The sequence below is a fragment of the Diceros bicornis genome, chromosome X, assembly GCF_020826845.1.
Source record: "Diceros bicornis minor isolate mBicDic1 chromosome X, mDicBic1.mat.cur, whole genome shotgun sequence".
Lineage (NCBI taxonomy): Eukaryota > Metazoa > Chordata > Mammalia > Perissodactyla > Rhinocerotidae > Diceros > Diceros bicornis.
Window position 1 is genome coordinate 138,697,929 of NC_080781.1, and position 72,089 is coordinate 138,770,017.

The 72,089-nt window shown below is 39.9% G+C and overlaps 4 protein-coding genes across 4 annotated transcripts; 3 read left to right on the top strand and 1 right to left on the bottom strand.

Annotated features, from left to right (window-relative positions):
- Positions 1 to 3,777: 3,777 nt before the first annotated feature.
- CLIC2 (chloride intracellular channel 2) lies at positions 3,778 to 22,141 on the bottom strand. Its single transcript, XM_058535336.1, has 6 exons — positions 22,085 to 22,141; positions 14,373 to 14,482; positions 14,122 to 14,247; positions 5,776 to 5,882; positions 4,904 to 5,085; positions 3,778 to 4,134 (listed from the first exon to the last, which is right to left on the bottom strand). The coding sequence occupies exons 1-6, from the start codon at positions 22,139 to 22,141 to the stop codon at positions 3,973 to 3,975; spliced, it is 744 nt and encodes a 247-aa protein (XP_058391319.1). The 3' UTR covers positions 3,778 to 3,972.
- Positions 22,142 to 37,230: 15,089 nt separating this feature from the next.
- LOC131400246 (histone H2A-Bbd type 2/3-like) lies at positions 37,231 to 37,671 on the top strand. The gene has a single exon (XM_058535049.1). It carries the CDS (start codon positions 37,273 to 37,275, stop codon positions 37,639 to 37,641), a length of 369 nt encoding a protein of 122 aa, XP_058391032.1. The 5' UTR covers positions 37,231 to 37,272; the 3' UTR covers positions 37,642 to 37,671.
- Positions 37,672 to 38,551: 880 nt separating this feature from the next.
- LOC131400242 (40-kDa huntingtin-associated protein) lies at positions 38,552 to 40,294 on the top strand. Its single transcript, XM_058535045.1, has one exon. It carries the CDS (start codon positions 38,617 to 38,619, stop codon positions 39,727 to 39,729), a length of 1,113 nt encoding a protein of 370 aa, XP_058391028.1. The 5' UTR covers positions 38,552 to 38,616; the 3' UTR covers positions 39,730 to 40,294.
- Positions 40,295 to 53,946: 13,652 nt separating this feature from the next.
- RAB39B (RAB39B, member RAS oncogene family) lies at positions 53,947 to 60,472 on the top strand. The gene is made up of 2 exons (XM_058535046.1): positions 53,947 to 54,339; positions 57,477 to 60,472. The coding sequence occupies exons 1-2, from the start codon at positions 54,125 to 54,127 to the stop codon at positions 57,901 to 57,903; spliced, it is 642 nt and encodes a 213-aa protein (XP_058391029.1). The 5' UTR covers positions 53,947 to 54,124; the 3' UTR covers positions 57,904 to 60,472.
- Positions 60,473 to 72,089: the final 11,617 nt, after the last annotated feature.

Below are 72,089 nucleotides of genomic sequence, written 5' to 3' on the forward strand. Positions count from 1 at the left end.
AAACAAATAAGAAATTTGCTTTATAGAAAACCTGCTATTCCTTCTTTGTTTCTCTTTCAGTTCACCAACTTCTTTCTGATCCTTTTTATTTCCTTCTTTATTTCATTTTCATTCTCTCAGTTATTTTTCTGCCTTTTTGAATGCACCTTATTAAATTTTCTTGAGTCTGTTTTCCCTTGGGAAGCTTTTAATTTATCTTCACTTCTCAGATAATTTTGTCTCTTTCTTCATTTATTTTTTTAGTTTGATCAATTTTCTCTTTATTTTTTCTTGATTTTTCTTGATTGAAAGTATGAATCAAGGTGATTTTTTTTCATATCACCAAGTATTTGTTTGCATATACCTAATTCAGTTTGCAATGTTGTCTTGCAGTTTTTTTTTCCTGCTTCATAGTTGATTTCCGAAATGGGATGTTTTATCAGTTGAGGTGTGCTGAGTCTTGTTTCCTGATTTTTTGGTAATAACTATGTATAGATTTATTGAGGTGTGTTCTAGTCCTTTTGTGGATTTGTGATGGTTTATAATATTCTTAGTTTAAAGGCACACCACTTTCTGCCAGTGTACCCAATTCCAGAGCCTTTATTATTTTTTGATAGTGAAGGGAGGAGTTGTGTTTCTCTTATCTTTTTTGATTCTCTTTTTTCTTGTAGGACCCTACATGTTCTCCTTTTACTTTTTTTTCCCTTCAACACCCAATTACCAAAAGTTGCTTCTTAGTTATTTTGTACCTTTTATTTCTTCCCTAGAAACCATGTCTTTTGAAGATTGATACTTCATATTGTGCATACTTTTAAGTTACTTTGCTGTTACTTGGTCTACCAGGGCACTTAAAAAATATTTTCATACTTAGGGTGGACTTATTCTTTCTTTCAATGATTTTAGATCAACTTTAGGCCCATGACTAGCTCCATTATTCCCTATAGTTTTTCTCAGCCCACCATTGCTCACTACACCACAAAAATTTGTGGTGAAGCGTGAATGTGAGAGAGTATTTGCTAGGATTTGGTTTTTTTTTTTTTTCTTTTTTTAAACTTACAGTTATAGTGAGGTTTGGGGATTTATCTGTCTTCAAGTTATGCTTACCATATGGTTTTAGTTCTTTTTAAAATTTGTTCTTATTATTTTGTACTGTTTTTGGAGGAAATATTGGAAGATACAGACCAAGGCAGGCACCACTGTCTTCGGCAACCTGGATGTCTTATCAAATAGTCTTTTTAAAGTTTCCTAACTTATGAAAATCAGATCCACCATCCCCTACTCTGCTGAATTCACAAGATATTGTTTTCCTTACCTGAGTGTCTCAAGGCCCTTCCACCCCTAGTGATCACAAAGCAGATCTTGGAGGTGGGCTCAGCTTGTAACTTGTATAAAAGAAAGCCTATCCCCAGACACTGGCTGGTATACACTTACCTCCTTCTTTCTTATAAATAGCAGTCTTGTTTTAAAATTCTGATTCTGTGGAGTATTTTCTTTTCACCACAATTTGGCATAGTTGGCAGAATCTGGAGTAAAATGAGCCCCAGGAACAGCAGAGGTGATCTATAGGTGTGGGACACATGCGCATTGTAGGACACTTTGATGTCTTACTGCTATGGACTGAATTGTGTGTCCCTCCCCCAAATTCATATATTTAAATGTTAACCCCCAATGTGACTGTATCTGGAGATGAGGCCTTTGGGAGATAATTAGGGTTAGATGAGGTCAGGAGGGTGGAGCTCCCATGATGGGATTAGTGCCCGTATAAGAAGAGACAACAGACAGCTTACTTCCTCTCTCCACCATGTGAAGACACAGCAAGAAGGCAGCTGTCTGCAAGCCAGGAAGAGAGTTCTCGCTACAACCTGATCATGCTGCCACTCTGATCTCAGACTTCTGGCCTCCAGAACTATGCAACTTTTTAAGTGGGTAATGGATAGAAGCTAGAAGAGTTTTGAGGTGCATGCTAGAAATACGGACGTTAGAGGTAATTCTAGTGAAGGCTGAATGTTGGTAGAAATATGGATGGTAAAGGCTGTTCTAGTGAGATCTCACATGGAAATGAGAAACATGTTATTGGGAACTGGAGGAAAAGCCATCCTTGTTATAAAGTGGCAAAGAACTTGCCTGAATTGTGTTGTAGTGTTTCACCACTGATCAGAAATGCCACTACCCATCTTGGGTAATTTACATCAGGGGAAGAAGTTGCTGGTGCTAGGTTTATCCAGGACCCCACCTTGGAGTCATGTGTCTTCCCGGGTTGGAAAAAATATGTGTCAGGTCTATATTCACCTGCTCATAAAAACACATCTTTCACAGAGGTCGTGCTATGCAAAGGCTATGTGACGAGGTGGAACTTGTTTGAGGTCAGGCTGGGGGAACACATGAGGATATACTTCTGTTATATAACCTTATGCTTATTCTTTTCATAACACGTATGTATTGTAATTGCATGTCTAATTGCCTGTCTCCATTATTTAATTGTGTATTTTGTGAGAGCAGGGACTGTTCCTCTGGCATGAGGCAGAATTTTTTTACATACTTCATAGGGTTGTTGTGATGATTAAATAACTAAATAATAATAACAACAGTAACTACTCAATAGGTAGTTACTAAATTGAATTGTCACAACTGTCCATCTTGCTATATGCTGAAGCTTTATGGTGACATGAATGCACTTTAAGTATGGTGTAATCTGTAAAAACTGCTTCTATTAATGAGTTTTAGGGCATGGTACTGAGAAGCTTTGTTCTTTAAAATCATAGATCTTAAAAAACTTTACTCTTGGAAATCATATCAGTGACATTGGAAGGATCTGAGCTGTTCAGAAAATCCACAACCCCACCATCTAGGCCAGGTGCAATTTCTCACTTCAGGGGGCTTCCAGCAAAGAGGGGACACCACATTTATTTTAACTCTGTGGTTTCCAAGGACAGGACTTTGAGCCCTTTCTATGCCTGTTAACTCTTTACTCATTGCCTTACTTTTAAAAAAAAAATTATCCTTCCCCTAAAGCCTGTAACATTCTCTTCCTTTTTTTGAGGCTGAACTTTGTTTCTCCTTTGAAGGACCAAGAATTCAGTTCAGCTTTTGTTTTCAGATTTGAGTGACTTGATTGTACTTTAACATGTAAATTTGAGTATATATAGTAATGGAACATTTTAAAATCTGTAGAAAGCTTTGTGATTATCCTCTAAGGATGGTGTGCCTTATCCTTTTATGGACAGCAACAAGACCTTTTGGTTGGTCAAATTTCTTGGTTTCCTTCTTATTTCTATTGAATAAAAGATCCAATTTACTTTGCAACTTTGCCATGTATTTGCTTCTGATTTTTTAAAAAAATATTATTATGTGTTATCCAATGAATGCTTGCTCATTTGACAATATAATCTGGTCATAAACATCATATTCACATCTCTGACTATGAGGCAGTCATATTTCTAGGTCTTGATTGCCATGCTAAAACCAGTTGGTCTTGATCTCTTCCTAGAGCTGATCTTTTTAAATCATTTTTTAAGGATTTGCCTCTCTGATATGCTCACTCTCTGATTTCATTATTCATATCAGAAATAAATTCATGTGTGTATTAAACTAAGAAAAATGTAAAATTGTTTTAATGATTTAGATGGAAATGTTTCTCAGGAACAGTTTGAGATTGTGGCTCTACTTATGTCATTTGTAACTTCAGCCATCTGTTGAGCTTACACATGGTGCAGTCTAGGAACTCAATCATATAGCAAAAGATCTTGATGCTTTCCCTGTCTTTAAGATTGTGGTGGTTATGCCATGGGAATAAAGAAAATGAAGTGACAATATTAAGACTTTTAAAATACACAGTGGGCAGATAGTTTTGACTAACTAGATACAGATAATATAGTGCTCTCTTTCATAATAGAGTTGGATAGAGGAAACAATGTTTCCCATATTCTTATTTCCAAAAACCTTTCTAATATGATAACAAGTGAAAAGAGAGCTTTTTCTACCAAAAGAGCTGTCCTAACTCTTCTGTTTAGCCACATTTGCATAGGTATTTTCAATTTCTTTGTCTTCAGGACATGTGTGGGTAAATTCTTCACGGGCATAGGCATTGTGTAGATAGCGCCAGACGCCTGAGAATTCTGCTGGAATGTCAAAGTCACGGTATTTCTTGGCAGCAACCTAAGTTTTAGGGAAAAAAAGAGAAAAATGTAGTTGGTATTAAGAGGCAACATTAACATGCCTAGTGTGTAGAAACATATCTCAAACGTCAAGATCGTTGAGGATATGTTATCTCCACAAAAAGTACTACAAAATAAACTTAAAGAATTTAGGATTTATTACTTTAATATTTTGCCTACAAATGTAAACAAAGCTATATGCTTGCAATCATATTTACATTTATGCTGTATTTAATTATGAATATGTTTAGAAGAAGGAAGCACAGAAAAAGAGCACATATCTCCCCACTAGACTAAGAATTTGTTTAGGGTCCTGAGTATGTCTTATTTCTTTATGTAATCTCTGTGTCTGGCATAGACATGTAGACACATAGGACCTGAGAAAGAATAAGTTCTGTTCAATAAGAATTTGTTAAATTAATGATTAAATTATCACAATAATATTAATAGCCCACACGATCACTTATAATGCCTTAATTTATTTAATTTTCTAAACCACTCTGTGAAATAGGTAATATTACCCTTGTTTTATAGACAAGACAGTAGAAAATACCTTCTGATTTAGGAAGAAAGAAACAAGAAGTTTTTATGCTTCCCAGAGGAGATGATTATGGATTTTTCCTCTGAGGAGAAAAAGGAGACATACACTGTGCATGATGATGATGACAAAAGCCATCATATAACAACCTCGTACTGGATGGTCACTGTGCTTTGTGCTAACAACTCCAAAACCCCTCACAAACCATTCAGCCTACCCTATAAAGACTTACTTTAATAATGTTCAGTTTGGGTAACAAGCTGCAGTCAGCCAGTGTCAGCTGATCTCCATCCAAGAACAATCTTCTGGAAACTGTGAGTTCCTCAGCAGTGTCTGGATCAATTTCATCCAGAAGTGGGGTGTTTAAGTAGTCATCCAGACGCTTGAATTCTCTGAGCATAGATTTTTCAAAATCTGAGGCAATGAAGTCATAGAGTTACTTATAAATGTATTGTCTTCATGACTAAATACATTCTCAATATGCTTTTCACACATTTGAACATCTTTATCTATACACATTGCTTACACTGGCTCTTCAAAATCTAAATAGTTAACTAGAACGCTCAGCTACCCACTGATAAGACAGAGTCAGATGTTAATCAAATGGTGAGTGGAAATATTTTTGGACTTTTCTTGAGGAGGTGCGTTGGGAGGAGAGTCAAAGAAAGAAAGAAAAGTGATGCATGTTATCATTCAACACAGAAGAGTCAGAAAGTAGAATCAGAGACTAATAGCTCTCATGATTCAGAGGATATTAAACCTATTCAAGAATGTTTGTGGGAGATGGTAGTACTATGATTTAAGATATCTTAAAGGTACACAGGACTGGGAAAGTTGAGGGGCTAAGAAATACAGTCCTGCAGTTAGTTCACACCTGGCAAGTCAATGCTCTAATTGAGCTAAATTGGTAATTGCTAAATTGAATCTTGGGTTCCAAATCTAATAAAACTTCATGCAAGGGAATTTCAGAGGAGAGAGCAGAGAATGAGAGGAAGGGTATTCCCCAACATACACTATATATTCAGGAAAATCCTATTTTATCTGGGTTGAGAATGTGAGAGTGAGCGAGTGAGAAAAACAGAGATTTAAAAAAAGATATCTTACTCTTATTTGCCTCCTTTTGTGTATTCTTAATGTATGCAGAAAACTTGGCAAAGAGGTTACAGCCCACATCAAAGGACTCCTTGTTCTTGGGACTCAGGTGAGGATACCTTGAAAAGAAACATCACTGCACTATCATTCACACATAACAAGACAGAGACAAGGTGTCCCAGCTTGCACTCTACTGAGAATGGAAGTTTTGGAAAATTGTGCTGGAAACTGAAGGTCCTGAGAAATCTCTCATTGGAAATATGTATTTTCCCCAATCTCAGAATACTTTAGTTTCTAAAGTTCACTGGGAAATCAGCTGTCTGGAGTTTAGAGCTCATTTACCTGTAGAAACAATGTTTCAAATGGTAGTTAGGTCCCCATAGTTGCTCCTAAAAGCCTATTTGGCAGAACATATGGTGGTAATACATTTTCAAAGATAAGTAGTATGAAAAAATATGACTTTAAATATTGTAACTCATAAAACAAATGAAGGAATAAAGAGTATGGAGAGGATGAAAAAAAGTAGCCAAGATGTCCTCCTCTTAGTAATACAAAGTTCATTTAGTATAATAAAATAAAATAATGTAATAATTTAATTCATCACACTAGCAAATTAAAAAGGAAAACCATATGATAATGAGTAGATGCAGGAAAAGTATTCAATGGAAATCAATTCCTATTCATAAAAAACACCACCAGCAACTAGAAATGGTCAGACCAAACAGTCATCTTCCTTGATTACTTTCTTTCTCTCCATCCTCTCATTTGATCTGTCGGCAACTCCAGCCAGCTTACTTTTCAAAATGTACCCAGAATCTGTCCACTTCTCACCATCTCCACTGCCCACTGTGTGGTCCAAAGCCCTATATTACTGCAACAGCTTCTTGACTATTCTCTCCACTTTCATGCTTGTCCCCCACACTCCCTGACTATTCTCCACTTGCTGCCAGAGCAATAGTGTTAAAATATAAGTCATATTATGTCTCTCCCTACTCATTACCCTGCACTGTGGCCATCTCATTCATACTCAGAGCCCAATGTGATCCGACTCCACCTTACCTCCTCACTCTCATCTCCTCCTACTCTCTTCCTCACTCATTTCACTCAATACTGACCTTGTTTTTGTTCAAATAGGCCAGACAAGCTCTCGCCCCAGGGCTGTTTCAGTTGGTCTGCCCTTAAATGGAGTGCTTTCCCTCATATATGCATGTGGCCTGCTCCCCCTCTTCTTTCAGATCTTTTTTCTGATATCTCCTCCAAGTGAGGCCTTTCTCTGGCCACCCTATCTAACATTGCAAACTCTCCCCTGTCCCTAACACCCACTATGTTAGGAGTTATCCCTCCCTTGCTTTATTTTTTCTTGGTTTTTATCATTATCTAAAATAGTTTGTGTTTTTCTTTTTATCTTGCTTATTTACTGTCTTCCACAGCTAGAATGTAAATTCTACTAGGGCAGAGAGTTTTTGCCCATTTTATTCACTGTTTTTGAGGTTCTAGCAATTGGAGGAAGGCAATAACATAAAGCAATCAGTATAATTATTGGAAGAGAAGCAACAATATAATTGTATACTTAGAAAACCCGAGAAAGTATAGGAAAAAATTACTAGAATTAATGAGCTATTTTGGCAAGGTGACTAAATACAAGTCAAACATTAAAAAAAATAACTTTTCTATGCTAGCAATGACCGGATAGAAATGGATATTATAGCATAATCCATTTATAATAGTGACAAAAGTATAAAATATTTAGAAACAATTTGATACAAAAGGTATAGAACCAATATGAAAAAATGAAAACAAAACACTTAGATGTGGTGTGTGTGTGTGTGTGTGTGTGTGTGTGTGTATATATATACACACAATGTAGTATTATTAAGAGAATAATGCTGCAATGAACATAGGGGTGCATATGTCTTTATGCATGCGTGTTTTGTTCTTTGGATAAATACTCAGAAGTGGAATAGCTGGATCGTATGGTAGTTCTATTCTTAACTTTTTGAGGAATCTCCATACTGTCTTCCATAGTGGCTGCACTAGTTTGCACTCCCACCAGCAGTGTATGAGAGTTCCCTTTTCTGCACATTCTCTCCAACACTTATTTCTTGTCTTGTCCTTTTAATTATTGCCATTCTGACGGTGTGAGGTGATATCTTATTGTAGTTTTGATTTGCATTTCCCTAATAATTAGTGATGTTGAACATCATTTTATGTGCCTGTTGGCCATCTGTATATCTTCTTTGGAAAAATCTCTGTTCATATCCTCTGCCCATTTTTTGATGGAGTTGCTTGTTTTTTGTTGTTGAGTTGTATGAGTTCTTTATATATTTTGGATATTAACCCCTTATTGGATATATGATTTGCAAATATCTTCTCCCGATTGGTAGGTTGTCTTCTTGTTTTGTTGATGGTGTCCTTTGCTGTGCAGAAGCTTTTTTCTTTGATGTAGTCCCATTTGTTTATTTTCTCTTTTGTTTTCCTTGCCTGAGGAGACATGCTATTGAAAAAGTTACTGCTAAGACCGATGTCAAAGAGTGTAGTGCCTATGTTCTCTTCTAGGTGTTTTATGGTTTCAGGTCTTACATTCAAGTCTTTAATCCATTTTGAGTTAATTTTGGTCTATGGTATAAGATGATGGTCTGCTTTCATTCTTTTGCATGTGGCTGTCCAGTTTTCCCAACACCATTCGTTGAAGAGACTTTCCTTTCTCCATTGTATGTTCTTGGCTCCTTTGTTGAAAATTAGATGTCCATAGATGTGTGGGTTTATTTCTGGGCTAAGCGACTCAGTTTGTGGCACTTTGTTATGGCATCCCTAAGAAACTAATATAGATGTCTTTCCATTTATTTAGGTCTTCTTTAAATTATTTCAGCAATGGTTTGTAGTTTTCAGTGTACAAGTCTTTCTCCTCCTTGGTTAAATTTATTCCTAAGTATTTTATTATTTTTGATACTATTGAAAATGGAATTGCTTTCTTAATTTACTTTTTGGATTATTCATTGATAGTGTATAGACATACAATTTGTTTTTGTATGTTGATTTGTATCTGCAACTGTGCTGAATTCATTTATTAGTTCTTATAGAATTTTAGCGGATTTTTAAGGATTTTCTCATAAAAGATCATGCCATCTGAAAATAGAGATAGTTTTACTTCTTCCATTTCAATTTGGATGACTTTCATGTTTTTTTTATTGCATAATTGCTCTGCTAGAACTTCCAGTGCAATGTGGAATAGAAGTGGCAAAAATGGCCTACTTGTCTTGTTCCTGATCTTAGGGTTGAAGTTTTCAACCCTTCACCATTGAGTTATGTTATCTGAGTTTTTCATTGATGTTCTTTATCAGGTTGAGGAAGCTCCCTTTTATTCCTAGTTTGTTGAATATTATCATGAAATAGTGTTGGATTTTTGTCAAATGCTTTTTCTGCATCAATTGAGATGATCATGTGCTTTTTTTCCCTTTACTGCTGCTCCTTATTTCTTCATATGACTTCAAGTTACTGTCTAGTCACCTCTCATTTCTGCCTGGACTCCCTATAGCATTTTTTGTAGAGCAGGTCTACTAGCAACAAAATCCCTTGGTTTTGTTCATGTGGAATATCTTAACCTCTCCTTCATTTTCGGAGGATAGTTTTCCAGATGTGGAATTCGTTGACTTTTTTTGTTTCGGAACTTTAAATATGTCATCTCTCTGCCTTCTGGCCTCCATGATTTCTGATGAAAAATCATCTGTTAGTCTTATTGAGGATCCCTTCTATCTGATGAATCATTTCTTTCTTGCTACTTTCAAGATTCTATCATCTTTGGCTTTGGCTTTAGATAATTTGATTGTAATGTACCTTGGTGTTAATCTCTTTGAATTTATTCCACTTGGAGTTCATTAACTTTCTTGGATGTGTAGATTTATGTTTTTCATTAAATTTGGGAAGTTTTCAGCCATTATTTCTTCAAATATTCTTTCTGCTTCTTTCTCTCTGTCCTGTCTTTTTTGGACTTCCATTATATGTATATTGGTACATTTGATGGTATTCCACAGATCTGTTGGGTTCTGTTCATTTTCTTCCTTTTCCTCAGACTGGATGATCTCAATTGACTTATGCTCAGTTTTGCTGATTCTTTCTTCTATCTGTTCAAATCTGCTGTTGAAACCCTTTAGTGAATTGTTCATTTTAGTTATTGCACTTTTCAATTCCAGAATTTCTATCTTTTTATTGCTATTCTCTCCTTGTTGAGACACCGTTTTCTTGGTTTCCTTTAGTTCTTTGTCCATGGTTTTATTTAGCTTTCTAAACATATTTAAAAGACAGTTGATTTAAGGTCTTTGTCTATTAAATCAAGTATCTGGATTTTCTCAGGGACAGTTTCTATTAATTTCTTTTTTTCTCATGAATGGGCCATACTTTCTTGTTTCTTGACATGCCTCATATTTTTTTCTTGAAAACTGGACACTTGAATATTTTAATGTGGAAAGTCTGGAAATCAGATTCTTCCCTTCCCCAGAGTTTGTTGTTGCTGCTCATTGTGGGTGGTGTTGTTTATTTGTTTAGTGAATTTTCTGAAGTAATTTTGTAAAGTCTGTGTTCCTTGTTGTGTACAGCTACTGAAATCTTTGTCCCATTATCTTCAGTCAGTTATTGATTTGACAGAGATTTCCTTAAACTCTTAGAACCAAAACTAAGACACTAGAGAAAAAAAAGCTCTCCCAGTCTTTGCAGGCTGGCTCTGTGTTGGGGCACTCCTTCAATGCTTAGGTAGGCAGTTTGCAGTTCTGCCTTAGCCTTCCCTTTCTGCTTGCATGGTGCCTGAAGCTCAACCAGAAGTGAGAGCTTAGGGTCTTCTCAAGTCTTTTTCTGAGCATAAGTCAATGTGCACATGTGCGTGGACTTCTAGATTTCCTAGAATACATGAATGCTTTTTAAAGCCCTTATTCCTCTAAGTATCCCCCAAGTATCCCAGCCTCTTACTTCCCAAGATTTTAAGTTTGTCTATTGCTTTCCCCAAGTGTTATTGCCCCATGTGGAAGTGGCTAATACATTTGCCTTTAAATAACTTCCATGAATGCCACTAGGGAAGCTGCCTCACAAATGCCTGGGGAAGCTCCAAAGTAGGTGAAAAAAAAGGCAGACCCTTCAGTCAATCCTTCAGAAGTCCACCAGAGTTATGGAAAAGTTGATTCTTACAGTTTTTACCAGGATATTCATTGCTTTTATGGAGGGATGGAGTTTGGAGTTCTCTATTCCACCATTTTCATTGATGGAGTATCTAACAGGTTTTAAAAATTTAGATAAAACCACGTTTATATGGAAGGGATCCCACATCTAACAATATGGCAGACTAAATAACTTCTCTGGAGAGCCTTGTAAAAAGAAAGTTGATTTTAGCTTTGTTTGTAACACCAAAACTTAAAAACAATCTTTCAGCTGTTTCTCCAACAATGGTAACTGTTATGAATGAATGATTGGTGTGTGTTACCCTATATTCCCTTTTTAAAATGGAAGTTTTTATTCCAATTATCCAATTTCTGCTCCACCATTGAATACTGGATGTGTCAAGGAGTGAGTGGAGAGAACTTGTCTTTTATTTTGTTTGATTGCTTGACCATTAGTATCTAATTGAGATGTTGCACATCATCCAAAAATCCTGGACTTTGAGCTGGATGCAGTAACTGTATGAGACTTGGAAGTTATCTCTCTTGGGAGTAAGTGTGTTCCATGTATGGGAAGAAGGATGCACACATTTATTTGGATGATTAGAAGGGCAGACTATGGCAGATATCACAGTTATGTACCATTTTCTTTTTCTGTTTCTTTCTTTCTATTAACTGAGCCTTATTTTGTTAGAGGTGGCAATATACATATAGATATTTACTGGATTAAAAACTACATTACCTAGCTACGCTTTGTACTTAGATATGACCTTGTGAATTACTTCTGGATAATGAGTTATAAATGGAAATTGTTAAATGTGGCTTCTGTGAAAGTTCATTAAAGCTGGCTTGCATCTTTTGTCCTTTGTTATTCTCCTTCTTCTTATGTGGGAGTTAGATCTGTTGCCTGGAATTCTAGCAGAAATATTGTCACCATGAGTTAACTTTGAGACTGGAAGCTTCGCCTGAAGGATGGCAAAGAAGAAAGATTAGAAAGAACCTGCATCCCCAGTGAAATTATGGCGCTGTCATTCCAGCCCTACAATGCCTCATTCTTGGATTCTTATTATATGAGAAAAATAAAACCTATATTTATTTAAGTCACTACTTTTTGGATCTCTAGTTACCAGAGTTGAATGCAACCTTAACCGATACATAAGCTAATAGAAAATCAGTAGGATTTGACAAAATGATTCACAGAACAAAACCAAATGATCAACCAACACATGTAAAGATGCTCAAATTCACCTATTATTCAGGGAAATGCAAATTAAAGGATCAATGAGATATCACTACTCCCATTAGATCAGCACAAATTTAAAAAGAGTGGTAACACATAGTATGACAGATATGTGGGAAATGTGTACTCTCATACATTGAAGGGTAAGGCAGTAAAAATTTTAAAAGATATATACCATTTGAATTTTACTCCCGGGAATCTATTCCATAGGAATAAAAACACCAGTATATAAGGACACACGAGCAAGGATGTTATTTATAGCACTGTTTGTAGTGGTAAAAAACTGGAAGGAAAGGGAATGTACATCAGTAGAGGAATAGTTTAGCAACTTGTAGCACATCTGTGACATGGATTATTATGCAGCCATTAAAATAATGAGTTAAATCTACCCTAGAAGAGTTTAAGGATTTTAACAATGTTGTTTGAAGTGAGGTAAGCAAGATGCAATATTTATAAATTATGCTTCCTATTGTTATGCTTATATGAACATAGAAAAAGGAATGGAAAGATATACAATAGATTTTTTCACAACAGATTTTTTTGGGGAGCAAGAAAAGGTTGGGGAGCAGATGGTGTAAGGGGAGGAAGTAGTAGAGGAGGATAAGAAAAGAACAAAATAAGACTCAATACTTATAGGACAAACTTGGAGCAGGTGCTTAAAATCTAAGAAGTCATCAATAATGGATGAAAGAAACCTAGTATGGCACACAGAAGAGAATCTAGAATAGTATCCCTAGTTTCTTATGGAGGAAGAACTATGGACTGATAGAAACGGTCATTTATCCTTTATATACATATTTTATGATTAAGACTTGCCCCAGGGCATGGTTGTATATCCTAGTTGTAAGTCCTTCTAGTTCTTCTATGTGAGCTGCCACCACAGCATGGCAACTGACACATGAGTGGTGTGGTTCCGCAACCGGGAAACAAACCCGGGCTGCTGAGGTAGTGAGACCACCAAACTTTAACCACTAGGCCATCAGGGCTGGCTCAAGACTTTATTTTTTAGAGCAGTTTTAAGTTCACAGCCAAACTCCTGACCGGTGATCACTGTGAGATAATAAATGAATGTCATTTTAAGACACTGAGTTTGTGGTAATTTGTTGCACGACAATAAAAAAAAAAAATGAGTACAGCAGGCTTCTTGTTTCCAGATACTATCCTGGGTGGGCAGAGATATACAGCTGTCATTCAAGTATAGACAGTGCAGTTCTGGCCTCTGGCTAACTGTGTGAGACTTGTTTCCTGGCCTCTAGCTCTTGTGTTGGGTATGTTCTTCCCTCATGCGATCAGTGATGTGAAGGCCTAGTCCTGACCAGTCCTCATGGGCTATACAGTGTTATTACCCTGCACCCTCACTCCTACCCCACTATAGGTTCTTTCTCTATTTCTAGACTACAGAGAACTTACTTTCTTATTTCAACTATGGTATATATTTAAAAAAATAATTTGAAATGTCCTATCTATTGTCTTTGTGTATTTGAAGTTTAAGGGGGAAGTTTATGCATAGTAGACGTAATATTTCCCAACCTGCAAAGCTAAGCGATCAGACTGAATTAAAGGCTATTTCAAAATTGAAGACCTTCTGAGGGCTCTACAATAAAATGTCTGATTTCTATCAGTATAAATGCCCCCAAACTTCATTATGGATCAGATAATGTGACTGAAATTAAATGTGGCTCAAATTTACCTGCGTTTCCCAGGTTTACAAGTCTATCCTTTTCCCTTCCCTAATATTCTACCTACAGCTCATAAAGTTTTAATAGTTTTACATATATTAAATAAATAATTCTGTAGCAAAGTTTTCTAATAATATATGAAGTGATCAAGGAGGATCTTTTCAAACTTTTCTAGAAAGATAGCAAAAGAGAGGTCTAACATTGAAAAATAGATGTTTAGAAGAATTGTCAATCTGCAATAAATAGCCCAATAAAATAGATTATCTCAAGAACAACAATATCCTGTTAAATGCTGTACCTTGGAGGAGCCAGTGTCTGCTCTAGAAACTCCTCAATTTTAATGAAGTCTGTTTTCAACTCCTTGTTATACACCAGGAAGGGAGGATTGATACCTGGAGCTAAGTCCTTCAGCTCTTCGGGCTTTCTATGATTATTGAAAATAAGCAGAGTTAGGCCTCTAGATAAAGTACACATTATACAAACACCAACATTGTATTAGTGTCTACCAATTTCAATCCCCAGAATGAAACATGTCATGCTTTCTCTTACCTGGTCATGTCAACAGTAGTCACATTGAATTTAACTCCTTTAAGCCAGAGGATCATAAAAAGGCGTTGGCAAAAGGGACAGTTTCCAATACTCTCCCCATCACTTCCAGCCTATTAAGATCAAGAAAGACCTCATTCATTCATTTGCTCAACAAGTATGTATTGAGTGCCTACTGGGAAAAGAGCTAGTTGCTAGAGACAAAGTTAGAAGTCCTTAATCCCATGGATTCTACCATCTGTGGATAGAGAGAGATAATGAATCAAATAATCTCATTTTTGCAAAATTACAAGTGTGATGAGTACTACTACTAATAATAAATTTTATATATTACCAGAATTTATATAACATATACATTTCCTATTAATGGACATTTCAGATATTCTAAAATTTTTGCTACTCTAAATACTTCAGCAACAAATATTTCTGGGCATAAAACTTGTTCCACTTCTGAGATTATCCTCTTTAGAGTTACTTCTTAAAATGAGTGCTGAGTAAAGAGAGTATGTGTATTTTCTATTTTGATAGATCCTGCCAAGTTTCCTTTTTGAAAGATATTTTCCATATGTTCATTGGCCATTTGATTTCCTTATTTTGTGAACTGTTTGTTCATGACAATTTTACATTTTTCAATTAAGGTGACGACTTTTTCCTTATTGATTTGGAAAAATTACTTGTTTACTAAAGATATTAACTCTTTTATATACACATTACAGGTAATTTTAGAAACATGTCTTAAGTAAGACAAATTTTACATAAAATCTATCACATTCTTTTCTTCTGTGCAGTCTGGTTTTTCTGATCTGCTTACACAGCCATTATATACACCAAGATTATAAAAAAATTACTTTCTTATTTTGTTTTGCTATAAAGATGTTCTCTTGTGTTTTCTTCTAGTAACTTTATGGTTTCATTTTTGCATTTGTTTCATCTGTTTAGAATTTATTTTGGCATAAGAAGTGTATTGGGACTCCAGCTTTAGTATTTTTCTTTCTTTCTTTCTTTCTTTTTTTTTTTTTTTTTTACAAACAGTTAATAGTTGTCTTAAAACCATTCATTTAAAAATCCATCTTTCTCCTACTGATGAAAAACAGCACTTTTCTGCTTTGAAGTTTTATATATACTTGAGTTTACCTGTGGACCCTCTATTCTTCACTCATTCATCCACTCTCCCAATAAATATTTACTGAGCAAATAATCATGTATTTAACATAGACCAGACATTATATCTATGAAAAACATATTAAAATAAAAAATAGTCCCCCAGATTAACTCTCAGCTTTAAACCGAGATAAATTCTTTGAAGGAAGGACATGCGTGGTATGAGAGTGTGTAACAGAAAAATGCAATCTATATGGGGTTTGTCAGGGAAGACCTTTCCTGAAAAAGAGGCATTTGAACTGAGTTCAAAGGATAAGTAAGAGTTAACTATGTGAATGGGCATGAAGAGGGCATTCTAAACAGAGGGAATAGCATATACAAAGACCTTGCAACAGGTTTGAGCATGGCATACATAAGGAACTGAAAGAAGGTCAGTGTGGCTGGGATTCAGAGAGTGAGGGAGAGAAGAGGAAAATTCAATAAATTGGGCGACATCAAAGCTAAAATCTTCTGCTTTTCAAAAGAACTGACAAGAAAATAAAAACATCTTGTATCTAAAATATATGAAATATATGAATAATGAACTCTTAGAACTCAGTAACAAACTTCCCAACTTAAAAATTGGTAAGAGATTTAAACACTACATAAAAGATATACAGATGGTAATTAAGGACATGAAAAGATGCTCAACATCATTAGTCAACAGAGAAATGTAAGTTAAAACCACAATGAGATACCATCACACACACATTAGAATAGCTGAAATTAAAAAGACTGACCATATCAAGTATTGGCAGGAATGTGGAGCAATTGGAACTGATACACTGTTGTTGGGATTATAAAATGGTACAACTGCTTTCTACAGAGTTTGTCAAAGTTAAAAATGCACCTACCATATGGCCCAGCAATTCTAATCCTAGATATTTACCCAAGAGAAATGAAAGCATATGGCCATAGAAAGACTTGCAAACAAATGTTTATAGCAACTTTATTCACAATAGCCAAAAACTGGAAACAACCCAAATGTCCTTCAATGGGTGAATGGATAAACATTGTACATGGATGAAATGGAATACTTTAGCAATAAAAAGAAACGAGCTATTGTTGCACACAATATAGGCAAATCTCAAAATAATTATGGTGAGTGAAAGAAGCCAGACCAAAAAAGAGTACCTACTGTATAATTCAATCTATAGAAAATTCTAGAAAATACAAATCAATGTATTTTGACAGAAAGCAAATCAGTGATTGCCTGGCAGGGGAGTAGCAGGGTAGACTGGGGAAGATTGACTGCAAAGAGACACAAGGGAATTTTCTAAAGTGATGGAAATATTTTATATTTTGATTGGGGTGGTGGTTACATGTGTTTATACATTTTTCAAAAGTCTTTGGATTGTGCACTTAAAATAGGTGCATCTTATTTTATGTAAATTATACCTTAATAAGGTATATTAAAATACAAAAGTTCAAAAAGCAGAACAAATTCCTCAACAAATATTATGAAAAAAAACCCTCAAATAAATACTATGCAGGGGTTGCAGACATTGCAATGACAAAGGTAAGGGTATGACCCTGGAAGGAGGTGCTTAAAAGATGGTGAAGAACAAGACCACTGGAGGAGAGGAACTCAAGGATCTGAGAGGCCAGAGTATTGTAAGGGTCATCTGTGTAGATATTAAAATCACCAAGCGTTATGACAGAAATAGTGTTGGAGAGAGTGACAATGATCCAGGAGTTAAAATCCTCAAGAAATAAGGGAGAATGACCTGGAGTTGGGAAGACTACTCTAACAAAGAGGCTTAATGGGTGGTTTAGTCTGATTTTAGGAGACTCAACCTAGGTATTTCTCTGGATGGGGGAGGTAGAATGGTCTGGAAACAGGAATGAGGAGCAAGGATACTTCAAGAACATCTACCCCATCTCCAGGCTCAGTGGCAAGAGGAGTGAGGAAGAAAAGGCAACCACTTTTTGAGAGGGCTATAACTGATGTAGTGTCCTCATGGGAGATCCAGATTTTAGACACCTTAATCTTCAGTATATCCCAAACTGAATTCCTTCCTTTTTCTTTACTCCACACATTGACCTACTCTTTCTTTAGGGTTCCTAATCCTGTGAATGGCACTGCCTTCTGCTATGGACTGAATTGTGTTCCTCCTCAAATTGGTATATTGAAACTCTAACCACCCCCTCAATGCGATGGTATTTGGAGGTGAGGACTTTGGGAAGTTAATTAGGTATCGAAGAGGTCATGAGGATAGGGCCCTCATGATGGGATTAATGCCTTTATAAGAAGAGACTGGAAAGCTCACTTCCTCTCTCTATGCCCACAATGCAAGGACACAGTGAGAAGGCAGCCATCTATAAACCGAGAGTTCTCACCAGAAACCGACCCTGCTAGCACCTTGATCTAGGACATACAGCCTTTAGAACTGTGAGAAGATAAATGCTGTTCAAGCTACCCAGTCTGTGGTATTTTGTTATGGCAGCCTGAGCAGACAAGACACCATCCACTCAGTTGCCCAAACTAGAAAATTGGGAATAATCCTTCTGCTTCATTCCTAACATTGATTCCAACACTAATTCTTATCAGTTTTACCTATAAATATCTCCAAATAAGTTCAGTTCTCTCATTTGCCATGGTTATTACATCATTCATTCATTTAATGTTTATTTGATGCTTACTATCTGTCTGACACTGTTAGGTGCTAGCTACCCAAGTCCAAGCCATCAGCATCTCTCATGTCTTGGATCCAATTTTTTTTCCTCTTTTGCCTCAGTCTGTAGAAGGAAATGAGGGTAGTTCATCTTAAAGCTGCTCTGATCTGTCATTTCTAGCAATATTAAGGTCCCAGAGGCCCTAGGCATAATTCTATTTGTTTGGCAAATTTTCTTTTCCCTGGCAGTGGATGAGACAGAAGAAATAATGTTTATTGTTGATCTTTTGTGATGTCAGGGAGTGAAGAGGTACAGGAAAAGGCAACCAACCTTGGTAGCTGCATTTCTTTTGTAACAGAAGTTAGACTAAAGATCCAATCAGAACTGAGGTTAGTGAGTGGAAACATGATTAGAGGTGGCAAGCAGGAAGAAGAATGGAGTCTGATAATAGATACAGCAGGAAGGGCGGGTTGCCTTTGGCAAAAGGAGAGGCAAAACAGTGAGGTGTGGAGGAAATGCACTAAAGTTTTACAGGAAAACTGAAGTTTTTTTTTCCATTTATAATATGGTGATTTAAAGTGCCATCACATAAAATTTTAGGATGTACATTCTTTAACCTGATTGATGAATTATCTACCTCTTAAGTACTGTATCTTTAGCTGGAAAACACAGGATGTGCTCATTTATCAAAACAACTTTTTCTCTTTGTGTTTGTGATCTAAGTTTCTAAACATGAAAAATAATAATAACCACAACATCTGACATTTATTGAGTGTTTACTATGTTAACGGCTACTGTGTTTTATGTATTTGTTTTATTTAATGCTCACAATGAAGATGATCCTGTGAGGTAGTTTCTGTTATTACTCTTGTTTTATGGATGAGAAAATTGAGGCTCAGAGAAGTTGACTCGCTCAAGAACACTCAGCTAGACAAGCGTTGATGATGTATATACTCTTCTCACATAGCAAATCCAGGACTGTCTACTCCAGAACCCACCATCTTAAGCATTGCTTTTTCCCATCTAACAGTTTTGTTGGATTTTTTTATTAGTCAGTCTTTATAATAGTTCTAAGAGACTTTGAAAATGGTTTGAACATTCAGAGAAGAGTATCATCTCTTTCTTCTTTCCCATGTAGATAAAATGTTTTTGACAAAAATATTACATTCAGAATTTTGGCCCAAATGTTAGATTATATAATGTTATGTACAAATCTACTAAAACTAAATTTTAGAGCGTTTGATAGAGAACACAAAAACTCCATTTAACAATGAACAACAGGGCCGGCCCGTGGCTTAGCGGTTAAGTGTGTGCGCTCCGCTGCTGGCGGCCTGGGTTCAGATCCCGGGCGCGCACCAATGCATCGCTTCTCCAGCCATGCTGAGGCCACATCCCACATACAGCAACTAGCAGGATGTGCAACTATGACATACAACTATCTACTGGGGCTTTGGGGAAAAAAAAGGAGGAGGATTGGCAATAGATGTTAGCTCAGAGCCGGTCTTCCTCAGCAAAAAGAGGAGGATTAGCACGGATGTTAGCTCAGGGCTGATCTTCCTCACAAAAAAAAAAAAATGAACAACACACCAATAAGATAAACTCTGCATTTAGAGAAAATAAAATGTGTGTTAGAAAATCCTTCGTTCTTAGTTCCTGGATATAAATCTTGCCCAAATTATTCAGAGCTGAAAGGCAATGTTTTCACTGACTACATGGAACACATAGGTGCTGTGATATAAATTCTTAATTGTAACGGGAAAGTGCTTAACCTCTTGTACGGATGCTATCAGTGGTATGGGGAAGAAGTTGTGGTAGGGTTTTTAAGCAACAGCCAGAGGTAGCTGGAGAAATAGACTCATTTACTCTTTAGAAAGATACTACTTATCTATAAATTGGTATCATTGGTAAAGAGCCGTGTTTTTTAAACTTACTCTAACATTTTTCACCTCTCTCAATCCCTATGCCCCCTCCCAGTATTTTATATGAAACTTGTAGAGATCTGTGGAACACGTCTTAAAGCAAAGCAAAACAAAAACCTGGACCAGATGATACTCAAGGTTCTTCCAGAAAATCTGTAAATTGTATCAATGTCATTAGATAAGCTTACATCTAAAGGATTCTATCCAATGAAATTCTGGAAAATTTTCCTAAAAAGTTTGCCAAACTGAAAACAATTGAATAATAGTAGACATAGCTATTTTAGAGGATTGGAATCCTAACCCTGCCATTCACTAGCTATGTGACCTTGGACAAAGTTACTCAGCTACTCTTTGCTTTAGTTTTTGCATCCATAAAACAGAGTTAATAATGAACCTCTTAACACAGTGCCTGCCACACAGCAGTACTCAATAAATGATTAATTATTTTAACCTGAAAGTTATTATTTAATTAAACATTTCCTCATCCAATGTTTGATTTGCTAACTTCTCCTGTCCAGATTACCACCCAAATATGGGAAGTCTATGAAGATAAACACACAGATCAATGCCAACAACTGGTTACAGGAGTTTGATTGGATTGAATGAATAGTTTAGACAAATGAAACACTTTAGTTACCCTATGAAGAGACATTATCTCTGGTCTAGAATTGGTAGATGTAAAAGGCCAGTTAGGAAATTAAGTCTTATTTATATCACGTCTGAGCAGTCACATGTTTTTCTAGAATCCAGAGATAGGAGAAGTAGCTCTTATGCCCCATAGTCCAGCAAACACTTATTTGGATTACTTTGCTATGCAGGCATACAAGGATCTCTCTCCTATAATTTTGCAAAGGCAGGTTGATTATGTTCTTGCTGTATATATGTGACCAGTTAAATATTTTTAAATAATTATAAAAGTATTACTTCAGCTAACAGATGTTTAACCTAAAATTTGGTAAGCATACCTTATTTTATGTCTTTGTAAGTTGTCAAGAGGCTATATAGTTTTAGAGGCAAGTTACTTAAACTTTATTGCCTTCGGTTGCTTATCTAAAAATTACAATGATGTGTACTGCTGCCACTACTACTGCTGATACTACTAGTAACCTATCTCCGAAATTGTTATTAGGATTAAATGAGATAATATATGTAAAGTGTTTAGAAAAGGCTCAAGCAAGATATTTTTATTATTATTATTATCTTCCTGAGTACTTCCAATAGTCAATGAAAATATAGAGAAAAAATAGTTAGTATGAACAAGGATTTAGAAAACTATGTAATTTCTACTTGGAATAACCCACACAAAATTATTCATTTTTCTTGATGAGCTAATTTAGAAACACATGTTCCTTTCTCCTGCCTTAGGGGTTTTCCAAAGGGCTTTTCTGAAAAGTTAAGATATAAAAAAAAACAACCCAAGGCAGACCATAAAGAGGAAGTGCAGCATTCTAAAATGCCTCCTCCTCGTATAAAAGGTACACAAACTCCTGGCTTTTTTCTCCCCTAGTGTCCATCTGCCCCTGCTGTGATGTTCGTCCATTGTGGGAGAATTTTAGAAAGCTCTGTCTGGGCTATGTGTGGGAATGGGGCTATCAGGCCATTCTTGGCCCTCTTTTCACCCCATTCAGGCCTTCCAAAACCTCCCTCATAAAACACAGATTGCGAGAGCTGGAGAGCCCTCAAGGACCATTTGTCAGTCTCTTTCATTGTATAGATGGAGAAACAAAGGTCCAGAGAGAGGGAAGGATTTGTTCAAGGTTACTTAGGAAGCCACTAAGAATACAATTTAGTTGCTCTGACTACCAACCAGTCTAGAGCTCTTTTCACCATATCTCTTTGCCTTTTTCAGATGAGATGTTTTCCTATTGTCATCTAAGAGCAACCAAACACCTAGGCATCCTTATAGGACTCAGAGTAGGAATACAACTACAAAATTATTTCCTTTCTCTAGCCCAAATGTTGACTATTTTTTAAGAAGCTGAGGTCCAGTGTCAAGAAATAATACATTCTATATGCTGTTATTATAACTAGAAGACTTACCTTCACGAAAAGCTCAATTTCAGGGTCTGTTTCAATGCTGGGCTTCGGGCCTGCCATCTTTCTGTTTATACTGCCAGTTGTCAGCCCCCTGCCTCCTGCACAATCCACAGTACTCGTGGACTCTTTTCTTTCAGTTTTATCCAAAGGCTCAAATAAAGTTGGTGCTTTAAGACGAGAGCCCAGCTTGTAGTGGACTGAGGCAGAGCTGGGGTCAGTCTCTCTTCTCAAAAGGTGAGGTACAGAGAATTCTAGATGCTTGAGAGCAGCTCTTGAATTCAGTTTCCTTCTTCCTCTTGACCTAACATTTGAATCAAGGAGGAGCCGAAGGGGTGTGTATAAATTGGCTGGCTAGAGTGGTGGGGGTGTTTCCAGAGAGGCTTCAAGGCCATGAGTCAGCATGGGAGAAACACATACACACAAACACACTCATGCAATGCTGGCTTCTATATATCAAGCAGACCAGATGTTCTCTAGAGCCTCCTTTTGAGTCCTGGGCTCCATGCCCAGAAAATGGCCTCTTATTGCTGTTCCTATAAACTGACGGCAGCAAAAAGCTCTTCCAGGAAAAGGGCCAGAAATGACTTGGGTTTTATCATTGAAAAGGATGTTTATCTAATGATACTATCTAAACAGAGGTTTAAAAAAGTATACTTCATCAAATGTCTCCACCCTCAATTCTACTGCTCACACAGCCAGATTTCCCTTCTGGGTTGCAAATTTCACTTCTCTTCCATAACCAGGGAATGTTTGCTGGTTTGCCTGAGTCTGGGGGCATCTTTTGCGTGTCCCACGTCATTCTTTATTTCTGGGAAGTGTGGACTGGGACGGATCACTTCCTGGTTTTGGTATCTATATCAGGAAACACAAGCAGTTGCGTGACTCTGCTTGTCAACCCTGGGAACAGCAGTAAAATATCCAAACTGATCACTCGGTATCTGCAGTGTTTCTGGCGGCTGTGTTTTCTGCCTGTCAGGACTGGGGAGGGAGGTCCCTGGATTAATAAATCTCTTTGGTGGGAAGAGTCTCTTTCTGCTTGGAGCCAAAGTGAACATAGATCTACCAGTTGGGCACCATCGTGACCCTCTTTCTACAACACCAAAACAGTCCCCGATGCTGTACATGCACCTGCCATTGCCCTCACGTAAAGAATTTGCAGGATAAGAGGCTCTTGGCAAAACCTGGTCTGTGCCACACCTGCAGGTTCTAGGCAAGGTGTGGCTGATATGAAGGTGGGTGTTCTCCTGGGCATGGGACCTGATGATTTCCCAAATGGTCGATAAAGTGAGCGGGAAATTGTGATAGACATCTGCTGAGCCAACCTTGAGGGTGAGTTTAGGACTGGCTGTTTGGCAGGACCTGGTGAATGCTTTGTTTGGCCACATTTTCACTCTGTTCACTCATTCTTTCACTCCAAAGACAATCAATGAATGCTTACTCTGTGCCAGGATGCTGATCCAACTCACTGAGATTAGCGGCACAGGAGGACAGTAACTTTGGGAGGACAACAGGGATTCAACTTTAAGCATGCGAAGTCTGAGACATCCTCACTCTTCCCCATTCCCTATATCTACTCAGCACAAAATCTTGTCAATTCTGCATCCTAAGTATTTTTAAACCCATCCACTTCTCTTTGCCCCACTGCTACTCCAAATTTCAAGCCAACAACATTCTGTTTTATTGATTTTTAAATTTTTATTTTAAAATACCAGTATCATTGCTTGACCCTCAGCCCTCATGGGCAAACCACCACTCCTACTGTCACCACAGCAACAACAACAACAACATACAACAGCCTCATGAGCTCTGTATGATACCTAATAAGTTGCCAAAGATATGAGCTTTCTTTTTTTTCTCTGCTTCCCAGAGTGTCTTTAAAATTTTGTGTTGAGACAAAATTTATATCCCATAAAACTGACCCATTTTAAGTGTACACTTCAAGATTTTTTAGTAAATTTATCGAGTGGTGCAACCATCACCAGAGTCCAATTTTAGACATTTCCATAACTCCAGTGACCTCTCCCTTGCCCATTTGCAGTTAATCCTTGTTGCCACCCCCCACATCAAGCAATCATTAATCTACTTTCTGTGCCTATGGATTTGCCTATTCTAGACATTTCATATAAATGGAATTATACAATATGTGGTCTTTTGTGACTTGCTTCTTTTACTTAGCATGATGTTTTCAAGGTTTATTCATGTTGTGGCACATATTAGTGTTTCATTCCTTTTGATGGCTGAATAATGTTCCACTGTATGTATATACCACATTTTATTTATCCATTCATCAGTTTATGGATATGTGGGTTAGTTCCACCTTTTGGCTCTTGTGAATAAGGCTGCTATGTACATTCATATACCAGTTTTTGGATGGACATATATTTTCAGTTCTCTCGGGTAGATACCTAAGAGTGGAATTGCTGGGTCCTGTTGTAATGGTATGTTTAATCTTTTGCCAAAGTGTTTTCCAAAGGGGCTACACCATTTTACATTTATTACATTTACATGCACCACCAGCAATGTATGAGAGTTCTAATTTCTCCTCATCCCCACCAACACTTGTTATTTTTCCTTTTTAAAAAATTATATTATAGCTATAGATAGTAATATCTCATTGTGGTTTGGATTTGCATTTCCCTAATCGCTAATGATATTGAACATCTTTTCATCTGCTCGTTGGCCATTTGTATATCTGATTTGGAGAAATGTCTATTAAATATTTTGCCCATTTTTCAGTTAGGCTGTTTCCCTTCTTATTATTGAGATGTAAGAGTTCTTTATATATTTTGGTTACAAGTCCTTTATCAGGTATATGATTTGAAAATATTTTCTCCCAGTCTGTGGCTTGTCTTTTTATTTTCTTAATGGTGTCTTTTGAAGGGAAAAGGCTTTGAATTTTGATTAAGTCCAATTTATCATTTTTTTCTTTTATGGATTGTTAGCTGTTTCCCTCAGTTCTGGGAAAGCTCCAAAGTAGGTGAAAAAAAGGCAAATCCTTGAGCTAATCCTTCAGGGTGATACCAGATCAACGCACACAACCACAGTTGTTTGAGAATAAGGTCCATATCATATCCTCTGGCAGCAACCTGCACCCGCAATGCAGAATCTAACCAAAAATTTACAATATCCAGGGGAATACTTAATGAAGAAAAAAACTGCTGAATTTCAGTAAGAGAGCCTTGTGGCATTTTAGGTTACCATGTTACCATCCTCCACTGCTCAGCTCTTTGGCAGCCTTAAAGACAGTGAACTCCCTCAGCTTTTGATTGTCTAGGAAAGCCTTTATTTCTCCTTTATATCCAAAGGATAACTTTGCTGGGTAGAGTATTCTTGGCTGAGAGATTTTGTCTTTCAATATTTTTGAATATATCATTCCACTCTCTCCTGGCCTGAGAAATCTGCTGATAGTCTAATGGGGTTTCCTTGTAGGTTATTTCTTTCCCGTGGCTACTTTTAATATTCTTTCTTTGTCATTGACTTTTGACAGTTTTATTATCACGTGTCTTGGACAAGGTCTTTTTGCATTGAGATAATTGAGTATTCTTTTAGCTTCATGTACTTGTATATCCAGTTACTTCTCCCAGGTTTTGGAAGTTCTCAGGTATTATTTCTTTAGGTAAGCTCTCCGCTGCCTTCTTTCTCTGTTCTCATTCTGGAATACCCATTATCCTTATGTTGTCCTTTCAAATGGAGTTGGATATTTCTTTTAGAATTTCTACTGTAAAAAAAATCTTAGTTCTTTCTCCTCTTATACCAGAATCATTTCAAGCTTGCTAATTCTCTCTTCCATATGATCTGTGCTATTTCCAAAGTTTTCTACTTTATTCTTCATCTCATTTATTGAGTTCTTCAGCTCTAGAATTTCTGTTTGGTCCTTTTTTGGAGTTTCAATCTCTTTGGTGAAGTACTCCTTCTGTTCATTGATTTTATTCCTGAGCTCATTGAATTGCCTTTCCGAATTTTCTTGTAGCTCATTGTTTCTTCATGACAGCTGTTTTGAATTCTTTATCAGTTAGATCACAATCTTCCATGACTTTATGTTTGGTTTCTGGAGAATTTTTATTTTCTTTTTGTGATGGCATGTTACTGAGGCTTTTCGTGGCAGTTGCTGAGTTTGCCCTCTGCTGGTGCATTTGTTGTAGCAAACACCTTTCTTATTTGGGTATAGCTTTGTTTTGATTCCAACTTATTAGAGGCTTTTCTTAAGTTTTTCAGTAGGTGCCACTACAGCACTAGTTTTTGGTTTCTCTTACCTGACCTGCCTCTGGATATATTTGAGGATCTGCACGACTCACCCTCCACTGCATCTATTTGGGGTGGGGTCACTGGTACTGTTGTCCTCGTAGTCTGCACCTCTGGGGGTCACTAATACCTTGCTGTTGCCAGTGTTGCTGTGGTCACTGGCTTCTCCAGCCGGGGTACAGGAATGGCTGATACCTCTGCTGCTTCCAGGATCACCTGGGTCGAAAGCTTCACCATAGTGGTGGGGGGAGGGGAAGGGAGGGAGGGAGCCAGGTTTGCAGGGCACTGTCTCAGCTGTTGCCCATTATCTTCTCGCTGCAGGTGCTGCTGTGGTTGGGATGTTGGAGTTCTGTGCATGTCTCCCTGCTGCCAGCCTCTGCGCTGTGGCCAGAAGGCCTAGGATTACAGGGCTCTGCCTCTGCTGCTGTTCCACTCCCTGTGGCTGCAGGTGCTGCTGCGGCTGGCTGGAGTCACAGGCCTGCCTCTGTTGGTGCCCAGAGGGTTCTCTGGGGGTGAGGGTGGATGGCTCAGCTTCTGTGGTTGGGCATCCAGGGCCCTGGGCTCAGCCTCTGCTGTTCCCCTATTTAGCCTCCTCTATGTGCTCGAATCCACCCATGTTTGTATGTACCAATGGGTGGATCTCTCTGGTGTCCTGGTGTGTTGGGCAATGTAGCCTTTGTTGGGTTATGGATGTTTTACTTGCTGTGGATTGAAGGGGAGAGACAAAGGGATCCTCTCACACCACCATGATGATGACCAAGATCAGAATTTAAATTTTAATGAAATCCAAGATATCAATTATTTCTTTCACAGATTGTGCCTTTGGTGTTGTATCTAAAGTCATCACGGGGGGGGGGGTGCGAAGTCAAGATGGCGGCGTAGGCAGACTCTAAACTCACCTCCTCCCGGAGACACAACCAATTTGCAACTGCTCGTGGAAAAATTACCCCTGAGACAGAACTGAAAACTGGATAAGAGGAACTCCTGCAACAACGGACAATCCTAATTGAGGTGGAAGAGGCAGAAACTCCCTTCTGGAGAGGAAAAACGCCACCTTCACAAGCCGCAGTGCCTCACGGCCACCCGGGAGCAGCCCACAGGTATGCAGCCTCCCTGGAAGCGCGGGGCCCTGAGCCGGGGAGCGCCGCCGCTGTGGGCATTTTGTGGACCCAGCACAATGGAGACGAGTGGCATAATATCTGACTTTGCCTGCTACTAAAACATTGGGGAGTACCCCCAGAAAAGCTGGTTCACAAAGAAATTAAAACTGGCTCTTAAAAGGCCCACGCGCAAACTCACCCGTTTCAGAAAGCAACCTAAAATCACCCGAAAGAAAGGTTCACAGTGCTGTGGTGAAAAGAGACTCACCTAATAGGCCCTGGGTGCATCTCGGTGAGAGGTGAGACCTCTCCAGGGACCGGGACATTGGCGGTGGCCATTGCTGTGGCCTGGTGTGGGCGTGCTGACACAGACGCCATTGGAGTTCTCCCTGGGGCCTGCTAGCCCAGGGTCTGCCCCACCCGCTAGAGCACAGATTTAATCCAGCTCAGCCAGGGCAGGCAGCCCACCCTAGAGACTGGCCCCACCCAACAACAAGCCCTCAGGCAACTTGTGAGCCTGCATAGATTGGTGACTGTATTCTCTGCTGCCTGGCAACTGAGCCCACTTCAGCGGGGCAGGACTGCACAAGGAGCGGGTGGAGAGTGTGGGGCAGTGGTGGAGTGTGTGGGGCTCCCGCCGTGGAGAGACTGGGTCCGCTTCTGGAGGTCGGGGCACACACACGGGGCAGGACTGTGTTGACTGTGTGTGTGGACCTGTGGGCGGCAGGGCTTGTCAGCTGCAGAAGACTTGTGCTTCTCAAAGACACACATAGGGGGTTTGCCCCACCTTCCAAAGCCTGAAACAATTGGGTGCTCCTGTGCCTGAGGCCAGCCCCACCCAGCTGCAATCCTCAGAGAGCTGACAAGAGACCTAATAGGCTAGAGGCTTACAGCAATTGTAAGGCCCTGAGCCTAACAACCTGCCACACTGGGGGCCTACTCACTTAAAAGAAATACTGCAACACAAATGTGGTATTAGAACTTGCAGCCAACTGTGCTGGGGCTCCCCACACCTGATAAAGAGACTGAAGGGCCCACAACAACTACAAGCAGCTGACCATTACAACAGCTGGCCAGGAGCATAACTCAGCCTCCCTGGGCGCCTACAGGGAGAGCAAACAGGCCACAACAGAAGGACACACGTAACCCACATAGGGGTCACCCCTGGAACATTGAGAACTGAGGGAAGCACACGGCAGGGCTCCTAAGCCATCACTTACATAAGGTCACCTATCCAAGAGCAGGAGACGTAGCTGACCTACCTAATACGTAGACACAAGCACAGGGAAAGAGGCAAAATGAGGAGGCAAAGGAATACATTCCAAGTAAGTGAACAGGACAAAACCCCAGAAAAGGAACTAAGTGAAACAGAAATGAGCAACCTACCTGACAGAGAGTCCAAACAAAGAGTGTTAAGGATGCTCACTGATCTGGGGAGAAGAATAGATGAACTCAGTGAGAATGTCAACAAAGAAATGGAAGATATAAAAAAGAACCAATCAGAAATGAAGAATACAATACTGGAAATGAAAAATTCACTAGAGGCACTCAAAAGCAGAGTAGAGGATACAGATGAATGGATCTGCGAGCTGGACGAAAGACTAGAAGAAATTACCCAAGCTGAACAGGTAAAAGAGAAAAGAATTAAAAAGAGTGAGGATAGTCAAAGGGACTTCTGGGACAACATCAAGCGCACTAACATCCGTGTTATAGGTGTCCAGGAGGGAGAAGAGCGAGTCGAAGGGGCAGAGAATCTATTTCAAGAAATAATAGATGAAAACTTCCCTAACCTAAGGAAGGAAACAGACATCCAGGTACAGGAAGCACAGAGAGCCCCAAACAAGATAAACCCAAAGAGGCCCACACCAAGACACATCATAATCAAAATGTCCAGAATTAAAGATAAAGAGAGAATCCTAAAAGCCGCAAAAGAAAGTCAAGTTACATACAAAGGAAACCCCATAAGGCTATCAGCTGACTTCTCAGCAGAAACCTTACAGGCTAGAAGAGAGTGGCATGATATATTTAAAGTGCTAAAAGGAAAAAACTTACAGGCAAGAATACTCTACCCAGCAAGATTATCCTTCAAAATGGAAGGAGAGATCAAAAATTTCCCAGACAAGCAAAAATTAAAGGAGTTCATCAACAAGAAACCAGTGCTACATGAAATGTTAAAGGGACTGATTTAAGGGGAAAAGAGAAGACCACAAATAGGAAAAATTATCTATTTCCATGATTAGAACATAATGGATACAAATACATAAAAAAGAGGTTAGATATCTTATCAAAAACATAAAAGGAGGGAGGAGGGGAGTTAAGAGTACAGCTTTCAGATTGAGGTCAAACTAAAGTGACCATCAATTCGGTATAGAAGAAGAAAGGAACAGAGAAGGACTACTAAAACACTGAGAAAAAAAAAAGTTAAAAAATGGCAGTAAGTACATACTTATCAATAGCTACTTTAAACGTCAATGGACTAAATGCTCCAATTAAAAGGCATAGGGAGGCTGACTGGATAAAAAAACAAGACCCATATATATGCTGCATACAAGAGACACACTTCAGACCTAAAGACACAAACTGAAAGTGAAGGGATGGAAAAAGATACTCCACGCAAATGGCAATGAAAAGAAAGCTGGGGTAGCAGTACTCATATCAGACAAAATAGACTTTAAGACAAAAACTGTAAAAAGAGACAAAGAAGGGCATTACATAATGATCAAGGGAACAATCCAACAAGAGGATATAACACTTGTAAATATCTACGCACCCAATGTAGGTGCACCTAAATATATAAAGCAATTATTAACAGACATAAAAACAGAAATAGACAGTAACACAATAATAGTAGGGGACTTTAACACTCCACTTACACCAACGGATAGATCATCCAAACAGAAGATCAATAAGGAAACATTGGCCTTAAACGACACACTAGAACAGATGGACCTAGTAGATATATACAGAGCATTCCATCCAAAAACCGAAGAATACACGTTCTTTTCAAATGCACATGGAACATTCTCCAGGATTGATCACATAATAGGCCACAAAACAAGTCTCCATAAATTTAAGATTGAAATAATACCAAGCATCTTTTCTGACCACAACGGTATGAAACTAGAAATCAACTATAGGAAGCAAATCAGAAAAGCCACAAATACGTGGAGATTAAACAAAATGCTACTGAACAATGATTGGTTAATAAAGAAATCAAAGAAGAAATCAAAAAATACCTGGAGACAAATGAAAATGAAAATACGACATGCCAGAATTTATGGGATACAGCAAAAGTGGTTCTAAGAGGGAAGTTTATAGCGATACAGGCCTATCTCAACAAACAAGAAAAGTCTCAAATAAACAATCTAACAATGCACCTAAAGGAACTGGAAAAAGAAGAACAAACCAAGCCCCAAATCAGTAGAAGAAAGGAAATAATAAAAGAGCAGAAATAAATGAAATAGAGACCAAAAAAACAATAGAAAAAATCAACAAAACCAAGAGCTGGTTCTTTGAAAAGGTCAACAAAATTGACAAATCTTTAGCTAGACTCACCAAGAAAAAAAGAGAGAAGGCACAAATAAGTAAAATCAGAAATGAAAGAGGAGAGGTTACAACAGACACCTCGGATATACAACAGATTATAAGAGAATACTATGAAAAGCTATATGCCAACCAATTCGACAATCTGGAAGAAATGGATAAATTCCTAGAATCATACAACCTTCCAAAACTGGATCAAGAAGAAGTAGAGAATTTGAATAGACCAATCACCAGTAAGGAGATCGAAACAGTAATCACAAACCTCCCCCAAAATAAAAGTCCAGGACCAGACGGCTTCCCTGGGGAATTCTACCAAACATTCAAAGACTTTATACCTATCCTTGTCAAACTCTTCCAAAAAATTGAGGAGGGGGGGAAGCTCCCTAACTCATTCTACGAAGCTGACATTACCCTGATACCAAAACCAGACAAGGACAACACAAAAAAAGAAAATTACAGGCCAATATCACTGATGAACATCGATGCAAAAATCTTCAACAAAATACTAGCAAATCGCATACAACAATATGTTAAAAAGATTATACACCATGATCAAGTGGGATTTATTCCAGGGATGCAGGGATGGTTTAACATTCGCAAATCAATCAACGTGATACACCACATTAATAAAATGAAGAATAAAAATCACATGATCATCTCAATAGATGCAGAGAAAGCATTTGACAAGATACAGCTTCCATTTATGATAAAAACTCTGAATAAAATGGCTATAGAAGGAAAGTACCTCAACATAATAAAGACCATATATGAGAAACCCACAGCTAATATGATCCTCAATGGTGAAAAACTGAAAGCCATCCCTCTAAGAACAAGAACCAGACAAGGATGCCCACTGTCACCACTCCTATTTAACATAGTACTGGAAGTCCTAGCCAGAGCAATCAGGCAAGAGAAAGAAATAAAAGGGATCCAAATTGGAAAGGAAGAAGTGAAACTGTCACTATTTGCAGATGACATGATTTTATATATAGAAAACCCTAAAGAATCCACCAGAAAACTTTTAGAAGCAATAAACGAATATGGTAAAGTTTCAGGATACAAAATCAACATACAAAAGTCAGTTGCATTTCTGTACACTAACAATGAAGTAGCAGAAAGAGAAATTAAGAATACCATCCCATTTACAATTGCAACAAAAAGAATAAAATACCTAGGAATAAACTTAACCAAAGAGGTGAAAGATCTGTACACCGAAAACTATAAAACATTTCTGAAAGAAATTGAAGAAGATACAAAGAAATGGAAAGATATTCCGTGCTCTTGGATTGGAAGAATTAACATAGTTAAGATGTCCATACTTCCTAAAGCCATCTATAGATTCAATGCAATCCCTATCAAAGTTCCAACAACATTTTTCACAGAAATAGACCAAAGAATCCTAAAATTTATATGGAACAACAAAAGACCCCGAATAGCTAAAGGAATCCTGAGAAAAAAGAACAAAGCTGGAGGTATCACACTCCCTGATTTCAAAATATACTACAAAGCTATAGTAACCAAAACAGCATGGTACTGGCACAAAAACAGACACACAGATCAATGGAATAGAATTGAAAGCCCAGAAATAAACCCACACATCTATGGACAGCTAATCTTTGACAAAGGAGCCAAGAACATACAATGGGGAAAAGAAAGTCTCTTCAACAAATGGTGTTAGGAAAACTGGATAGCCATATGCAAAAAAAATGAAAGTAGACGCTTACCTTACACCATACACAAAAATTAACTCCAAATGGATTAAAGACTTGAATGTAAGACCTGAAACTGTGAAATTTCTAGAAGAAAACATAGGCAGTACGCTCTTCGACATCGGTCTTAGCAACATCTTTTCAAACACCACGTCTGACTGGGCAAGAGAAACAATAGAAAAAATAAACAAATGGGACTACATCAAACTAAAAAGCTTCTGCACAGCAAAGGAAACTATCAACAAAACGAAAAGACCACCTAACAATTGGGAGAAGATATTTGCAAACCATACATCTGATAAGGGCTTAATCTCCAAAATATATAAAGAACTCATGCATCTCAACAACAAAAAAACTACCAACCCAATTAAAAAATGGGCAAAAGCCGTGAACGGACATTTCTCCAAAGAAGGTATACAGATGGCCAACAGACACATGAAAAGATGTTCAAAATCACTAACTATGAGGGAAATGCAAATCAAATCTACAATGAGATATCACCTCACGCCTGTCAGAATGGCTATAATTAACAAGACAGGAAACAACATGTGTTGGAGAGGATGTGGAGAGAAGGGAACTCTCATACACTGCTGGTGTGAGTGCAAACTGGTGCAGTCACTATGGAAAACAGTATGGAGATTCCTCAAAAAATCAAGGATAGAACTACCATATTATCCAGCTATTCCACTGTTGGGTATTTATCCAAAGAACTTGAAAACACCAATTTGTAAAGGTACATGCACTCTGGTGTTCATTGCAGTGTTATTCACAATAGCCAAGACTTGGAAGCAACCTAAGTGCCCATCAAGGGACGAATGGATAAAGAAGCTGTGGTATATATACACAATGGAATACTACTCAGCCATAAGAAACGATGAAATCCAGCCATTTGTGACAACATGGATGGACATTGAGGGTATAATGCAAAGTGAAATAAGTCAGAGAGAGAAGGTCGAATACCGTATGATTTCCTTCATTAAGTAGTAGATAATAACAACAATAAACAAACACATAGGGACAGAGATTGGATTGGTGGTTACCAGAGGGGAAGGGGGGAGGGAGGAGGGTGAAAGGGATAATTTGGTACATGTGTGTGGTGATGGGTTGTAATTAGTATTTTGGTGGTGAACATGATGTGATCTATGCTTAAATAGAAGTACAATGATGTACACCTGAAGTTTTTACAATGTCATAAACCAATGTTACTGCAATAAACAAAAAATTAAAATAAAAAAAATAAAAAAGGATGGACCAGAAAAAAAAAATCTGCCCATCACCATGGGGAGATGACAAGGGACTTTGGTCTCCGTGGGTTCTGGTGGAAGAAAATAAAATGCTTCCCCTGATAATTTGTAACTCTAGGGCTATTGTCATGCTGGTCTAGGGTTGGGATTAGTGCCTCTTGTTTAGTCCAGGAAACCCCAAGCTCACAAATTACTGTAAAACAATATACCACCACAGCGATACCCCTAGGTCACCTGGCAGGAGTAAACACACACAACCTCTCTGGAGAGACACATTCTCATTTTAGACCTCACAGAAGTCCCACAGATAAAGCTCTGCTTGAGAAATCCCTAAACTCACAATCAAAATTATAAAACACATAAGGAAAAAAAATTATTTGATTGTTAGCAATGACGAGCAGGATTAGACCACCAAGAACTTCAGATAATAGAACTAACAGAGAGCATAAAATGAGTTTAACATACTTAGAAAAAATAAGGAAAGAACAAGGTTCTGTGGAAAAAAGAAGAGGCTGTTTTTTTTGTTTTTTGTTTGTTTGCTTTTTGTGAGGAAGATCAGCCCTGAGCTAACATCCATGCCAATCCTCCTCTTTTTGCTGAGGAAGACCGGCTCTGAGCTAACATCTGTTGCCAATCCTCCTCCTTTTTTTTTTCTCCCCCCAAAGCCCCAGTAGATAGTTGTATGTCATAGTTGCAGATCCTTCTAGTTGCTGTATGTGGGACACAGCCTCAGCATGGCCGGAGAAGCAGTGCCTCAGTACGCGCCCGGGATCCAAACCCGGGACACCAGTAGCGGAGCTAAGCCACTGGGCCGGCCCAGGATGTCTGCTCTTGATACTTCTATTCAACATTGTACTCAAAGTTCTAGTCAGTGCAATTAGGCAGGAAAAATAAACTAAAGGCATCCAAATTGGGAAGGAACAAGTAAAACTACCTCTATTCATAGATGACATATATATATATATATGTGTATATATATATATATAACATTAAAGAATCCACTAGAAAAACACAACAACCTATTTGAATATGCAATAGATGAGCTCAGCAAAGTTGCAAGATCCCAGATCAACCTGCAACAGTCAGTTGTATTTCTATGCACTAGCAATAAACAATCTGAAAATGAGGTTAAGAAAAATAATTCCGTTTACAGTATCATTAAAAAGAATAAAATACTGAGGAATAAATTTAACAAAAGGCATACAAGACTTGTACTCCGAAAACTGGAAAACATTGCTGAAAGAAATCAAAGAGGACGTGAATAAAAAGGCATCCTGTGTTAATGGATTGAACATTTAATATTGTTAGGACGGCTATAATCCCCAAGGCAATATACATATTCAATGCCACGCCTGTTAGAGTCTACCTGGCTTATTTGTAAAAATTGACAAGTTGATCCTAAAATTCATATGGAAATGCAAGGGATGCAAATATGCAAAACAATCTGCGGAATGAAGAACAAAATTGGAGGACTCATACTTCCCAATTTCAAAACTTACTACAAAGCTCCAGCAATCCTAAAAAGCGTGGTACTGGCATAATGATAGACATATAGGTCAATGTTTTAGAATTTGGAGTCATAAATAAACACGTACATCTATAAATAGTTGATTTTCAATAACAGTGCAAAGACTATTTAATGGAGGAATGAACAATCTCTTCAACAAATGGTGCAGGGCAACTGGATATCCACAGACAAAAGAATTTGAGTTTGGACCCCAATCTCACACTATTTACAAAACTTAACTCTAAAATGAATCACAGACCTAAAGGCAAGGGATGAACCTATAAAACTCTAGGAATAAAACATAGATGTAAATTCCCATGACCTTGGATGAGGCAATGGTTACTTAAATATGACAGCAAAAGCACAGCCACAAAAGAAAACAAAAAGAGAGAGAGAGAGAGAAATTGTAGGCCGTCCAAATCAAAAACTTTTGTGCATCAAAGGACTCTGTCTAGAAAGCGAAAGGACAGCCCACAGGGTGGGAGAAACACTTGCAAATCATATAACTGATAAGGGCCTATTTTCCAGAACGCATAAAGAACTGTTGCAGCTCAACAAGAAAAAGAAAGGCAACCCAGTTAAAAAATGGACAAAGGACTGGAATCGACATTTCTCCAAAGGGCAGAAGTACAAATGGCCAAGAGGCACACGAAAAGATGCTCAACATCATTAGCCATTAGGGAAATGTGAATCAAACCCACCGTGAGCTACCACTTCACACCCACTAGGATGGCTATTGTTAGCAAACAACAGACGCGGAAAATAGCAAGTTTTGGCGAGGATGTGGAGAAGTCGGGACCTTCATACGCTGCTGCTGGGAGTGCGATGTGGTAGAGCCGCTGTGGAAATCACTTGGGCGGTTCCTCCATAAGTTAAACGTAGAATTACCTCACGACCCCGCAATCCTACTCGCAGATATCTACCCCAAAGCACTGCAAACAGGTGTTCCCACAGAACCCTGTACGGGAACGCTCACTGCCGCGCTATTCACAACAGCCACGAGGTGGAGATCACCCAAACGTCTATCAACTGATGGACGGATGGATACACAACGTGTGGTCTCTCCAGACAACGGAATCTTATTGGCCCGAAAAGGAATGAAGCGCTGATTCGTGCTGCCCCGTGGATGACCCATAGCGAAAACATGATGGCTAAGGGAAAGCAGCCAGACACAAGAGGCCACCTCTTGATTGTATGACTCCATCTGTAGGAAGTCTCCAGAATAGGCAAACCTCTGACAGGGAGCCCAGGAGTGGTTGCCTGGCTGCTGGGGGGCAGGTGCCGGCTGGGGGCCGGCCAGGGGCTGGGGGGGGGCCAGTGGGAAGCGACTGCCTGACGGGTACAGGGGTTTCTTTCCCGGGTGGTGCCCACGTTTTGGATCTGGGTAGTTGTGACGATCGCCTGACCGCGCGAGTGTCCACTTGGTGGCACCGGATCATCCAAGTCTGTCGTCTTTTTCCGTCCACGTTCCCATCCGGTGGAAAGGGAGTGTTCCCTCAAAGAGAGGGTCCAGGGCGCAGGGCGAGCGGGCTCGTGCGGCGCCCTTTCGCTGCAGGCCCAGGCCCGCCATTTCCGGGAGCCAATGGGAAAGCAGTGACGTCACCGGATCGACGTGTCAGCGAGCGTGCGCCCCGACCAATGGGGGGGCCGGTGCGTGGTCGCTAGGATACGGAGTAGGGGCCGAGTACCCGCCGTCCTGAGAGCTTGGGACCCGCCGACCCACCTCACCTCACCTCACCTCACCTCACCTCACCTCACCTCACCTGAGCGACCCGGACTGAGGTGAACCTCATCCCACCGCAGAAGAGCTAGTCCCGTCGAGCAGAAGGCGCGGCTCAAGCCCAGCATGCCCGGGAACCGGAGCCGTCGTCGTCGTCGTCGTCGTCGTCGTCGTCGAGGGTCGTCCGGTGGCCAGAGTCGGCCCCGCTCCCGCACCGCCCGAGCGGAGCTATCGTTCTCTGTGAGCCACGTGGAGCGCCTCCTGCGGGAGAGCCACTACACCCGGCGCCTCAGCCCCTCCACCCCGGTCTTCCTGGCCGCCGTCGTCCAGTACCTGACGGCCAAGCTCCTGGAGCTGGCGAGCAACGAGGCCCACAACAGCGGCAGGAGGCGCATCACCCCAGAGCTCGTGGACATGGCGGTCCACAACAACGCGCTGCTCAGCGGCTTCTTTGGGGCTACGACCATCTCCCAGGTGGCCCCGACCCGGGAGTAGCTGCCCGGCGTGACCCGGGTCCGCGGGCCTCGGTTGGCCGGCCGGCCGTCCACCCAGCCGGCCGTGCGTCCGCCCGTCGGGCGCCAGGCCCGCGCACAGCCCCGGGGCGGCCCCAGCCTGTCTGGTGCCTTGGGCACAGTCATGGAAAAATCAATAAAGTGTTTGAGGAAACCCGTGTGCGTGCCTCGGTCACTCTGCGCGGGAGGTGCTGGTGCTGGGACATCCCTCCTTGGAGGGGTGGGGGCCGGCGGGGGTCTGGCTGGGGGTGGTGGGGAGGAGTCGCGGACGACAGAGAGGAGCGGTGGACAGTGCGGGGTGGGGTGGGGCCCCGCGAGCGAGAGGCTGGCTGCGGTGGGGTCGGGGGTGAGGCTGGGGTACGGAAGACTCCGCCATCGGCCCTGAGCAAGTCAGAGCCCAGCCAAGTCCCCAGAAGGACGGTCTTCGCTGGGGTGGAGCTCCAGACCAGGACTGCGGCGTCGTGACCCGGTGAACTCGCAATGGCGACCGGGGGTGGCGCGTGGGGGGTGCGGGGTGCGGGACGCGGGGGAGGAGGCGGACAGAGCGGTTGGCAAGGACTCCAACCGGGCAGGGGCTTTGACGCGGAGAAGACGGAGGAGGGACGGGCGCTCGAGAAATGATTGGCAAAGTCGGGATTAGGGCCACGCGGACCCCGAGTTTAGTTTTGGTCGCGTTCCCTTGGAGACGCTAGGAGACGCCCCTAGCAACCTGGGCAAACGAGCTGTCACCTAGCAACAGCGGGCGCCCGGCCAGGCCCCGCCCCGGGGTCCCCGATTTGCATACGCCGCTCGTAGCCGGGCCAGGCCCCGCCTCCGTCCCGGGTATTTTGCATATCACAGCGGCCACGGGACACGCGGGGGCTCCCGAGCGGGTCGCAGCGCACGTCGCAGCTCGCCAGCGGCGCGGGCACGGCCGCCCGGCTGCGTCAGCGTGCCCGGAAGCGCTCGGGTGGCGAACATGGCGGCGTCCGCGAGCGGCCTGGGGGGGGGCGCAGGCCCGGGGCCCGAGGCCGGGGACTTCCTGGCCCGGTACCGCCAGGTGTCGAACAAGCTGAAGAAGCGCTTCCTGCGGAAGCCGAACGTGGCGGAGGCCGGTGAGCAGTTCGGACAGCTGGGCCGCGAGCTGCGCGCCCAGGAGTGCCTGCCGTACGCGGCCTGGTGCCAGCTGGCGGTGGCGCGCTGCCAGCAGGCGCTCTTCCACGGGCCCGGGGAGGCGCTGGCGCTCACCGAGGCCGCCCGCCTCTTCTTGCGGCAGGAGCGCGACGCGCGTCAGCGCCTCGTCTGCCCCGCCGCCTACGGGGAGCCGCTGCAGGCCGCCGCCAGCGCCCTGGGCGCCGCCGTGCACCTGCAGCTCGAGCTGGGCCAGCCGGCCGCCGCCGCCGCCCTCTGCCTCGAGCTGGCCACCGCCCTGCGCGACCTGGGCCAGCCGGCCGCCGCCGCCGGCCACTTCCAGCGCGCCGCCCAGCTGCAGCTGCCCCAGCTGCCCCTGGCCGCGCTGCAGGCGCTCGGCGACGCCGCCTCCTGCCAGCTGCTGGCGCGCGACTACAGCGGCGCCTTGGCGGTCTTCACGCGCATGCAGCGCCTGGCGCGGGAGCACGGCAGCCACCCGGTGCAGCCCCCGCCGCCGCCGCCGCCAGGGCCCCAGCCCGGACCCGGCGCGGCCACCACCCTGCCTGCCGCGCTGCTCCCTCCGAACGCCGGCTCTGCGGCCGCGCCCTCTCCTGCCGCGCTGGGCGCCTTCTCGGACGTGCTGGTCCGCTGCGAGGTGTCCCGCGTGCTGCTACTGCTCCTTCTGCAACCGCCGCCCGCCAAGCTCCTGCCGGAGCATGCCCACACCCTGGAGAAGTACTCCTGGGAGGCTTTCGACAGCCACGGGCAGGAGAGCAGTGGCCAGCTTCCCGAGGAGCTCTTCCTGCTGCTCCAGTCCTTGGTCATGGCCACCCACGAAAAGGACACGGAGGCTGTCAAGTCGTTGCAGGTGGAGATGTGGCCGCTGTTGAGTGCTGAGCAGAACCACCTCCTGCACCTCGTTCTGCAAGAAACCATCTCCCCCTCAGGTCAGGGGATCTGACGAATGACCTTAACCAAGTGACTTTCTGCCTGTTACCAGATCTCACGCCTCCATCCGCCTTTGCATTTGGGGGGGGGGGGAATAAAAGACACGGATCCCGGCGGTTCTACCTTTGTTTATCTCGTTCCTCTTGCCACCATAGGAATTTAGTTGACTGAAAGTTACCTGTACCCCAAAGACTTATTTCTGTAATGGGGGGGAAATACAATATGATGGAATCGGAGCAAAGGCCATGGCTCTCTTTCCAAAAACTGCGACATAAACTAACAATCCCTTTTATCCCCTTCTTCTCCCGCCCAACTCTCGCGCCTCCTACCCCCTCCCCCACGTCTTTGCTTCAGAGTGAGGATTTTATTTTGCCCAGCTCTGTCTAAATACTTAAGCTATATGATTTTTTTTATCGTGACTCTGATTTCTTAGCGTATTTCTATGTCTATCTGTGTGATCACCCTCTTTCTCCTTTGTTTCATCCGCCCTGTACATTTCGTGGGAATCATTCGATCCCATATGTCGTTTTTGTTGCTACAGCCATGAGTCCACGATAAAGCCGTTCTAGTACTCCTAACTTGTGGTTTAGATTTACTTCATCTATGAAATGACAGTAGCTTATCTGCATGTCGGGAGGCAGAAAGCAGAAACAGACAGTTGTCTTTCTGCTCCAAGATGTATTGGTTCGTTTGGAATTGACACTGCCTGGTATGCGGGTTATGCCAGGCAGTGAATCTGCAGAGATCACTTGCAATGTGGTCTTTACTCAGATAGCTGCGATGCAAATGTCTCCAGTAACCCCACAACCCGGGGCGAGTCCAGCGCAAGTGTCAGATTGGAATTCACAGTTCCAGATCTATTCTGAGAGATACGGGTAATCCACATAACTTTTATTTGTAGTGGGGAACTTTCTGCAACTCTTACTTAAGTATGTAAAATCAGCCTGGTTCTGTGGTCCTGTGTGATCAGGTATATGCAAGACAGCGTCCTTGTTCCCCAAAAGCAGGATGGCGTTCCATTTTTAAAACACTAAATTTCCAAGGCTTTTTGGTCCCAATGTTACATGCAAACTGGCTTAGCTGGGTTTTTTTGTTTGTTTTTAATTCGGTTTAATTTTCTTTACAGTTTTGAGAGTGATAACTAGAACTCTTCAGAATATGATCTCGTTCTCAATCATTCAGCTTTGGGAAGATGCATCCTTTAGGCTGAAATTGAATACTAATCCCTTGGGGTGAGATTTAAGGACACAGTTTGGGGGTAGATTTTTGTTTTGCATTTGGGGGAGATGTGTGGAGGGTTGTGTATGACTTAAGTGCCTCAAAATGGGTGGGACTTTGGGGTATTCTTTTCTCCTATTTCAACAGTGTGGAAGCAATAGGTAAGGAAATACATACACTCGGAGAGGCCCGCTTGAGACAGGGTCAGCCAGCATTCCTGTGCTCTCATGTGGCCGCCAGGAAGGGTCCTTCGGAGCCCTAAAAGCATAGTCCAAATTATTGCAAAAGAGGGAAGGGCATATGCCCCCTTGTGCTTTTGCTTTTTCTGGTACACTCCTCTCAATCCGGGCTGCAGGCCTGGCCGGCTGTCTTACTGTCTTGTGAGAAGAATGCTTACCAAGTATGGCATGGGACTGGTGATAGTATTTGGATTTGGGCTTAGGGAAAAACCTCCTTAGGCCTCTGGTCTAAACTCCTTGCATTGAGGAGGTGGGGGGAGGGATTACCAGAGAGCCTGGTAATGGGTATTCAAGCAGTATTAGAGTTCTCCAGAGAAACAAAAGGAACAGAATCAATCTCTCTCTGTGTATGTATGTGTGTGTATATATGTATATATTCTCTCTGTATTTATGTATGTATATATATATATACAGAGATATACCTATATCTGTATAGATATATATTTACAAATGTATATGTGCATATACATATATAGAGATAGATTTTTAAGAGATTGGCCCATGTGATTATGGAGGCTTGGAAAATCCAAAATCTGCAGGGTAGGCCAGCAGGCTGGAGACCCAGAAAAGAGGTGCAGTTGGAGTCCAACCACAGTCTACAGGCTGAATTCCCTCTTCTTCCAAGGAGGTGATGCTTTTTCTATTAAGGCTTTTAGTTGATTGGATGAGGCCCACTGACATATGGAGGGTAATCTGCTTTACTCAAAGTCCATGCATTTAAATGTTAATAAAACTAAAAATACACTCACAGAAACATCTAGAATAATGTTTGACCAATTATTTGGGTACTGTGGCTTAGCTAAGTTGACACATGAAATTAACCATCACACCCTTTATTAACTTGGCATGCAGACACATCTTAAAACATACTTAAACTCCAAATAAAGATAATAACAGGTCCTACCTAGACTAATATATTACAACTATCCTGTGTACAACTGAAAATGCAATAACCCTTTCCCCAGTAGAGGATGCAAAGTCCTTGGATGATGTTCACTCTTCTCCTTGATGTCTCAAAACGTAAAAATACTATGATGTAAAGTTAACAATACTTAAAAACTATGATATAGAGTCAATAAACCTTATGTTATATGATAGGAGGATAAGAGAGGGAAGAAAACATGTTTTACACACACACGCACTCACAAACATACTGATAACAAAATAAGGAGAAAATACTCATGACAATTACAGTCCTTGTTTCTGTAACTCGTCACACGGTCCTAGCTGGTATTTATAACTGCCTTCTTTCATTGTCCGTTCCGTATTCCATTTGCCCTCAGCAAGCACCTCAGCTGATTGTGGATCTTTACCTGGTGGAGTGAACCCAACCTTGATCCCTGAAGGGTCTGGGCCATTAGTAGGCCTGCATGGATTGGGTTGTAATTTTCCATTGACCTTAATCACAGGGCATAATACTAAGGGGCTTAATAATAAGAGACACCTTTATATCTCCCGTACTCCAGACATAGTCTTCCTTATCTCCATTCTCTAATGTGGAGTAGCAGTCCAACGTCCCTTTGGTAGTTAGGATCAATCACTGCAGCCAGCACAGTAACTCCCTTCTTTGCCTGTTGATTCACAGAAGGGGCTCAAAGGGGCCGGGTGGCAGCCTTAACTTCCAGTTCAAGGGAAGAATTCCTTCCTCTGAAACTAAGATCTTTAGGCCAGCAGAGCATAGGGTCACAGGGACAGGAAGCAAAAGTTTTGCTAGTGGGTCACTAGGGGTAATAGTGAGTGGTCCCACCACCATTTCCACCCCTTGGTTCCTGGACCCATGAATCCTTGTTATTGGAGAAACAGCCTTCCGGAGAACCTTGTCCCAGCCCTGTAAAGTATTGTCACCTAGCTGGCACTGTATAACTGAGTCTTCAAAAGGCCATTCCATCGTTCTGTCAAGCCAGCTGCTTCGGGATGGTGGGGAACATGGTAGGAACAGTGAATTCCATGAGCGTGGGCCCACTGCCACACTTCTTTTGCTGTGAAGTGAGTTCCTTCATCAGAAGCAATGTTGTGTGGAATACCGTGAAGAAGATAAGATATTTTGTAAGCCCATGGACGGTAGTTTGGGCAGAAATATCTTGTGCAGGGAAGGAAAATCCATATCCAGAGTAAACGTCTATTCCAGTAAGGACAAAACGCTGCCACTTCCCTGATAGAAGTGGTCCAATGTAATCAACCTGCCACCAGGTAGTTGGCTGATCACCCTGGTGAATGGTGCCATGTTGAGGGCTCAGTGTTGGTCTGTTGCTGGAAGACTGGGCACTCAGTGGCTGTAGCCAGGTCAGTCTTGGTGAGTGGAAGTCCATGTTGCAGAGTCCGTGCATCACCTCCATCCCTGCCACCATGGCCACTTTGTTCACAAGCCCATTGGGCAAACACAGGACTGGGGCTGAGCAAACACAGGCTGGAGAAAGGGGCAGACTGGTACCCACAGAACGGTTCATCCTATCCACTTGAATATGAAAATCCCCCTCTGCTGAGGTCGCCCTTTGGTGAACATTCACAGGGGACACAGATATCATCACACTTTTTGCCCAGAGAGGCCTGTCCACATACCTCTTCTTCAGACTTCCCTGTCACCCATTTTCCAATCGCGTTCCTTCCAAGTCCCTGACCTCCAGCCAGACCACTGGTCAGATCCCATGGACTGGTATATAATCACACATCTGGCCATTTCTCCTTCCAAGCAAAGTGAACAACCAGGTGCACTGTTCGAAGTTCTGCCCCCTGGGAGGGTTTCCCTTCACCACTGTCCTTCAGGGAGGTCCCAGAGTGGGGCTGTGGTGTTGCAGCTGTCCACCTGTGGGTGGTGCCTGCACATGGTGCAGAACCATCTGCAAACCAGGCCCAAGTCTTCTCTTCCTCTGCCAATTGATCAGGGGGAACTCCCCCACGAGGCCATAGGTGCAGGCTGGGAGAGAGAAAGTCGTGTGGCAGGAGCGGGGACCATGGCCGTTTGTACCACTTCTTCGTGGAACTCATTGGTGCCTTCAGGGCCTGCTCAGGCCTGGTTACGTCTATATCACTTCCATTTGACGATGCAGCACTGCCGTGTACCCCCAACTTCATGGCTTGGTCAGATAACAGTTCATGAGGGGCAGCTCAAGTCGCAAGGTAACTTGGTGGCCCATGGTTAGGCGTTCAGTCTCTACTGAGGCCCAGTAGCTGGGGCCAAAAGCTGTTTCTCAAAAGGAGAGTAGTTAAGTGCAGATGATGGCAGTGCCTTGCTCCACAATCCTATAGGGGCCTGCCAGAAGCTCCAAACAGCATCCCTATTCGCCACTGATACTTCAAACAGCGTTGGATCTGCTGGATCACATGGCCCAAGTGGCAGAGTAGGTTGCACGGCAGCCTGGACCTGTTGCAGAGCCTGCTCTTGTCCTGGGCCCCACTCAAAGCCAGCAGCTTTTCGGGTCACTCGGTAAACAGACGAGGGTAACACATCTAAATGGGGAATATGTTGCCTCCCCAAATCCAAAGGGGCCCAGTAGGCCTTGTGACTCCTTTTTGGTATAAGAGGGGCCAGATGCAGCAACTTATCCTTCACCTCAGAAGGGATATCCCAACATGCCCCACACCGCTGGACCCCTAGAAATTTCACTGAGGTAGAAGACCCCTGATCAAGTTCAACTTCAACAGAGACAAGCCATGTTGATAGTAGCCTTGATATGCTGGATATGATGTGATGAAAATAGCACTTTACCTCTATGATCTTCCTACCAAAATCCCATAGCCCAGTCTAATCCTAACCAGTCTAAGCATGAGAAAAACAAAGAAATCCCAATTGAGAAACATTCTACAAAATCCCTGATCAGTACTCCTCAAAACTGTCTATGTCATCAAAAACGTGGAAACTTTGAGAAACTGCCACAAACCAGAGGAGGCTAAGGAGACACGATTACTAAATGTAATGTGGTCTCCTAGATGGGATACCGGAAAAGAAAAAGTGACATTTGAATAAAGTATGGAGTTTAGTTATTACTAATGTACCAATGTTGTTACCTCAGTTTTTATAAATGTACCGGGGTCATGTAGACGTTAACAATAAAAGAAACTGGGTTAAGAAGCTGTGGAGCTCTCTGCACTATCTTTGCAACTTTTCTGTGAATCTAAAATTATTCCACAATAAAAAGTTTATCTAAATTTTAAAAAATCATATGTTTATGGATTGATGTCAGTATTTGACAGTACCCATTTAAAAAGATATATTCAAAAATGAAATATATAAAAATATCATTACAGATCAGCATTAACAGATGAACATTTGAATTGATTTTGATGGCAGTGATGGCAAGGAACACTAACTTTGAAACTTAGTTAAGCAAAATGTTATCCCAAAAAAGAATTGTAACCTTTACATTAGTAGACCTGTATTACAAAAGAAAATTGTATTTTATTATTACTATATTTTGAATTTCATGAATAAAAATTTTGTGGAATTTTTTAATTCTCTTGTTACATATATATTCTCAGTTTTGCCTCTTGGCCCATTTGGTTTAAAATATTTACTCTCCAGCTCTTTGCAGAAGATTGCCAACCCCTGCAGAATTGCCAGCCCTTAGAGAATTAATAATAAAACTACCTCAAAAAAACAAAACAAAACAGAGGTCACTAAAGTAATAAGATCTGAAATTAACATAGAGAAATCAATAGTCTTCATATATATAAACAATAACCTGTTAGAGGATATGATGGTAGAGAAAGCTTCATTTACAATAGCAGCAAGAAAGATGAAATATTTAGGAATAAACAATAAGAAATATTCAAACTTATACTAGAAAAAGCTTAAACACTCCTGAAAGACACAAATGAAAACTTGAGCACATGGAAAGACCTTCCTTATTCTTAGATAGGATGACTCAACACCATACAGATGTCAGTTCTCTGCAAGGTAACTTATAAATGTATTGCAATCCCAATAAAACAGCCAACAAGTTTTTTTATGGACCTAGACATATTGATGATAGTAAGTTCATATAGAAAAAAAAAAACATGAAAGAATAGCCAGAAAAATACCAAAAAAGAAAATTATGAGGGACAAGGTGACATCAGATATTAAAATATTCAATAAAGCGTCTTTAAGTAAAATAGTGTGGTACAGGTGCACGAATAGACAAACAGACCTGTGAAGTGAATAGAATGTCCAAAAATAGACCCAAATACATATGAAAATTTAGTATAAGACAAAGATGGCATCTTAAATCTCTAGAGAAAAGATGAGACAACTGGAAAGCTATTTAGAAAAAGATAAAGTAGATCCATATCTCACACCATACACAAAAATAAACTCCAAATATATACGGGTCTAAATATTAAAAAATGAAACCATACAAGTATTAGGAGAAACCATGAGAAAATTTATCTTTAGCTTTAGTGAAGGGAAAGAATATCTAATTATGACTTAAAACCAGATGTGAAAAAATTGGTAAATATGACTTCATAAAAAGTTTTAAAAATTAAAAACCTTTACATGGTAAAAAGAAAGCACCATAAACAAAGTCAAAACACAATTAACAAACTAGGAGAAAATATTTACAACATATATTGCAGATTAATGGCTAACATTTATAATTTATAATTTATAAATATATATCCATTCATGTCTTTTACACATTTTTCCATTGGGATTTTGATCCTTTGTCCCTCAATTTTATATATATATATATATAAATATATGTATATTTAAATCTCACTCATAATTAGAGAAATATTACAGAAATGAAAATTAAAACAACACTGAGATACCATTTCTCACCATCTCTCATACGTTGCTGTTGGGAATGCAAACTGGTACAACACTTTTGGAGGGTAACTTAGCAGTATCTTTACATATGTACTTACATTTTGACTCAGCAATCCCATTTTACTGAATTTACCTCAAGATACACTTCTAACAATATGAAAACATATATACACATGATTATTAATTGCAGCATTGTTTGTAATTGCAAAATATTAGAAAGAACTTAAACGCTAATACATAGGAGACTTATTGAGAAAACTAAGGTAAATCCACACAATGGAATACTAGACAGCTGTGAAAATTAATGAGGAAAGTCTCTATGAACTGAAATGCGATTTTCAGGATATATTTATTATAAAGTTAAAAAATCATAGTGCAGAAGAGTTCATACTAACCTAATTTTAGTAAGAAATAAAGGGAAATGGAGGCCGGCCCTGTGGCTTAGCGGTTAAGTGCGCGTGCTCCGCTACTGGCGGCCCAGGTTCAGATCCTGGGCACGCACTGACGCACTGCTTGTCAGGCCATGCTGAGGCAGTGTCCCACATACAGCACCTAGAAGGATGTGCAACTATGACATACAACTATCTACTGGGGCTTTGAGTAGAAAAAGGGAAAAAAAAAGAGGAGGAGGATTGGCAATAGATGTTAGCTCAGGGCCGATCTTCCTCAGCAAAAAGAGGAGGATTGGCATGGATGTTAGCTCAGGGCTGATCTTCGTCACACACACAAAAAAAGAAATAAAGAGAAATAAGAGAACATGCATATCTACTTATTTCTATAGCATAAACACAGAAACAAATGAAATTAGCTACCTATAGGGTGTGAAAAGGGTAGGGAAGGGGGGAGTATACATTTTTGTTGACTTTTGTAATCATAATAATGCTCTACATATTAAAAAGATACAATGAAATCAACAGGGATAGGAGAACAATAATCCTAAAACTAAATGAAAACAAACAAATGAATCCAACGATACTTCAAATAATTAACAACCACACTCAAGGGAAAAAAAAAATCCCAGTATTTTTCTTAAGCACAGTTCTTTGGCTATATATTCTCAACCTAAAGAAAAAAACAGAACATCAATAATATCTTGAACTCTTATTAGTTGGCTTGTTTTTTGAAGGGATATGGGAATAGCAATTCTGAAACTATTTTCTGTTTTATTTTAAATTGTGAAGAAAAAAGATTATTTGTATTGATGAATATATTTGAAATTGGTCATAGTAGTTGCCAAGGGGGAAAAAAATAAGGTCTATAAACAAGTCACAGTATATTTTTCAAGGGAATAATACATTAAAAATACATTTAAAAATTCCTTAGTTAATTGAGATTTTTAACTTTTAAAATATGTGACACAAAGATCTATTGCAAACAGCAATGGAGAAATATCCATCAAGAAAATCTACAAAAATTTTATAATAAAGGCAAGAGTCTGTAGTATTTGAACCAAGACCACTCTCTCCCTTTTTCATCCTGACTTCAGTTATGTGTTGCTGAGGCTGAGTCCCAGGCAAGTGCAGTTGAGAAGTAAGTTTCCCTTCTTCCACCCAGCCCCCACTTGTGGGACAGAGGGTCTACCCTGGGTGCAGTTTGCTGAGAAGACTGGGATCCTGATCACCTTGCCCTTTCCCTGACTCATGAGTTAGTGGTTCCACTTCAGGCTAATGCCCTCCATCAAGTGTTCAACTCCTAGAGCAGGGGTGTCACTTAGAAAGAAGCTCGCCATTGTTCCCAACCCCAGCTCCAGAGCCCTGTCTCAGAGATTTTGCCTAGAGGGAAAAGAAGACCATAAAACAGCTCCTAATCTCTTCCCAAAGGAACTGATTTTATTTACAACAGAGCATGGAAAGGTTCAAACCTAAGGACATTCTCAAGAACAGTGGATATTGTAGTGAAAGGCACCAGGTAGGAGACTCATAGATTTAATGAAAATACAGACTATAGCCCAGGTAGTTGGCAGGAGAAAACCAGGAAGAAGATAGCTGGGAAGAGCCTTCTTGGGGTCTGAACAAATATCAAGCATGAACCTCAGAAACTATTCTTCAAAGGAGCCACAATTTGATTGAATTAGTTTGAAGAAAAATTTATGCACCCTAAGGCTTTGATGAAAACAATAGAGCAATCAGCTGGCAACTAGTGGAGTTTAACAGCTGGATGTGGTTAGGGAAAGAGAGACAGAGAGCCCCACCAATATCACCGTTATTCCAGGGTGATTGTGGGCACACCCAAAGCTGTGCCTCCTTAAGGAGCAACATCAGATGCTTAACACTGTATGTGGGGTGGGGGTCAAGATCTACTTCACTAATATAATCCAACTAGTCACCAAAAAAAATTAATTAGGGGCCGGCCCCATGGCCTAGTGGTTAAGTTCAGCATGCTCTGCTTTGGCAGCCTGTGTTCAATTCCTGGGCATGGCTCTACACACCACTCATCAGCAGCCATGCTGTGGCAATGACCCACATACAAAATAGAGAAAGATTGGCACAGATGTTAGCCCAGGGCAAATCTTCCTCAAGCAAAAATAGGAAGATTGGCAACAGATGTTAGCTTAGGGCCAATCTTCCTCACCAAAAAAAATAAATAAATAAAATTAATGATAACAAGCCCCAGGGTGGGGAGGGGACCAATACCCAGAGTTGCTACAATACATTATCTAAAATGTTTAGTTTCTAACAAAAAATTATGAGACGTGCAAAGAACAAGAAAGTATGATTCATACATTGGGAAAAAAAGTAAGCAACACAAACTGCCTGTGATAGCAAGCAGATGTCAGATCTACCAGAAAAGGATTTCAAAGTAGTCATTACAAATATGTTCACAGAACTAAAGGAAAGCATGGTTAAAGAAGTAAAAATAGATATGATGACAATGTCACATCAAATATAGATTATCAATAAAGAGAAAGGAATTATTTTTTTTACAAAAGAACCAAAGGGAAATTCTGGAGTTTAAAAGTGCAACTGAAATAAATAATTTACTACAGGTGCTCAATAGTAGATTTCAACTGGAAAAAGCAACAATTAGTGAATTTGAAGATAGTTCAATAGAGATTAGGCAAGCTGAAAATCAGAGAGAAAAAGAATGAAGAAAAGTGAACAGAACCTCAGAGAAATGTGGGACACCATCAAGTGCATCAACATAGGCATAATGAGAGTACCAGAAGGAGAGGAAAGAGAGAAAAGACTAGAAAAAATGTCCAAAGAAATAATGTCAGAAAACTTCCTAAATTTATTGAAAAACAATAACCTATACATCCAGGAAACTCAATGAACTGCAAGTAGGATAAACATAAAGAGATTCACAAACAGACACATCACAGTAAAAATGCTGAAAGTCAAAGAGAAAATCTTGAATGCAACAAGAAAAAAATGACTCATCACTTAAAAGGGAACACCAATAAGATTAATAGCCAACTTCTCAAAATAAATAATGCAGTGGGATAACATAGTCAGAGTGATGAAAAAAAAAACTGTCAACCAAGAATCATATATCCAGCAAGGCTATCTTTCAAAAAATGAAAGCAAATAAAGACATTCCAAAGTAAGCAAATAAGAACTGAGTGAATTTGTTGCTAGCAGACCCACCTTACAAGAAATACTGAAGCAAGTTCTTCAAACTGAAAGCAAGTGACCTCAGATGGCAGTTCAAACACACACACACACACACACACACACACACAAAACAGAGAGCACTCGTAAAGGTAATTATGTAATTATAAAAGACTGCATAAATGTATACTTCTCTCCTCTTTTTCCTTAACTGATTTAAAAAACAATTGTATAAAATAATATGTATATGGTGTACAGTTGGGTCTATAACATATAGGAATGTTATGTATTTGCCAAAAGCAGCACATAAGAGGTGGATGGGAGTCAAGCTATATTGCTAAGGAAATGACTACAGATGGTAAAGCAATAATTATAACAATGTATTGTTGGTTTTATAAAATTAATGGACATTACAAAATTAAAATAGGTCTAACAATAATATCACTAAACGTGAGAGAAGGAATAGAGCTATATAGAAGTATGTTTCTATATATCATATATTATATATACATATATATTCCATATATGTGGAATTAATCTGGTATACACCTGAAGGTGATTCTGATAAGATGTATTTGGTAAACTCTAGAGCAACTATTTAAAAAATAGGTAAAAAATATAGTGAAAAAATCATTAAAGAGATTAAAATGCTACGTTAGAAAATATTCACTTAATGCAAAAAAAGTCATAAAGAAGGAATAGAGGAACAAAAAATAAGATATATAAAAAAGGAAAAAGTAAAATGGCAGATGTAAATCCAACCTTATAAATGATAACAATAATAACAATTCAATAAAAGAGCACAGATTGTGAGATTGGATAAAAAAATGATACAACTATAAGCTGTCTACAGGCAACACACTTAAGATTCCATAATACACATTGATTGAAAGTAAAAATTTGGAAAAAGTTATATCATGAAAACAGCAACCACAAGAAAGCTGAAGTGGCTATACTAATATCAGACAAAATAGACTTCAAAACAAAAGAAAGTTACTAGAGATAAAGAGGGACATTTCATAATGATAAAAGGGTCAATCCATCATGAAGATACAGCATTTACAAACATATATGCATCTAACAACAGAGCTCCAAAATATATGGGGCAAAAGTTGATAGAATTGAAATGAGGAGTAGTTCTACAATAATAGTTGAAGACTTTATACTCCACTTCCAATAATGGATAGGAGAACTATACAGAAGATCAACAAGGAAAGTTAAGACCTGGGCAACACTAAAAACCAACTACACCTAACACATATATATAGAATACTCTACCCAACAACAGAATATACATTTTTGTCAAGTGCACATGGAGCATTCTCCAGAAAAGATCATATGTTATGCCATAAAAGGAACCTCAAGAAATTTAAAAGGATACTAACAATGCAAAGCATGTTCTCTGATCACATGGAATGAAATTAGAAATCAATGGCATGAAAAAAATGTGGGAAACTCACAAATATATAGAAATTAAACAAAACACTCCTAAATAACAGATGGATCAAAGAAGAAATCAAAAGAGAAATCATAAAATACTTTGAGATTAATGAAAATGAAGATATAAGATACCAAAACTTATGGGGTGCAGATAAAGCAGTGCTCAGAGGGAAATTTAAAGCTGTAAATGCCTATATTAAAAAAAAGAAAGGAAGATCTCAAATCAATAACCTAAGCTTACACCTTAAAAATCTGGAAAAAGATGAGCAAACTAAAAGTAAATCAAGCAGAAGGAGGAAAATAATAAAGATTAGAGCAGAGATAAATGAAATGGAAAGTAAATAAAAAATAGAATCAATGAAACCAAAAATTGGTTCTTTGAAAAGATCAACAAAATTGACAAACCTTTAGCTAGATTTACCAAGGAAAAAAAAGAGAAAAGACTCAAATTACTAGAATCAGAAATGAAAGAGGGGGCATTACTACTGACTTTAGAAAATCAAAAAGGATTATAAACGAATACTATGAATAATTGTATGCCAACAAATTGGATAACTTAGATGAAATGGAGAAATTGCTACCAAGATACAAACTACTGAAACTGACTTAAGAAGAAATAGACAATCTGAATAGACCTATAACAAGTGAAGAGATTGGATTAGTAATCAAAACACTACTTATGGTAAGTGAAAGAAGGCAGTTACAAAAGTCCACATATTGTATGATTCCATTTTTATGAAATGTCTAGAACAGGGAAATCTATAGAGACAGAAAGGAGATTATTGTTGCGTAGGTCTCGAGGTTGAGGGGAAAAGAGGCATGACTATAAATGGATACAGGATTTCTTTTTGGGGTGATGAAAATGTTCTAAAAGTGATTGTGGTGATGGTTGCACAACTCTGCGACTATACTAAAAACCATTGAATCGTACACTTTAAATGAGCGAACTGTATGGTATGTGAATTATATATCAATAAAGCTGTTTTAAAAATAATTGAATAAGGCAATGATAAAGGATTACATATAAAAAAAATACAAAGGATTTGAAGAGGCAATTCCCAGAAGAGGAAATGCAAATGGTCAATGCAATGAGACACCTTTTTATTTAACTACATCAGATTGGCAAGAATTAAGAATATGATATATGATGCTTGGAATAATGGAAAGAAATGGTCTTTTCCCACATTGCTGACTAGAATTTAAATTGCTAAATATTTTTTCAAAGTATAGTGCCCGTATGTTTTACATTTAAAATACGCATACTCTTTGATTATCTGGTCCCTCCTGTAAGACTTTATCTCATAGAAATAATGTGTGACTATACTTAGAATCTTTATTGTAGCATTGTTATGGCAAAAGGAAAATGAGTTGGAAATGCAGAGATGTCTATGATTCTTTAACTGCAAAAAGCAAGTGTCAGAGTAATGGTCCAATCTGATCCAATTTTTGTAAAATCAAACAGCAATAAATGTGTATAAATACACGTGGAAGAAAATATACCAAGCTATTAATACCTTGGGGAGGGAGGGGGGCATATAATTATGGAGTTTCCTTTTTATGTACATTTTTATATTGTTTCACTAGTTTTAAAGAAAAGGTATTACTTTTTGTTTTTTTTGCTGAGGAAGATTGTCCCTGAGCTAACATCTGTGCCCATCCTCCTCTATTTTGGTATATGGGATCCTGCCACAGCATGGCATAAGCGGTGCAGGTCCGCGCCTGGTTCAGGGCCTGCGAACCCCGGGCCGCTGAAGCGGAGCGCCGGGACTTAACCACTATGCCACCTGCCGGGCCCCCTTACTGTGGCAATTTGAAAGATAAAGAAAATTTGTAATTAAGAAGAGGGGTTGGGTGGAGGAATTAGAAATAAAGGGAACAGAGCTGTTTTCGTGGCCGTTTTTGTGTGCGCTCCTCTTAGAGACAGTGCGGCGGACCCTGGCGTAGCGTCTACTCGGGCGATTACAGTAACCTGGTTGTCAGTGATGAGTCAGAGTGCGCGGTGCTGATGCTGCTGCCATTTCATCACCCCTGCGAGCACAGCATCCATCCCTCCGTTCTCCCTGCGCCTGGGCCTACCTCGCCTCGGGCTCCCAGGCCAGCGATGCGCTCGCGGCCGATCTAGATCCGGATCGAGCTGCGCTCTCCGAGTCCTCGGCGGAGCGGCCCCTCTCGCCGCCCACGGCCCAGGCCAAGGAGACCTGCCGAGCCCCGGCCATGGAGGCCATTTGGCTGTACCAGTTCCGGCTCATTGTCATCGGGGATTCCACGGTGGGCAAGTCCTGTCTGATCCGCCGCTTCACCGAGGGCCGCTTTGCCCAGGTTTCGGACCCCACCGTCGGGGTGGATTTTTTCTCCCGTCTGGTGGAGATCGAGCCAGGAAAACGCATCAAGCTCCAGATCTGGGATACCGCGGGTCAAGAGAGGTTCAGGTGGGAGCGCAGTCCGGGCCCGCGAGCAGTGGGAGGGTCTTCAGGGCTTGCACAGTCCCTGGGGAAAAAGGACTTCCTGGTCCTGGTCGCGGCCAGTAGGGACGATACCAAGGGTCTGGGGGTTTCTGCTCAAGCCCACCTTCAGCTAGCTGAAGTGCAGGGAAAGAAGCGCCCTGGCAGGGAAGGCCCGTCTATAGTACGTATTGCTTGCACCACTACTCCACCAACCTGCCCCTTGGTGGCTAATAAACTAGCTGGAATTGATTACTGTAATTCATCAATCTCAGTGCCTATGCTACATTCTTTTAAAAATGTTCCCGGGTCATCCTGACATAACTGTCACATATAGATAGATAGGCGATATAGAGATAGATACAGGTATAGATATATTATATCCATATGAAATAGATACTGATGATTGACTTCATCTTGCAACCAGCTCACATTCAGTGATCATCCGCTACGTGCAAGACACTGGGCTTGTTTCTGAGGAAAAAGCCTGAGGAAACTCACACAAGGGGATGCCATGTAAACAAAACAGACACAGGCCCTTCCCTCTTACAACTTCTCTGCTAGCATAGTAGGGGGAAATAGATAATGAGCAATTACACAAAGGAGTGTCTTGTTCATATTTGTATGCCCACTCCCTACTATAATGCTTAGCACATAATGAGTAATCAATGAACAGGTTTAATTTTCTCTTACAACGCTTTGCTTTTCCTTTGTAGTATGTATTGTTTGTAATTATATGTATGAACACAGAGGAGGGTAGGCTTCCTGGAGAAGATGAGGCCAGATGAGTATGACTACCCAAGAAAGACAGGAAAAGCCCAGAGAGAGGAAATACCATGTAGAAAGACAGAAGTGCGAGAGAGCAGTGTACACACAAAACTTTGAGAGAGCAATTTGGGTTAAAGTCATGTGGTGTAGCAAGAACTAGATCAAAATGACTCAGTAGCCCATATTTATGATCATTTATTTATTTATCTATTGAACACTAATTCAGCATAGAAGATACTGGTTAGGTAGTTGAAGAGGAGTAGGGAGAAGAGATAATTACAAACTTAAGTTGTCTCCAACTCCCTACCTTCACAAACAACACTTTGACAAATATCCTTGTACAGGTTCACTTTGAACTTGTCATTGCATTTCTCATATTATAAGTGAAGAAAGGTGTCTTTTACATGTTTATTGGAATTTCTGTATGAACAGCCTTTTCATATCCACTACTTATTTATTGGATGATATTCATTTGTAAGAGTTCTTTATAGATTAATAATATTAATTATTTTCTGTCATGTATGTTGTAAAATATTTTCCCAGTTTGTCATTTGTTTGTTAACTTTGTTTAAGAAACATTTTTAATGTAAAGAAGGTTTTAATTTTTATGTAGCCTTATGTTTTGCTTAGAAAGGGCTTGGTTGCTTTCTAAATACTCACAAACCATTAATGTAATAATGTATTTTAGAGTTCTGACAGGGGTCTACAGCTTGCTTATTGATTTCTTAAACCAAGCTGTTCATAAATCAAAAGCTCTGTTTGTTCATGTCAAATTTTCTGGTACACCTACCATTCTCCATGAATCTTCAAACATAAGGGAATTAGAAATGCTTTCAGTCTCCAGGGCTGATTTGCCTGGTCCTGGAGACTTGAACTCACTTGTAAGGTTTGCTGTTATCATCATGTAGCTTGGACTTTAATTCACTGGACAATGTTTTTTTTTTTTGTGAGGAAGATCAGCCCTGAGCTAACATCCATGCTAATCCTCCTCTTTTTGCTGAGGAAGACTGGCCCTGAGCTAACATCTATTGCCAATCCTCCTCCTTTTTTTTTCCCCCCCAAAGCCCCAGTAGATAGTTGTATGTCATAGCTGCACATCCTTCTAGTTGCTGTATGTGGGACACGGCCTCAGCATGGCCGGAGAAGCGGTTCGTCAGTGCACGCCTGGGATCCGAACCTGGGCCACCAGTAGCGGAGCGCGCACACTTAACCACTAAGCCACGGGGCCTGCCCTCCCTGGACAATGTTTGTTCTGTTATCATTTGGCTATTTGCCCTAAGTCTTAAGCTATTGAGTCCCTCATTGTTTATCTTCTTCATCCAAGGAGATCGAAAACCTAAAAATAGACATAGATCAAAAAGCACAGTCATCTAAAACAAGTGATTGTAGAAGCAAATAGTTGTACACCTTCTAATAAGCTCTAATACACTCTAAGCAAAGTACCATAATGTATATTGATAATGAAGCTCCTCAAATCAAGAAGTTAAAATATATGAGGTTTCTTCTGTTTAAGAAGTACAGCAAATGTATAATAGGATTTAGAAATATTCTAATTACAATCCTTTAAATAAATCATGTCATTTCAAAGGGAAACTTTGGGTATTTAGGCAGTTTTTGCCAGCTGGGGGCTCCTGAGTCAGCCTCTCTGAAATGTGTCAGGAAGTAGGGCTGACAGGCACTTTGCTCAAGGCCTTTGCAGATCATCCCTCTTTTTCCCATTCCCACATGGCCTGAAAAGTAAAAAAAATTGTGTTTCTCTTCACAGAAGAGATTGAGGACCCCTGTTGGATTATTAGAATAATAATAATAACAATAGAAAGACAAACATGGTAATGATAAGTGGAGTATATTGCAATATACCTATATATTTATAAGCATTTTCTGTCAATGATCATAAATTCATTTTTATTTTTTAAAAAATCCTGTTTCAACTACTAGAATTTGTGATGAGCTCTCCTGGTCACAGAACACTATAATATCTATTATTTCATTTTGCCTCATGATAACCTGGGACTTAGGTATCCCATTTTGCAGAAGAGGAAGTCTCATTCAGTTATCCAGATGTAGGGGTGGGAGAGTTAGCTTTGGTTCTACCTGCATCAAAGAAAAAATGCCTGTAAGTCCATGAGCATTCATTTCTAGAAGATGCCATCTCAAAGTTTTGCCCCATTGAAAATTCACGTATCATTATTATTATGGAATGAAAATTTGTATTCCTTTGTTAAAAAAAAAAAAAGAATCATTTTTACTAAAGGACCGTGTCAGTAACCAGAGACACTAGAATACCCTATCTGAGTTCATTGAAGTGCAGGAGTTTGGGCATGGCCTTTATTCTTTACTTCTTTCTTGTGTTTTAGATCCATCACTCGCGCCTACTACAGGAACTCAGTAGGTGGTCTTCTCTTATTTGACATTACCAACCGCAGGTCCTTCCAGAATGTCCATGAATGGTTAGAAGAGACCAAAGTACACGTTCAGCCCTACCAAATTGTATTTGTTCTGGTGGGTCACAAGTGTGACTTGGATACACAGAGGCAAGTGACTCGCCACGAGGCAGAGAAACTGGCTGCTGCGTACGGCATGAAGTACATTGAAACGTCAGCCCGAGATGCCATTAATGTGGAGAAAGCCTTCACAGACCTGACGAGAGACATATATGAGCTGGTTAAAAGGGGGGATATTACAATCCAGGAGGGCTGGGAAGGGGTGAAGAGTGGATTTGTACCAAACGTGGTTCACTCTTCAGAAGAGGTTGTCAAATCAGAAAGGAGATGTTTGTGCTAGTCAGCCCTTTTATTTCCAAAACATGCTCTCCCACCTGAACTTAAAAGTGATCAAAATGAATAGAATCTTTGTGTGATTGAAGAGAACTCAACCTCCATTTTGAATACTAAGTGAGCCTCCTTCCAAAGGGGGACTCTGACAGGCCATGGGCGGGCAGATGGGGGAGCCTGGGTGCTGTGACTGAGGGACTAAATTATTGACATGGGCCAGGCACTGTTTTCCTGCGGGGCAGTGGCTGCTCTGTGTGCCCTTTGTGGACCACATGTCAAGGGGCTGAGATTTGGGGAGTTAGGCCCCAGAAAAATATACCCACAGACAGGACAACTATTTCTTGGTATTTCAGCTCAGTCATAGGTCACAAACAAAAAGAAATATGTAAAGGGGAAAAAAGTATCACATTGGCAACAATTAGCAAAAGCAGAAAAGACTATGAGATCAACTTAGTGAGAATATCCTACACCAAATCTGTGTGCTGGGTTTGATTAATAGGTACCAATTAGCTTATAAACAGCTCATCTGTAAAATGAGGGGTGTGGACCAACTATTTACTAAGACCCTTTCAGGGCCTGGTGTTCTACTAAAAATGGTGTGAATATGAAAAGGGAGGCTATTTACACAGCTGTGTAAAAGAAATTGTCCCATGCAAATATGGTGTAAGTAGAAGAGAGAAACACTGCAATCCAAACACCACGCCCTTTCTCCCCTCTGACAATGCCTGGGGTTTCACCGCATTGGCGACTGCAATCTAGAAGTAAGCAACCTGCGGCCTCTTCAGGTACCCGAAGGCAACAAAACAGGGATTTGCCTCTGGTGGTGAGCATGATGCAGTCTATATAGAAATTGATATATAATAATGTACACCTGAAATTACACAATGTTATAAGCCAATATGACCTCAATAAAATATTTTTTTTAAAGAAAGAGCCTTGAGGCAAACACTTGCTCATCAATCCTGTACTGAGTACCTGCTCAACAGGAGGCGCTGTAACCCTTACAAACATGGTACAGTCACTTGAGTTACTTATTTGATCATTATAACAGGCCTGTGAGGTTTTCTTCCTCATTTTACAAAAGAATAAACTAAGAGCCAGGAGACTCACTTGGCCAAGGTGAAGGTCTCCTGACTCCTAGTTCTTGTTTCACTGCATCATCCTGCTGTCAGATGAATGAACTGTTATTAATTTGTTTACTTTGGAAGAGATATAACTGTAAATAAATGTTCTCTCCATGTTAGGATATGTTTCCTTATTGATTACAACTCAGATATAATCCTGAGGGAACCTGGGGATGAATCATAGGTAAAGCCCTTTCAGGTATTATTGACAAGAGGACTTTAAACAAGTGAATAATTGCACAACTGAGAATACATTAGAACTGTGTGGGCTATAAGTGTTCTTATCACTGAAACATAGTGGACATATTATTGAAAGGAACCAAATGCAGCTGGGGAGTGGGGTGGGGGAAAAAGACTCACCTTACAATGACCTTGGCCACCTGTTTGCCATATACCTACACTGGGTTCCTGTCTACCCTCGAGAGTCAGCTCTTAATTCTCAGGTGAACAGACAGCTAACTGAGTCATAAAATTGGAGTCGTTGGCTTGAGGTTCCATTATCTTCTTGAAGAGAGGTGATCCTTTAAATTTTTTTTTGGATTATAGCCAGTTCAGCTAGGCAAAAGCCATACTTTTCACAGTAAGAAAACAATTCTGATTAGAGTCAGGTTTCTCATATCCATTGTAATAGGAATGCCTGAGAATGGTAAATTGCTTTGAGGACTTCAGTATGAATGTGACTGAATTTGAAAGTTTGGGAATTTACTTCAGCCAGAATAAAGAAGCCAAATGATGAAAATTTTGGGAACAAACCACCTTGGTCCAATCTGCAGCATCAACTACAAGCAAACCAATCATCATCTCTACATTCGTTTAACATGACCTGGCTAGGGTGGAGTCATTAAGTTGCCAGCTTTGTGGTTGTAGAAGGCAAATAAAAGATGATAAATTGGGTTAACACAAAGCAAGTTATCCAGTGGATAAACAAGAGTTGACTGGATTCTGTCAGTTCAAAAAACAGGATAGAAACAAAACTTCTCTATGGTTTTCTTGACTAAAATACATTATTTGTATACTTTTCCCACTCCTTCCATTTGTTTAGGCAGGTTTAAAAATACTCAGCATAGATCCAGCAGAGGTGACTGGGTTTAAATTGCTTAAACAAATTCTAGAAACTTTAAAAGTCATTTTAGTAGACTTCAGTGCTGTTGTCCCTGCACTAAGTGGGTTTTAGAAAATAAGTGTGAAAAAATCAGGTGTTTGTTAATACAATACTAAGGATAAAGCTTTAGAAGCTATTTTACTACATAGGTAAAGAAAAGATAAACTAACTTGTAACGAAGACCACAACTGCATGTTGGATTAGATTGTCTCATATTCCAGAATAAAATGTACTGTATACTTTTCCTCACTTTGTTGTGCACTGTAATGAAATGTGAAACAATGTTTTCTTTAGCTGTATGTGAATGAAAATATGCTTGTACTTTAGTAAAATGGTTGATTATGTGACTGTGAGATTCCAAGTGTGTATTATAGCTATTTCCAGAGTCTGTCACTACAGTGTAGCAAACACTACCAAGGATATCAATTAGGTATGACATATACTATGCACAACATTATTCACCAGTATCTCAAAGCCAGAAAGAGAATATGATTTTTGAAAGTTATGTGATCATCATGTTGAAAGTCACAGAGACCTCACTACTGCGTGGGAATCCCATGCCATTTTGGAAAAGTTGGTCTGTCAAGTCTAAATCTGAATCATTGCAATTTTCAGTCAAGGATCTTAATTCTGATGCCAGGTAGCTGATTACAGCTATGGTCTTCCCTGGAAGGTCTTCTTTTCTCCAGGCTAACTTGCCTCAGCTTTTTCAAGTCCTACTATGGCATGCTTTTTGTGTCAGGATCACTTAGAGTGTGGGGCCCAGATTGGAACATAATAGTTCAGAACATTGCCTAGGGTTTATAGTACATATTTAGGGGAGAGTAAAAAAAGGGAAAGATGTTTCATTCTGAGTCTAGGCATAGGTAGGCTGAGTTCTGCACAGCTTTATCGCTTGTATAATCATGAGTGAATGAGGGAGGGAGGGAGGAAGGAAGAAAGGAAAAACCAACAATGCAACAGCATATAATATAGTTCATTACTCTGTTCTCCTTAAAACACTCCCCAGGGCTTGATCATCTTTTCCTCAGTTCTATTAATTCCCTTGGCGACCTCATTCAGTCCCTAGTTGTAAATACCATCTATAAACCAATGAATCCTGAATTTATATCTCCAGCTTGTCTCTTTCCCATGGACTCTAGACCTTTATAACCAACTGCTTACCCGACATCTCCATTTGAATGTCTATTAGGCATCAGAAATTTAACATATCCCAAATCAAGCTCCCAATCTTCCTCCCCAAATTAGTTCCTCCCTTAGCCTTCCCCTCCTCAGTAAATGGCAACTTTGTCCTTCCATGTACTCTTGCCAAAAACCTTGGAGTCATCCTTGACTCCTCTCTTTCACAGTCCACATTCAATCTATCTGGAAGTTATGCTGGCTCTACCTTAAAAGTATAACCAGAATCTGACAGCATTTCACAATTTTTACTGCTAACACACTGGTCCTGGCAACTATCGTTTGTTGCCTGAGTTATTGTAATAGCTGGTCTCCCTGTGTCCACTCTTGTCCCCTCCACAGTCTATTCTCCACACAGCAGCCAGAGGGAGGCTGGTAAAACATTAGCTATAAGCAATCATCTGTTCATAATTCTCCAGTGGTTATCCATTTCACTCAGCTTAAACCCAAAGTCCTTCCAATGGTCTGCAGAAGGACCCTTAGAAATGAATTTCATCCCCATCCCATCACCTCTGTAACCTCGTTTCTTACTGCTGACCCCTTGATCATTCTACTCCAGCTACACAAGTATCTTTTCTGTTCTTCAAACACACCAAGTCCATTTACATCTCAGGGCCTTTGTACGTGCTCTTCACTCTATCTGGAATTCTCTTTCCTGAGATATCTGCATGGATTTCTCCCTCACATCCACCAAGTTCTGGAACCAACAGCTTCCAAAATCTGCAAGCAGCTTCCTGATCCTAGAGAAAAGTGGCTCCAGAAGCCATTTCTGACAGCTCAATGTAAAGTCTAACTCTTTAGCCTTCCCTGGGGAACAACAAAGTTTAGGGTGTACAAAAAACGGAAAGGAAACTTAGAAGGAGAGAATGGAAAACCTGGAGAGTACTGTTTCACAGGAAGGAGTGGACAATAGTATCACAATGCAGCAGTGGTTTCAGAAAAAGACTAAAAAATGTATCCATAGGATTGGATATATTCCAATATAGGAGCAGGAAAGGAGGGAGCAGGAAATCATGAGTGACCTTTGCCAGCATAGTGTTGGTGGAATGACTTCTGCCTACCCCAAGACTTCCTTCTCAGGAAGATGGTGTTCTCAGTTCTGTTGGAGGCCCAGTTCTTTTCTTGCTCTTCATCCTCTCCTCTCTCTAGACATTCTTACCTACTCTCATGACTTTAGTTACTATCTTTGCATTGATGACTCCTAAATAAAGGACTCCAGCCCACTCTTCTGAGTATTATACCAATACAGCCAACTTGCCTACTAAACACATCCACAAATTCCTCAAACTCAACATATCCAATATGAAATCAACATCTATCAAAATATGCTCATTTCACCCCAGTCTTTCTCATCTCTATAAATGACACCACCATCCACCTCCTTGTTCAACAGAGAAATTTAGGCGTTTTATCCTTAATTCCTCACTTCCCCTCACCTCCCATATCAAATCCATCATCAAGCACTATCAGCTCTATTTTCAAAATATGTCCAAGTCGGCCATTTTTCTCCATCTCCATCGCTATGACCTTAGTCCAAGCCACTATCAACCCTTTCTTGAACTACTTCAATATCTTCCTAACTGGTCTCCCTACTTCTCTTATTCCCATGATACATTCTCAACATAACAGCCAGAATGATCTTTTCAAAACAGAAATCAGATCAAGTCATTCCCCTGCTTAAAACTCACCAATGGTTTCTGATCACATTTAGAACAAAATCCAAATAAACCTTACATTTCTTAACGTGGCTACAAGGCCTTGCATCATCTGGCCTCTGCCTCCTCCAATGGTAAGCTCTATGAAGGTAAGAATCTTATTCATCTTGTTCACCAGTACTTCTGCAATCTATAGCATAGACATATGCTTGAATAATCAATTTAAATAATCATTGACTTTGTTTCCCTCCCTCTTTCTCCTGGCTTTTGTGGTCAATTGCATTTAAACCATCAGTTCCTAAAAAAATAGTTGTTAAAAGTTTGGCCTATTTCCTTCTAGATTTTTGTATTTTAGTTTTCAAAAGGTTATTTAACATAGTGGTTTAAGAGTATAGATTTTGGAGTAAGACAAATATGGGTTCAAATTCTGACTCTGCCAGTTAATAGATGAGTGATTCAATCTCTCTGAGTCTCAGTTTACACATATATTAAATTGTGTAATAATAGTGTTTAACTCATAGGGTTGTTGTCAGGATGAAATGAGATAATCCATATAAAGCACAAGCCCTGGCACTTGGTAAACATCACATAGTAAACATACTCAGAAAATGTTTAGGTATTATAATATGTTTGCACCTAAATGAATCTTTTTCATAAATGGTATCACGTAACACACACTGTGCTGTTACCTTTTTCACATACAGTATATTTTCTGTAAATACATGAGGGCAGGAGCTATCTATTTTTGCTCATTATTATATCGCTATAGTCAATCAGTGCCTAGTACCTATTTGTTGAATGTGATTAGGAGGAGAGTTAGTTGACATATTGAAGATGACAAAGCAGACATAGAAGAGAGCTAGGTCCTGATGACGCCCTTGAGCTATAGATTTAAGTACCCTGCAGGCACTCTATGCGAAGACAACTACATGAGATCATGAATCTCCTTTTAGTGTATGCCAATTTTTTCCACTTGTAGCTGAAAGTCTCCTAACTGATACAATAGCATTCTACTGTATGGATATACAAAAAGTTATTTAATCAATTCTCATTGGAGGACATTAGGTTGTGTACAATTTTGGCTGTTATAAAGCAATTCTGCAATGCATATATATCTTTGTGTATTTGACCAATTATGTCCTCAAATGAAAATCATAAAAGTGGGATTTATGAATCAAAGAATATACATTAAAATTTTGATATAATTAATCAGATTGCACTATAGAAAAGTTTTACCGAATGCCCATGAACAGTGTATGATAATGCCTATACTATTATTGTCAATCTTTTAACGCTTTGCTAATCTGAGAGGTGAATAATATATAAATATTCTTAAATTTGTATATCTTTGGTTATTGGTTTTCTGTTGCTTGCAGCTGAAAATAGTCCTAAAATGTGCCAGCTTTTTTCTTATTAATTAGTAAGATCTCCTTATATATGGAAATCAATTCTTCATCTATCACATATATTACAATATTTTTTCAAGTTTTTCTGACTTTTAACTTTATTTATGGTGTTCACTAATACAGAATTATTTAATATTTAGTAATAAATAATATTTATTATTGTGTTAATTGATTATAATTTTATTATCTAAAATATAATTGTTATATTAATTAATTATTAAAATAAATTAATATTATTAATAATGTTATTTATTATTTAATAATTATTTAATATGTTGTCTACAAGAAACTGGAAACAGTCATCTCATAGTTGGGGAACTGGGTGGTTGGAGGACAAGGTGTGAAGAAGACAATTTCTATTGAATAACATTTTGTACCTTTTGATTTTTGTACCATATACCTTGTTATTTTTCTTACATAGCCTGTTGTCTTAATGTTTTGTGGCAATACTGTTAGTTTTATTTATTTATTTATTTATTTTTATTTATTTATTTTTTGTGAGGAAGATCAGCCCTGAGCTAACATCCATGCTGATCTTCCTCCACTTTATGTGGGACGCCGCCACACCATGGCCTGGCAAGTGGTGCGTCGGTGAGCGCCCAGATCCGAACCGAGCCGCCAGCAGGGGAGCGCGCACACTTAACTGCTACGACATGGGGCCGACCCCTACTGTTAGTTTTAGATAGGCCTTCTCCACCCAAATACTAGAAAACCATTTTCGTATGATTTCCTGTAATGGATTTAGGGTTCCATTAGAAATTGGCATATGTATAGGATATGGAGGTAGGGATAACAACTATTTTTCCCAAATGGCTATTTACCCCCCACTATCCAAAGAATACTTCATTCTTTCTTCAATGATAGGAAATTCTACCCTTTTCACATATTAAATTGTCATATGTACATGGGTCTGTTTTGGGACTCCTGTTATACAGTTCATAAATCTGTTTGTCTATTCCTGCCGTAATACTACATTGTTTTTGTCACAGTAATTCCATAGTATGTTTTTATTATCTTTCTTCCCTTCAAAATTTTCTTTGATGATATGCTCATGTAGTATATTAGAATTTAAGAATAAATGTGTCAATTTCTTTATCCATTCATTCGTTGAAAAAGCCAGACACAGAAAGAAAACAACTGCATGATCACACTTATATGTGGAATTTAAAAAACTCGAATACATAGAAGCAGAGAGTAGAATGGTGGTTACCAAGGGTGGGGAGGTGGGGGAAATGGGGAGATGTTGGTCGAAGGGTACAGAGTTGCAGTTACACAGAATGAATAGGTTCTGGAGATCTACTGTACAGCATGATGACATAGTTACTAATGGTGTATCGAATACTGGTAATTTGCTGAGAGACTAGATTTCAGGTGCTCTCACCACACACACACACAAATGGTAACTATGTGAGGAGATGGATATGTTAATCAGTTTGACTGTAGTAATAATTTCACTATGTGTGTATATAATATATATCTCTCAAATCATGTTGTACACCGTAAATGTATACAATTTTTATTTAAAAAATAAAATAAAATAAGAATAAATGTCTCATGTTTCCCCTCAGGGAAGGATGTTGAGATTTTGGGTTAGGATTTTGATTGCATTAATTTACTGACACTGATAGAATATGTCGTTCCATTAATTTAATCCTTCAGTTTATGTTTATGTCCATCAGTAAATTCTCATAGTTCACTTGTTTTAGCTATTTTCTGTTTATGCCTAGATATTTTAAATATTTATATATCATAAGTATGATATTTATACTTTATTTGAATGGGTTCCTTTTCTCATTACATGTTCTAATTGGTCATTGCTAGCATGTAGGAAATCTGTGGATTTGTGTATGTTTACATCTTGTAACCAGACACCTTACTAAACTCTTATTACTTCAAACAGTTTTTCAATTGATGTCTTCTGTTTTCTAGGTAGACATTATAATCTACAAATAACAATAATTTTCTCTCTTCCTTTCTAATATTTGTGCTTCATTTCTTTTTCTTGTCTTTTTACACTGGCTGGAACCTGTATTAAAATGATGAATAACAACAGTGATGGTGGGCATCTTTGTCTTGTTCCTGCTATTATATGCTTCTAGCATTTTAAACGTAAATTATCTTTATTAGGTTATAGAACTTTTCACTGCATTACTATTTTACTAAGAGCTTTTAGAAAGAATGTATGTTGAGTTTTTCAAATGTCTTTCTTGTACCCATTGAGATAATCAAATGGTTTTCTTCCCTTAACCTATTAATGTCATTAATTGTATTAGTAAATTTGTTTAAGTTTAACCATATTTCTTTACATTCTTAGAATAAACTCTACTTGTTCATGGTGTGTTTTTAAAATACCGCTCGATTTAATTTACCAATATTTTATTAGGATCTTTGTATCTATATTCATGTTTGAGATTTGTTTATAACAGTATTTCCAAAAAAGTATGCTACACGAATTAAGAGGAATGGTGGGAGTATCTACAGTCAAATAAATTTGGAAAATTGTGGATTAAACAAAAGAAAATAGTATTCTGTAGGACTACACTATCATATATTAGGGTTCTCCAATGGGAGGCAATTCTGTACAGCATCTCCTCAACTTATATGACCAAATACCTTATTTTCTGGAACATTTTAAAGGACTACTGTTTAGTGAGAAACACATTGGAAAATGCTGGTCTTTTGTGCTTTCTGTCAGTTTATGGCATCGTGGTTATTCTGGCCTCATGAAATCATGAAATGGTTGGGAATCTCTCTGTTTTTTCCCCCTCTACTCTAGAACATTATATAACATGGGAATGGTCTGTTGCTTGAAAGTTTGATAGAATTCACTCATAAAAGCTTTTGGGTCTAGCTTTTTTTTTTTCCTTCCTTTCTTCCTTCTTCTTTTCTTTTTGCAGAATAGAGTGTAGATATTTAACAATTCTTTTAATTTATTTCATGGTTATGGTTAGACTCAGTTTTAAACCATAAGATAGACTATTTTGTTGTTCACATATACTCATAGCCCTTCCCTGGAATAGAGTTACATTTCCCTCCTGTGATGTAGGCTTGGCCATGTGACTATCAATGTCCCAGTTAGAGGTTTCTGTATCAGCCTGGATTCCAGAGTGAAGTGAACATGGAGCAGAGCCACCCCAACCTGCAGTGGACATGTGGCCACAGGGATTGGGAGTGACTACCACAGCATCACATGGCCTATCCAGATTAACACATACATCCTTGTAAGGAAATTTTGGTAATTTATATTTTCCTTGCAAGTTATCATTTCCATCTAGATTTTCAAAGGCATTGGCATACCATTGTACTTAGTATAATTTTAAAGTCTCTGTATTGGTGGATAGAAACCTCTCATTTGTAATGTTATGTGTTTTTTCTTATTATACAGAGTTGTTAGAGGTTTGTCTAATTTTATCAGCATTTTCAAAAAACCAGTTCTTGGTTTTATCAATTTTTCTTTTTCTGCATTCTAATTTATTAATTTTTATGCTATTTACATAAAGTTATACTTTGTGTTTTTTTCATGTGAGTGAATATTTTTCTGGTTCTTCATATGCCAAGTAATTTTTAATTGTACTCTGAACATTTAGAATACTATGTGATTCTGAGTCTTGTTTAAATTCTATGGAGAATGTTGGAATTTTTGTTTTAGCTGACAATTTATCTGGATGGGTTCAGGTCACCCATTCCAACCTGGCCTCTGCGGGCTGTCATTTCAATGCCAGTTCAGTTTTCAAAGCTTTTGCTGAGCCACTCAGATCTTTCCTGTCTGTGCACCATCCAGTGGCCAGTCTGGAAACCAGGTAGTGGTCTATCTTTTTGTTCAGTTCTCGAAGTCTTTGGTATGCTGATTAGGAACACGTAAGCAACCCAGGAGTTCATAATCACTATGGGGTGCTTTCCCTAGCTTCTCCCTCTCTATGTGTCTCACTCCAGAATTTAATTCTTTTTAGCACCGCTTTCTACTTTCAATAGTGTCCCAGCCTGGTTGGGATTTCCAGCTGGAGCACATAAAAGGGAAGCCCCAAGGAACTGGAAAGTACTGGGCATAATAATCAGTGCAGAGATGGTATTTCCCAAGATGAGACTGGATGATTCCTCAAATACATAGAAAAGAGCTCTAAGGAGTAAACCTTAGGGAACACCAGAACCTAGAGTCAAGAGGATTAAAGAACCAGCACATGAAACAGAAGAAGCAGGCAAAACCAGGCAAGTATCCTAGAAACCAATGAGAGAGTGTTAAAAGGAGAGAGCAAGCAACTTCGTTAAATGCTGCTGATAGATCAAATAAGATAAAGAGGAAGACTGACCACTGGAGTTATCAATGTGCAGGTCTGGAGACCTTGATAACAGCAGATTCTGTGGAGGGTAGCACAGAAAACCTGGTTTGGGGAGAACAGGAGAAAAAAAATGGAGATTTGAGTACAGGCAACACTTTTGAGGAATTTTTTCTGAAGGGAAGAGAAATGAGGATGATAGCTTGAGGGAAAGTCAGGCCAAGAGAGAATTTTTTTAAGATAAGAAAGATTCAGTGGAGAAAGACTGAGAATGTAGGAGAGAGAGGAACTGTGCAGGGAATCTTCTCTTTAAGATTGCAGAGACAGTTCATTCATAGTAACAGGAGGGGAAGTAGAATACAGTTTGTTCTGCTATGTACTACAGTGCAATGCATGCATTCCTAAAAAAATTTAACATTCTGAAAAATTGCACATCAACTGTTACGGGTTGAATTGTGTTCCCCAAAAAGATATGTTGATGTCTTAACCCTCAGTACCTGTGAACATGACCTTACTTGGAAATAGAGTCATTGGCAGATATAATTAGTTAAGATGAGGTCATACTAGAGTAGGGTGGGCCCCCAATCCTTTTAAAAAGGGGACATTTGGACACAGACATGCATACAGGGAGAACACCATGTGAAGACTGGAGTGATGCTGCCACAGGCTAAGAAATTATCAGAAGCTGGGAGAGAGGCCTGGAACAGATCCTTTCCTAGCACCTTCAGGGGGAGTGTGACCCTGCTGACACCTTGATTTCTGAGTTCTGCCTCCAGAACTGTTAAGACAATATATTTCCGTTGTTTAAGCAGCTCAGTTTGTGGTACTTTGTTACAGAAGCCCAAGAAAACTAATACAGCAACAATAACAAGGCCTAAGGGAAAAAACAGGTTTGGGGCATATCACTTAAAACGGATGTGGTCATTGGTACCTGGGAGATAACACGTGCACTGCCCAAGCCAGAACTTGGCTGACTGGAGGCTGCCCTCAGGATGTTAAAAACGCTCCACACACTGCCAGGAAATGCTTACAATGCTTCTAAGGTTTTGGCTGGGGGCTGAGATGAGGAGGATGGAGCCGAGTCAGTGGGACAACCACGGAGGTAGGCACAGGAGGCAGAGCGACCTGCCAGCAGAGAGCGCCACAGGCTGGGAGCTGTGCTCAGGAAGGGGGCTCCCATACAACAGCTTTTTTTTGTTGTGGTGGCTTTTTTTTTTTTTTAACTTTTGTTTTTGTTTAGTTTTCTTAAAATACAGCCCAATGGGCTCCTGCTGCCAGCAAAACAGTTGAGCTGAGGATGTTAGTTATGATTCTTCTCCTTGCTGGTCTGACTCCTCTTGCCTAGAAAAAAGCCTGAAGCAAAGCCAGCTCGTCTTACACTGATGTTGACCTCTATTTACCAATCTAACGTGAGGGAAGTAACAGCCAAGGGTTATGAATATGGGCAGACGGTGGGTAGACAGATGTGGGGTGGAGCACGTGTTGATTCCTCTGGTTGCTCGGATCTTCTTGGCCAAACAGGAAGCAGCAGCAGCAGCTGAGAGCAAGAATAGGAGAGGGAGTGTTGGTTTGGGGCCAGGGGAGAAGGCAGGAAACAGTTCTGCAGAGTAGGGGAGTGAATGGATGACTGCGCACCATCACTGCCCACTTGTTCCTCCTGCCTTTTGTCTTCCAGGGACATTTTTATTGTCTTGGACCTTCCCTAGGATAAAATCTACTTTCTCTAGGACCTTCTTTCCCCATCATCTGACCTGTACAGACTCTAGCCGGAAAGCCAAGATCAACCCTAGACCTTAGTTATCTCTCAGATAGCTGAAGACCAACTGGAGAAGACGAGGGCAATCACAGCCCACTTTTTAACCAAACACTGGTGTCGGTGTTTCAGTGTGACACCAAATAGATACTGAAAAGCTAGCACTGTCACTTTGTTCTGGTATTACAACCAATAGTTATAGTAGAGTTGAAAATTAAATACCTTGGGTCAATTAAAATTTAACTCTAAAGTGCCCCTGTACTACTTGACTGAGAAGAAATTATTACCCAATCTAGTCCAGACATGGGCTGAAGTAGCCAGGGATGTGAGTATTGAGGAAAATGTTATCTGCTGACCTTTTGCTTTTTAATTTCTGTATTTTTACTTTCTACAATCCATATGTTTGATCTGGGGAAATTAAGCTGATTCAGTCTAAGATGGGTTTACTTGGGGAGTTACAAATTCTAGAAGAGGGGCCAGGCTGGTGGCGCAAGTGGTTAAGTGTGCGCGCTCTGCTGCGGTGGCCCGGGGTTCGCCGGTTCAGATCCCGGGCGCGCACCGACGCACCGCTTGGCAAGCCACGCTGTGGCGGCGACCCATATAAAGTGGAGGAAGATGGGCATGGATGTTAGCCCTGGGCCAGTCTTCCTCAGCAAAAAGAGGAGGATTGGCAGATGTTAGGGCCCGTCTTCCTCACAAAATAAATAAATAAATAAATAAAACCCACCTCCAAGACCTTAAAATTAAAAAAAAAAAAAAGTTCTATAAGAAATGTCCTCCAAATAAAGTATCCCCAAAAGCCAAACAGAGTTGTCACACAATCAACTAAACATAAAATTATTTGAAAACCATGGCCAAGAGGCATGATCCTTTATAAACAAACCGCTCAAAATATACTGTGTACACCAGGTCCATCCTTTTTATTTAATGTGGCTATAACCAAATCTGACATCAGACGAGAGAGAAGGACACAAACAGAAGTTCTTTAATTGAGCTTTGAGGCACAATCCACACCTGAGTTTTCACGTGCAGATAGAATCCTGGGCCATCTTCTGCTAACAACACAAACAAGAAAAGCAGCTCTGTGCACATAATAACTAAACAGTTTTTACAGCCTCAAACACTTTCAGTCTGAAACTGTTGCCTTCTCACAACTGGTCAAGTGACTACTCTCTGGATACAGAAGCGTATTAATATGTAGAAAATACGGTTATTAGCAGGCCCATCTATTTTATAATGCTGGTTGTACTTACAGTTACAAAATTTCAAAATAAAAAGTGTAAAAAAAATGTTATCAACTAGTTTTGGCCACAAAACTAAAAAGTCACTCTGCAGTGACTTCATAAATAGTTTCATTAGATTTATGGCATCACTTGGTTTTGGCTCAAGAAAGCTCTCCAATCCATCATAGAATTATAAAACCTCCCAGCAGATGCCTTACTTTCACCTAACCTGGACAGAAATGCTTCCAATCTAGCCCTTTAAAATACCTGCACTATTACTACCTTTTCTGCAGAGGCAGTTATTACCTAAGGGTCCTTATAAAAGGAACCTGAGAAGGAAGTAAGCCATTGTCAAAAACTGAGCCAGGATTATGCAAGATCCAATAGGCTATGAGAGGTGTTCAAAACCCCTTTCTCCTTTGAGGTGGGGAACTGACCTTGGATTAGCTTTCTAGCTCGGTTCCCGTGGAAACCTGATGA

What these genes read in the sequence shown, in the direction of transcription:
- CLIC2 (XM_058535336.1), bottom strand. Translation starts at nt 22,141, where the DNA reads ATGGCAGGCCCGAAGCCCAGCATTGAAACAGACCCTGAAATTGAGCTT. An exon ending in CAGACACTGGCTCCTCCAAG is followed by an intron (nt 5,883 to 14,121) that starts GTACAGCATTTA and finishes TTTCTTTTCAAG; the next exon opens with GTATCCTCACCTGAGTCCCA. An exon ending in ACAAAAGGAGGCAAATAAGA is followed by an intron (nt 5,086 to 5,775) that starts GTAAGATATCTT and finishes TCATTGCCTCAG; the next exon opens with ATTTTGAAAAATCTATGCTC.
- LOC131400246 (XM_058535049.1), top strand. Translation starts at nt 37,273, where the DNA reads ATGCCCGGGAACCGGAGCCGTCGTCGTCGTCGTCGTCGTCGTCGTCGT.
- LOC131400242 (XM_058535045.1), top strand. Translation starts at nt 38,617, where the DNA reads ATGGCGGCGTCCGCGAGCGGCCTGGGGGGGGGCGCAGGCCCGGGGCCC.
- RAB39B (XM_058535046.1), top strand. Translation starts at nt 54,125, where the DNA reads ATGGAGGCCATTTGGCTGTACCAGTTCCGGCTCATTGTCATCGGGGAT. An exon ending in GCGGGTCAAGAGAGGTTCAG is followed by an intron (nt 54,340 to 57,476) that starts GTGGGAGCGCAG and finishes CTTGTGTTTTAG; the next exon opens with ATCCATCACTCGCGCCTACT.